Source organism: Pongo abelii, chromosome 15 (genome assembly GCF_028885655.2).
Source record: "Pongo abelii isolate AG06213 chromosome 15, NHGRI_mPonAbe1-v2.0_pri, whole genome shotgun sequence".
Taxonomy (NCBI): domain Eukaryota; kingdom Metazoa; phylum Chordata; class Mammalia; order Primates; family Hominidae; genus Pongo; species Pongo abelii.
In genome coordinates this window covers 49,654,605-49,726,693 of record NC_072000.2, presented here as the reverse complement: position 1 = coordinate 49,726,693, position 72,089 = coordinate 49,654,605, and the positions used below count along the sequence as shown (strand labels likewise).

Below are 72,089 nucleotides of genomic sequence, written 5' to 3'. Positions count from 1 at the left end.
GAATGGGAGAAAATTTTCGCAATCTACTCATCTGACAAAGAGCTAATACCCAGAATCTACAATGAACTTAAACAAATTTACAAGAAAAAAACAAACAACCCCATCAAAAAGTGGGCAAAGGATATGAACAGACACTTCTCAAAAGAAAACATTTATGCATCCAAAAGACACATGAAAAAATGCTCATCATCACTGGCCATCAGAGAAATGCAAATCAAAACCACAATGAGATACCATCTCACACCAGTTAGAATGGCGATCATTAAAAGTCAGGAAACAACAGGTGCTGGAGAGGATGTGGAGAAATAGGAATGCTTTTACACTGTTGGTGGGAATGTAAACTAGTTCAACCATTGTGGAAGTCAGTGTGGTGATTCCTCAGGGATCTAGAACTAGAATTACCATTTGACCCAGCCATCCCATTACTGGGTATACACCCAAAGGGTTATAAATCATGCTGCTATAAAGACACATGCACACGTATGTTTATTGTGGCACTATTCACAATAGCAAAGACTTGGAACCAACCCAAATGTCCAACAATGATAGACTGGATTAAGAAAATGTGGCACATCTATACCATGGAATACTATGCAGCCATAAAAAATGATGAGTTCATGTCCTTTGTAGGGACATGGATGAAGCTGGAAACCATCATTCTCAGCAAACTATAGCAAGGACAAAAAACCAAACACCGCATGTTTTCACTCATAGGTGGGAATTGAACAATGAGAACACATGGACATAGGAAGGGGAACATCACACACCGGGGCCTGTTGTGGGATGGGGGGAGAGGGGAGGGATAGCATTAGAAGATATACCTAATGCTAAATGACGAGTTAATGGATGCAGCACACCAACATGGCACAGGTATCCATATGTAACAAACCTGCACGTTGTGTACATGTACCCTAAAAGTTAAAGTATAATTAAAAAAAAAAAAGATAGTCCTCAAAATAGAATGAACTCGGGCCTCACAAAACCTGGAGCAGCAGGCTATAATTCTGGATTACTTGAAAATGGCAATTTGAAACTGGTTTCCCATGGGTTCAAACATGGTAGGGAATATCTGGATTAGGATGTTATTTTCTCTGTAAGCTCTTCCTTTGAGGACAACTTCTTGGAACTGAAGAGATAATATCTAGTCAAACTCATTAATCATCTAAACCTTATGGTCCTAGGGAGCCTATGTCAACAAATGCATTTATATGCCTTCTTCTTTCAAAAAACTATATACTTTAAATACACATCCCCTTTCACTTTGCTATCAAACTTTCTTATAAATGTAACTCCAATTACTTTATTGCAAGTGTCTGTTAATTTTAATTCCCTTTATGCTGTCTTTTGTTTTTAATTCGAATTACACCAATTTATTTGTATACCATTATAGCTCATCCACTCATTTTTCTTGACATATATAAAATTGAAATCCATAATAAATAAATATCCCTTAAACCCACAAATAGTCTAAGAAAGGAGTCACCACCTGATCCATTTTTATTTACAAGGCCATATGAAAGCGTTACCTTCATAATCACCAAGCATTCATCCATCCACCCATTGTTTTCATAACTACATTTGATGCCTACTATATATCAATTACTAGCAAGTGAAAAGAACATTCTCCTAGTATTAATCAAGAGATCAGGACCACCTTTAAAGGATATTCTTTTAAAAATCTTTATCACCTGTAGAACACCATGCTGAGATTTTAACATGGTTGCTACTCTATAAATATCTACGGGGTTACTATAATTTAATATTTCAGTAATGGAAAATAAACCTGGATCCAGAAATCCCATATCTGAATCCTAGACTTGCCAGTTCCTAGTTATGTGACTTTAGAAAAGCCTTTTATATCTGTGGGTCTCTAGTTCTCCAATTATAAAATGGTATGACAGTTCCCATCTACCTAGTTAATGAGATTAATGTGAAACTGTGAGGCTGAAATACGTGAGCAAGTATTGGGCCAAGGGTGTGATAGATTTGCTAGTGCTTGGTCCCAGCTTATAAACTAGTGGGAAGGACAGAAATGCATCATCATAAAATTACCATGATGGAGGACTATGCATAATATAGTGGGACAAAGTGTCTACATCTGCATTTGGAGTCAGTGAGGGTTAAGAGAAGCAGCAGCTTTGAACTGAGACTCGTAAGGATTCAGCAAATAAAAGAAAAGGAAGGGCATTCTTGGCAGAGGAAATCACTCCTGCAAAACATGGTGGCATAAGAATCTGTGGTGTGTTTGGAAAACTACAAGTAGTTTATAATTTGAGAAACTATTTGCAAGGAAAAGGTGAAGTAGAGCACACATTGGGGGAGAAGAAGGGGTAGCTAATAGGAACGGATGGACAGACAAAGTTCACGAAAGACCAACTGTCTGCTATACGATAGAATTTGGACTTCACCACTTGAGCAGTGGAATAGCACAGAAAGATCTGAAGGAAGAGAGGAACTCAGATCTGCTTATTGAAAAGACCATTCTGACACCAATGGAGAGAACAAATTGGAGGTGGCAAGACTAGTATTAGGAAATGCAGTAAATACTCTTCCAGATTTCCTAATGGGTCTGATGGCCATCTGATACTCTCTCCACATTTTGAAGAAAGTTCCCTGTCAGAATCATCTCCACTCGGCCGGGCGCAGCTCACGCCTGTAATCCCAGCACTTTGGGAGGCTGAGGCGGGCGGATCACGAGGTCAGAAGATCAAGACCATCGTGGCCAACACGGTGAAACCCCGTCTCTACTAAAAAATAGAAAAAGTTAGCCGGGCGTGGTGGCGGGCGCCTGTAGTCCCAGCTACTCCGGAGGCTGAGGCAGGAGAATGGCATGAACCCAGGAGGCGGAGCTTGCAGTGAGCCAAGATCGTGCCACTGCACTCCAGCCTGGGCGACAGAGCAAGACTCCGTCTCAAAACAAACAAACAAACAAACAAAAAACCAGATTCATCCCCACTCTTGCCCCCTAACACTAACACACGCCAACTATTATCCTGCCAGTGCTGTGCGTGTTCAATATACGTTTCATCCCACTGCAATTATTAGACTTCAACACAAACAAAATAAGCTTGACTTTAAGAAAAGTCCATTGCTCTAATAAATTCACAGATAACAATGATGGTATTGATAGCTAACACTTATTGTGTCCTAGGTGCCACATACTATACTAAGCATTTCACATGCTCTATCACATCTAATGCACACAGTAACCCTACAGTCATAGTTATGATTGCTGTCACTAAAACAAAAACAAAGGAAAAAAAGTTTAGGAAAGTTAATTGAGTGCAGTGGTGTACAGTGAGGCAGGAGGATTGCCTGGGCCCAGGAGTTAGAGTCCTGCCTGGGGGACAGAGCAAGACCCTGCCTCTCACTCTCTGGAGAGAGAGAGAGAGAGAGAGGGAAGGAGTCTTGCTCTGTCACCCAGGCTGGAGTGCAGTGGCACAATCTCAGCTCACTGCAACCTCCCCCTCCCGGGTTCAAGCAGTTCTCCTGCCTCAGCCTCCTGAGTAGTTGGGACTACAGGCACCTGCCACCACGCCCAGCTAATTTTTGTACTTTTAATAGAGACGGGGTTACACCATGTTGGCCAGGCTGGTCTTGAACTCCTGATCTCAGGTGACCTGCCTGCCTTGGCCTCCGAAATTGCTGGGATTATAGGCGTGAGACACCGCACCCAGCCCAAAAATATTTTTAAATAAAAAAATTAAAATAAGAAGTTTAGGGAAGTTTTATAACTTGCTCAAGCTTATACACGCACACACACACAAAATGGCTGAGGTCAGCCTTAAAGCCAGTAGTATCTAACAACACTACTCTTACCCTCCCACACTATACAGAGCATCAGAAATGACACAATGGGCATTGTCTCCAGTATTGTGATATTAAAGATAAGGGACTAATCTGTTTTGCGACTGATAAAATCTGAGGTGCCAAGGTAACATACATTTTCTAAATTTTCTACCATTAATTGTGTAATTAGAAAATCAAAAAAGCAAAAAGTTGTTAATTTGCTGAGTATGTTTATTTCAAAACAGACCACTGTGCAGTATAGTGATTGTATTAGTGTTCTTCAGAGAAACAAAACCAATAGGATATATAAAAATTTGCAAGAGGAGATTTATTTCAGGACTTGGCTCACATGATTATGGAATCCAAAGAGTCCCATAATACGCCATCTACAAGCTAGAGAACAAAGAAAACTAATGGATTTTGATGATGCTCCTCCACATTGCTGAAGGTGTATCTTCTTTACTCAGTCTACTGATTCAAATGCTAGTCTCTTACAGAAACACTTTTGTAGAGGTACCCAGAAATTATGTTTAAACAGCTATCTGGTTATCCCCTAACCCAGTCAAGGTGACACATAAAATTAATCATCACAGTAATAAAATCTTTAAAATGTTCCCTGTTTATATTATAGAAATGATCACTGAGTCACACTATCATGGAATGTTCAACAACAAAAAGATACTGTATTAGCTAGTGGAATAAATCAGAGGATATGTGATTCAGATAATTTAAAAATGAGAACACTCAAACATCCAGGTTAAATAGTTTTTTTAATATTTATAACCCACTTGTTCCAAAATTATAATTTTGAGATGTGTACAAAATTTTATGCAACAAGATAAAATCAATAGATGAGAAAAAAGGTTCAAAGAAAACAGTTTTTTTTCTCAGCAAATTTGGCTCCCTTGTAATCTCTGATTAATTTAATATGAAAATGAGGGTTGTTTGTTTGTTTGTATTTGAGATGGAGTTTCGCTCTCGTTGCCCAGGCTGGAGTGCAATGGCACAATCTCGGCTCACTGCAACCTCCGCCTCCCAGGTTCAAGCGATTCTCCTGCCTCGGCCTCTCAAGTAGCTGGGATTACACAGGCACACGCCACCATGCCCAGCTAATTTTTGTATTTTTAGTAGAAACAGGGTTTCACCATGCTGGTCAGGCTGGTCTCGAACTCCTGACCTCAGGTGATCCACCCTCCTCGGCCTCCCAAAGTGCTGGGATTACAAGTGTGAGCCACCGTGCCCAGCCGAAAATGAGTTTTTAGTCTCCAAGAACACACCAAGTGCCAGGCGCAGTGGCCCATGTCTGTAATCCCAGCATTTGGAAGGCTGAGATGGGAGAATCGCTTGAGTCCAGGAGTTCAAGACCAGCCTGGGCAGCATAGGGAGACCCTCTACAAAACATAAACAAAATTAGCTTGGTGTGCTGGCACACACCTGTAGTCCCAGCTACACAGGAGGCTGAGGTGGGAGGATCATCTGAGCCCAGGAAGTCGAGGCCTCAGTGAGCCAAGATTACACAACTACACTTCAGACTGGATGACAAAGCAAGACCCTATCTCAAAAACAAATAAATAAATAAATAAAAGACACACTAAGTACAGTAGGCAGAATTCAATGTGATAACCATGATTCCCACCCTAGGTGTATATACCCTATTTAATCTCCTCCACTTAAGTATGAGGTTAATATGAATATGATAGATTTTACCCCCCCAATTAAGTGAACTAATATGATAAATGTGAAGGGATTTTGCAGATATAATTAAATCCAAAATTAGTTCATTTTGAATTCTTCAAAAGAGAGATTATCCTAGATGGGCCTGACCTAATTTAGTGAGCCCTGGAAATGGACTTAGGCTTTCCAGAAAAAAAAAGAAAAGACAGAGGGAGAGAGAGAGATTTAAAGCATGAGAAATCCTTCTGTGGACTTTTAAGAGGTAAATTTTAAGGTTGTGAGAGGGCCATGTGGCTAGACCTGAGGTTCTCTTAGGTTCTGAAAATGGTCCCTGGCCAACAGCTAGCAAGAAAGTGGGGATCTGGGTCCTACAACAAGCAAGAAAACAAGAGCCTCTGTACTAGAGTTGCAAGGGACTGAATTCTGCCAAAAGCTATGTGAGCTTGGAAGAGAATTAGGGCTTCAGAGGAGGATACAGCCTGACCAACACCTTGATTTCAGCCTTGTGAAATACTGAGCAGAAAAACCCAGCCATACCATGCCAACTTCTGATCTACAGACTTTGAGATAATAAACAGATGTTGTTTTAAGCCACTATATTTGTGATAATTTTTAATGTAGAAATTAAAAATACTAATACACTGAAGTAAAGATGTGACCCACTGCATGCTGGACAACATGAAAAACTGGCCTCTGACACCAGTAACCCACAAGACATACAACCGGTTACCCTCAGGGAATGTAGAACCAACCATGCACACAAAATGCATACACCTCTAAACAATCTTACATAATTTGAGGTTTTTATATTTTGCATTTTTACCAATGCAATTAAAAGCCAATGCCTCGAGATAAAAATAATATGGGAAACAGGCAAGTCAAATGTAAATAACTTCAATGTTCTAATAGCAAACCTATGTCCTATCATCATAAGTACTACACTTGTTTCTTTCTTTACACTATGAATCTCAAGTTTCTAAAGAATTAAGTCTCCAGTTTGAGACTAACATAAAGACTAGAATTCAAGTGTCCCTATTTTCTTTCTCCTTTATTACTGAGGCTTTATTTACCCTGACTTGTCACAGGTTTACAAGGATCTATTTTCTCTGCTTTTCTCATATTGCAATGTCTTGGTAATGGAGATTGGAAAATTGCGTGGTTATTGGGTAATACTGCCAGAAGAAATAGATCCTATTTAACTTTATATTCCGGAAGCCCATATCTCTCTATAAGCCATACTTTTTAACTTTAAAATCTCAGTAAGAGGTGTTGAGAAAAAGCTTACTTTGTTCTAATCTCATTCTTTCTCCCCTTCACCCTCCACATATGCACAGTCTTATTTGGATAATAGTTTGAGAAGTGAGGCTGAAGAAATTAAGGCATTATTTGCCTGCAGCCTAAGAATTAGACTTAGAGTCTGAATTCCAGCCAATACAAAAATGTTCTATATCTAAAAACTTAGAAGGTAGTCCTTCAGCTACAAGCAATCCATTTCAGTACCTGAAATACTGAAGCTCAGCAGATAGATTACAGATGTGAATTTCTGCTGGGAACACATTTAGCAAAGAACATTTTGAAACTATTTCATTCACTCAGTAAGATCGATGCTGAGTCCACTGAAAACCAGGATTGTTAACAGGTTTAGATTCCACAACATAATTGGTTAGGAAATATTATATTTCAAGTTCCTAAAACAGCAGTAAATTTTAACTGTGATTTTTTTCATTAACAGATTGCTATACTTCTATGAAAGAATGATTGGAATCTGTATCTAAGGAACATCTGAAATTATCCTAGCACCACAAAAATGAAAGCTGTGTCTAACCAATAAATAAATTACTCAGCACACTCCAAGAACAGCTGTGTATATGTGCTTATTCATGTAAACAGGAGAGTTTACCTATTTTTCCCATATAAAACATCATTTTAGCAATGATTTGGCAAAAATAACTAAATGATATCTAAACAGCAGATCTTAAAACAAGAAAACCAAAAATATGCTAAAAGTACTGTTTTACTTTATTATGAGAGTATTAATTTTAGAATGCTAAGGAAGAAAGGAAAAAGGGAAGGTAAAAAGAAAAGCAAGGAAGAAGGGAAAGAGGAAGTAAAGGGAAGAGTTGTCAAATGAAACGATTTTGCAGCCCAAATCTTCTCCTTTTTTCATTCAATGAAGCTTTATTTATTTATTATGAGCTAGGCACTGTACTTGCCAATAAAGATGCCAGTTAGCTAAGGACAAAATCCAGTGAGCACAAAATATATAAACAGATCATTACAAGGAAATATGAAAAGAGCAGTAATACAGGTTTGAGCAAAGACCTATTAACTCTGCCTGGAAGTTTAAATTCACTTTACAGAGGAGATGACATTTTAAGCGGAACTCAAAGAGCTAAGTAAAACAATGTTGGAAGAGATCTCTATGTAAACTTTATACCTAAGAGAAATTCCAACTATCTTGATTCTTTTCCTGTTAACATTCCCACTAACTCCAGAGACACCACCCAAACTCATGTATTATGTCTTGATCCTGCTGCTTGTCCCAGATGAATGACACATCCTTCTGGAAAACAACTCTTTGGAAGACACTGTGAGACAAGACAGAAGCCTGCTGACCAATAACACACTAGAAACTGAAAAGGCAGGCTGGAAGCAGTCGCTCACACCTGTAATCTCAGCACTTTGGGAGGCTGAGGTAGGCAGATCACGAGGTCAGGAGTTTGAGACCAGCCTGACCAACATGGTGAAACCCCATCTCTATTAAAATACAAAATTAGCCGGCGTGGTGGCATGTGCCTGTAATCCCAGCTACTCAAGAGGCTGAGGCAGAAGAATCACTTGAAACCAGGAGGTGGAGATTGCAATGAGCTGAGATCGCACCATTGCACTCCAGCCTGGGCAACAGAGCAAGACTCCATCTCAAAAAAAATAATAAATAAAAAAAAGAAAGTGAAAAGGCTTTGACCTTCTTGGGGCAAGACCACAGAAAATTTATTTCACAACAGCTGGAATTAAATAAGGAAGACATTAAGGGAGCCAAAAACAAAAAGTATAAGACTACTAGACGAATTGCCAATCTTGTGAAAATGGTGTGAAAATCCAAGTTATGCTTGAATGTATAAGAGTACACCTTTGACCTTTATGACAACCATCTCTCATGGCACAGACTATCACAGTATTTATTCTTTCTTCTTTCTTCCTAACAGAAACTACATTTTACCCACGGAGGCAGAGAATTTACATTTCCCAATATCCCTTGCAAATAGGGTTGCCCAGGAGATATAACTAAAATAAATGAGTAGAATCTCTGGAAAATATTTTTTAATATGCATCTTCATTGATAGGAATCCATTTGCTTTTTATCTCCTCTTTCATAAGGAAAAATGAGAAGCTTGTGGCTTTGTTGCTTATAAAAGTCTAAAGGTGGTAACTTGCAAGATTCTGGACATGAGAGAATAATAGAAAAACTAAGATAAAAACTCACATCCCTGATTAAATTACATGTGCTTACTTGATACTTCATTGACAATTGGAAGGCTGAGAGAACATGAGAATTTTCTGTGCCTTTAAAATTATTACTACACACACACACCCCTACCAAGTTAATTTCCTTCTAAAATAAAACACCAACAATCCTGAAAACTAACAATCCAGAATTGTTACAATGTCCATTTTTCAACCTAAAACTATTAGACATTCCAAGACAAGAAAGTGTGACCCACATGAGTCCAAATGTTGAATTTACAAAATAAGGAATTGAAAGCAGCTAACAAAACTATGTTCTACAATTAAAAGGAAATATATTCCAATAATTTAAAAATGCTAATAATAGATAAACAAATCAGTAATCTCAATAGAGAAATTAAAACTATACAAAAGGACAAAAATATTTGAGCCTGAAAATACAATGATAAAATTAAAAAATGAGCTGAATAGCAGATTAGAGAAGGCAAAAAATGAATCAGTGTTTTGAATATAAAAATATACAAATTATCCAAATCAAAGTGCATAGAGGAAAAAACAAGATGATGAAAAACAACATCTCTAAAACTGTAATTGGATTATGTATAGAAGGATTTACTCTCTCAATATTTCTTTTTAACATAATACAGAAAGTCCTAACCAGCGCAGTAAGACAGAGGAGAAAAAGGCATACACAGGATTAATACAACCCTCTATTCACAGATAACATGATTATATATGTAGAACACTCACTTATGTACTGTTTATGGCTGTTTTATGCTATAATTGTAGGCCTCAGTAGTTGTAACAGAAACCAGTGGCATGTAAAGTCTAAAATAGTTACCATTTGGCCCTTTAGAGAAGACAAATTCTTAACTCTGATGTAGAAAAGCATAAGGAATACTGGAATATTGGAATATTAGTACTGGAATAATGGGATATATCTATGGGAAAAAAACCTTAACCCTTACCGAAGATAGTAATACACACACACACAAAATACACAATGGATGCTAGATCTAAATATAAGAGCTAAACTATAAAACTTCTAGAAGAAAAGGTAAGAAATCTTTGTGATCTTATGTTAGGCAAAAATTTCTTAGATAAGACACAAAAACTACAAAACATAAAAGACAAAAGGTATATTTGACTTAATCAAAATTAAAAATATATGCTCTCCAAAGACACTCTTTTGGAAATGAAAGGACAAGTCACAGATTGGAAGAAAATATTGCAAACTATATATAATAAAAAAGCTTGTATCCAGAATGAAATAAAAACTCTTAAAACTCAAACATAAGATGAACAACCTGATTAAAAATGGGCAAAACAAGATAAATAAAAAGTCAATAAGCATAAGATTCTCAACATCACTGGTCATTAGGGCAATACAAATGAAAACTACAAGGAGGTATCACTATGTACATACTGGAATGACTAAAATTTTGAGAACTGTACCATACCAAGTGTTGATGAGAATCTGGGCTGTGTTCATTTGCTAGAGCTGTCGTAATAGAATACCACAAACTGAGTAGCTTAAACAACAGAAATTTATCATCTCATAATTTTGGAGACTGGAAGTCTGAGATTAAGATGTCGGCAGTGTTGGTTCTCTCACTCACTGAGTGAGATATCTCTCTGAGTCAGAGAATAATTGGCTTAGTGCCTCTCACTTACTTCACACTGTATTTTCTCTACATGTACATTTAAGTGTCAAACTTCCCCTTTTTATATGGACCTCAGTCAAACTGAATTCGGGCCTGTCCTAATAATTTCATCTTAACTAATTACATCTGTAACAACTCTATTTCCAAAAATAGTCACATTCTTGGAGTTGGGTTTCAATACATGATTTTTTAGGAAACACAGTACAACCCATAACATGAAGCAATAAAGACTCTCATACATTGCTTATGGAAATGAAAATTTGTAGAGTCACATGAGTAATTTCTTTTCTATTTTTTTTTTTTTTTTTTTTTTTTTGAGATGGAGTCTCCTCTGTTGCCCAGGCTGGAGTGCAATGGCACCATCATGGCTCACTGCAAACTCCACCTCCTGGGTTCAAGCAATTCTCCTACCTCAGCCTCCCTAGTAGCTGGAATTACAGGCACCCACCTCCTGGCTCAGCTAATTTTTTGTATTTTTAGTAGAGATGGGGTTTCACTGTATTAGCCTGTATGGTCTTGATTTCCTGACCTTGTGATCCACCTGCCTCAGCCTCCCAAAGTGCCGGGATTACAGGCGTGAGCCACCACACGCATCCAGTAATTTCTTAAAAAATTAATTATATGCTTAATGTATGACCCAGAAATTGCATTCCTAGGTATCATCCCAAGAGACATTAAAACATATGTTCTCACAAACACTTGAATGCAAACATTTATAACAACCTTATCCTAATAGCCCCAAACTGGAAACAACCCAAATGTCCATCAACAGATAATGATAAACAAAATGTGGTAATATCCACACAATAAAAAACTACTGGCCAATTAAAAGGAGTAAACTGATGATGCACACTCACACAACTTAGTCGAATATTTAAAAAGTGCTAACATAAAAACTGCATAATTTATGATGCTACGTGAAGTTCTAGAAAAGGAAAACTATAGTGACAACAAGCAGATCAATGGTCCCTGAGGTTAGAGGTGGAAATGGAGAGTAACTGCAAGGAGACATGAGAAAACATTCTGGAGTGATAACAGTGTTCTAAATCTTGAACATGGTGGAGCTGCAAGACTATATACTTTTATCAAAACTCATAGAACTTAAAATGAATACATTCTATTGTATGTATATCATACTTTAAATCTGTTCAAAAATAGTACCATATTTAAAAATATTTGGAATTAAAGATGCTTTTATTTTCCAGTAAACACAGCAACACATACAAGTTATTTTATTCTGATACAAATCTATCATATAGAACATGTATCAAGCAATGTGCTGCAGTGGGACAGGAACAGATTTTATTCCATCCAGACAGATCTGGAAGCAAAATTTGGTCTTCCACTCTATGCTTGATCAGTCTATTCTCTGATCCTCAGTTTCCTCATCTGTAAAGTGTACCACTTTGTGGTATGGCTTTGTGAGTCTTATAAGTATTACAAAGCACCTGATATTTTCCCCTGTGTAGTCACATAATTTCCATGGTGTTTCATAGAAATACCCATACTGAAGTAATATTTTCTATAGATAGCTGTATCAGGTAAAGATACAACTTACAAATGGCTATTCTTTCCACATACCATCAGAATCCTGAATGGTTTTCAGTAATCATTTAGTTTATATATCTGGTAAAATTAAAAATGCACTTGCAATAACATTATAAGGATTCCTTTTCATTACAAAAGACATTCTTTCTGGCTACTGGAAAGCCTTTAGCTGAGGTGGGCAGATCAGATCACCTGAGGTCAGGAGTTTAAGATCAGCCTGGCTAACATGGTGAAACCCAGTCCCTACTAAAAATACAAAAAATTAGCTGGGCGTGGTGGCACATGCCTGTAGTGGGAAATCAGGGAACCAGAGAGACTGTTAGGGATTCAGGAGGATTTATTAAGGTGTACAGTGGCTCAGCAGACTTCCATCCCCGAACAAAGAAGGCAAGGGCCTTTTATGCATCTTGAGGCAGGAAAAACATGAAGCAGGAAGTGGGTTTACAGAAGCAAGAACAAAAGCTGTTAATCATCTTGTGACATGTCATACATCTTAGGAAAAACATGTTTTGCAGAGTATGCTTCTCTGCCTTGTGACCTTGCAGCTGTTCAGCAGGAAAAACAGGAATTTACAGACCTTAAAAAAATGTGCGGAGGGTATAGATATGGTTAATGTTTCACAGGGAGGCAGTTAATATTGTTTCTTAACTTCAACTTTGGGGTGGTTACTCTGTACCCATTTCAGTCTTAACTGTGGACAGCAATTTTTAATAAATTATAATAATTATCTTCTTTTCTTTTTCTATTTCATTCTGTAATCCCAGCTACTCAGGAGACTGAGGCAGGAGAATCACTTGAACCAGGGAGTTGGAGGTTGCAGTGAGACAAGATTGCACCACTGTACTCTGGCCTGGTGACAGAGAGAAACTCTGTCTAAGAAAAAAAAATTAGCTGGGTATGGTAGCACATGCCTGTAGTCCCAGCTACTTGGGAGGCTGAGGCAGGAGATTCACTTGAACCTGGGATGTGGAGGTTGCAGTAAGCTGAGATCATCCCATTGCACTCCAATTTGAGTGACAATAGTGAAACTCTGTGTCAGAAAGAAAGAAAGAAAGAAAGAAAGCCTTCATTACATATGCATGCATAAGAAGATAGAATATGATCGGGGGCTGGCAAGATGGTCGAAGAGGAAGAGCTCCAGTCTGCAGCTCCCAGCAAGATCAAAGCAGAAAATAGGTGATTTCTGCATTTCCAACTGAAGTACCTGACTCATCTCATTGGGACTGGTTAGACAGTGGGTGCAGCCCACAGAGGGTGAGCCGAAGCAGGGTGGGGCGTTGCCACACCCAGAAAGCACAAGGGGTCAGGGAACTCCCTCCCCTAGCCAAGGGAAGCCATGAGGGACTGTGCTGTGAGGAAGGGTGCATTCTGGCCCAGATATTATGCTTTTTCCATGGTCTTCAGAACCCACAGACCGGGAGATTCCCTCAGGTGCCTACATCACCAGGGCCCTGAGTTTCAAGCAAAAAACTGGGTGGCCATTTGGGCAGACACTGAGCTAGCTGCAGGAGTTTTTTTTTTCATACCCCAGTGGCACCTTGAATGCCAGCAAGACAGAACCATTCACTTCCCTGGAAAGGGGGCTGAAGCCACAGAGCCAAGTGGTCTCACTCAGTGGGTGTTATGTTTTCTCTAAACTGGTTATAACTCTGTTACGTTCTTCTCTAAACAGGTTATTCTAGTTAGCAATTCCTCTAGAATAATCAGTTTAGAGAAGAACATAAATGACCTGAGGGAGCTGAAAAACACAGCACAAGAATTTCATGAAGCATACACAAGTATAATGCTCAGCAAGCTAAGATCACTGGCTTGAAATTCTCGCTGACAGCATAGCAGTCTGAAGTCAACCTGGGACACTCAAGCTTGGTAGAGGGAGAGGCATCCACCATTACTGAGGCTTGAGTAGGTGGTTCCCCTTCACAGTGTAAACAAAGCCACAGGAAGTTCAAACTAGATGGAGCCCACTGCAGCTCAGCAAAGCCACTGTAACCAGACTGCCTTTGTAAATTCCTCCTCTCTGGGCAGGGCATCTCTGAAAGAAAGGCAGCAGCCGCAGTCAGGGGCTTATAGATAAAACTCCCATCTCCCTGGGACAGAGCACCTGGGGGAAGGGGCAGCTGTAGGCACAGCTTCAGCAGACATAAATGCTCCTACCTGCTGGCTCTGAAGAGAGCAGCGGATTTCTCAGCACAGCGCTCGTGCTCTACTAAGAGACATACTGCCTCCTCAAGTGGGTTCCCGACCCCTGTGCCTCCTGCCTGGTAGACACCTCCCAGCAGGGGTCAACAAACACTTCATACAGGAGCACTCCAGCTGGCATCTGGTGGGTGCCCCTCTGGGACGAAGCTTCCAGAGAAAGAAACGGGCAGCAATCTTTGCTGTTTTGCAGCCTCTGCTGGTGATACCCAGGCTAACAGGGTCTGGAGTGGACCTCCAGCAAACTCCAGCAAACCTGCAGCAGAGGGCCCTGATTGTTAGAAGGAAAACTAACAAACAGAAAGGAATAAAATCAACATCAACAAAAAGGACGTCCGCACAAAAACTCCATCTGACATTAACATCAAAGACCAAAGGTAGATAAAGCCATGAAGATGAAGAAAAAACAGTACAAAAAGGCTGAAAATTCCAAAAACCAGAAGGCCTCTTCTCCTTCAAAGGATCACAACTCCTCGCCAGCAAGGGAACAAAACTGGATGGAGAATGAGTTTGACAAATTGACAGAAGTAGGCTTCAGAAGGTCGGTAATAACAAACTCCCCCGAGCTAAAGGAGCATATTCTAACCCAATGCAAGAAAGCTAAGAACTTTGAAAAAAGGTTAGAGGAATTGCTAACTAGAATAACAAGTTTAGAGAAGAAGATAAATGACCTGAGGGAACTGAAAAACACGGCACAAGAACTTTGTGAAGCATATACAAGTATCAATAGCCAAATCAATCAAGTAGAAGAAAGGATATCAGAGACTGAAAATCAACTTAATGAAATGAAGTATGAAGACAAGATTAGAGAAAAAAGAATGAAAAGGAATGAACGAAGACTCCAAGAAATATGGGACTATGTGATAAGACCAAACCTACATTTGATTGGTGTACCTGAAAGTGACAGGCAGAATGGATCCAAGTTGGAAAACACTCTTCAGGATATTATCCAGGAGAACTTCCCCAACCTAGCAAGGCAGGCCAACATTCAAATTCAGGAAATATAGAGAATACCCCAAAGATATACTCCTCAAGAATAGCAACCCCAAGACACATTGTTGTCAGATTCACGAAGGTTGAAATGAAGGAAAAAATGTTAAGGGCAGCCAGGGAGAAAGGTCGGGTTACCCACAAAGGGAAGCACATCAGACTAACAGCAGATCCCTCTGTAGAAACCCTAGAATCCAGAAGAGAGTGGGGACCAACAGTCAACATTCTTAAAGAAAAGAATTTTCAGCTTTTAAGTGAGATGGGTTTCCTGAATACAGCACACTGATGGATCTTGACTCTTTATCCAATTTGCCAGTCTGTGTCTTTTAATTGGAGCATTTAGCCCATTTACATTTAAGGTTAATATTGTTATGTGAGAATTTGATCCTGTCATTATGATGTTAGCTGGTTATTTTGCTCATTAGTTGATGCAGTTTCTTCCTAGCATTGACGGTCTTTACAATTTGGCATGTTTTTGCAGTGTGGCTGGTACCAGTTGTTCCTTTGCATGTTTAGTGCTTTTTCCACAGTTTTCAGAACCCACAGACCAGGAGATTCCCTCGGATGCCTACATCACCAGGGCTCCTTCAGGAGCTCTTGTAAGGCAGGCCTGGTGGTGACAAAAATCTCTCAGCATTTGCTTGTCTGTAAAGGATTTTATTTCTCCTTCACTTATGAAGCTTAGTTTGGCTGGATATGAAATTCTGGGTTGAAAATTCTTTTCTTTAAGAACGTTGAATATTGGTCCCACTCTCTTCTGGCTTGTAGAGTTTCTGCCGAGAGATCAGCTGTTAATCTGATGGGCTTCCCTTTGTGGGTAAACCCAGAATTTCATATCCAGCTAAACTAAACTTCGTAAGTGAAGGAGAAATAAAATCCTTTACAGACAAGCAAATACTGAGAGATTTTTGTCACCACCAGGCCTGCCTTACAAGAGCTCCTGAAGGAAGCACTAAATATGGAACAGAAAAACTGGTACCAGCCACTGCAAAAACATACCAAATTGTAAAGACCATTGACACTATGAAGAAACTGCCTCAACTAATGGGAAAAATAACCAGCTAGCATCATAATGACAGGATCAAATTCATACATAACAATAATAACCTTAAATGTAAACGTTCTAAATGCCCCAATTAAAAGACACGGAATGACAAATTGGATGAAGGGTCAAGAACCATAGACGTGCTATGTTCAGGAAAACCATCTCATGTGCAAAGACATACGTAGGCTCAAAATAAAGAAATGGAGGAATATTTACCAAGCAAAGGGAAAGCAAAAAAAAAAGCAGGGGTTGCAACCCTAGTCTCTGATAAAACATACTTTAAACCAACAAAGATCAAAAGAGGGAAAGAAGGGCATTACATAATGGTAGAGGGATCAATGCAACAAGAAGAGCTAACTATCCTAAGTATATATGCACCCAATATAGCAGCACCCAGGTTCATAAAGCAAATTCTTACAGACATACAAAGAGACTTAGACTCTCACACAATAATAGTGGGACACTTTAACACCCTACTGTCAATATTAGACAGATCAATGAGACAGAAAATTAACAAGGATATTCAGGACTCGAAATCAGCTCTGGACCAAGAGGACCTAATAGACATCTACAGAACTCTCCACTCCAAGTCAACAGAATATACATTTTTCTCAGCACCACACTGCACTTATTCTAAAATTGGCCACATAATTGGAAGTAAAACACTCCTCAGCAAGTGCAAAATAATGGGAACCATAACAGTCTATCAGACCACAGTGCAATCAAATTAGAACACAGGATTAAGAAACTCACTCAAAACTGCACAACTACACAAAAACTGAACAACCTGCTCCTGAATAACTACTGGGTAAATAACGAAATTAAGGCAGAAATAAATAAGTTATTTAAAACCAATGAGAATAAAGGCACAACCTACCAAAATCTATGGGACACAGCTAAAGCAGTGTTTACAGGGAAATTTAGAGCACTAAATGCCCACAGGAGAAAGCTGGAAAGATCTAAAATTGACACCCTAACATCATAATTAAAAGAAATAGAGAAGCAAGGGCAAACAAATTCAAAAGCTAGCAGAAGACAAGAAATAACTAAGATTAGAGCAGAACTGAAAGAGACAGAGACACAAAAAACCCTTCAAAAAATCAATGAATCCAGGAGCTGGATTTTGAAAACATTAACAAAATAGATAGACCACTATAGACTAATGCAGACTGCTGTACACACTAATAAAGAGAGAAGAATCAAAGAGACACAATGAAAAATGATAAAGGGAATATCACCACTGTTCCCACAGAAATACAAACTACCACCAGAGAATACTATAAACACCTCTACACAAATAAAATACAAAATCTAGAAGAAATGGATAAATTCCTGGACACCTACATCCTTCCAAGACTAAACCAGGAAGAAGTCAAATCTCTGAAGAGACCAATAATAAATTCTGTAAGTGATGTAGTAATTAATAGCCAACAAACCAAAAAAAACCCCAGGACTAGCTGGATTCACAGCCGAATTCTACCAGAGGTACAAAGAGAAGATGGTACTATTCCTTCTGAAACTATTCCAAACAATAGAAGAAAAGGGACTCCTCCCTAACTCATTTTATGAGGCCAGCATCGTCCTGATACTAAAACCTGGCAGAGACACAACAAGAAAAGAAAATTTCAGGCCAATATCCCTGATGAACATCAATGCGAAAATCCTCAGTAAAATGCTGGCAAACTGAATCCAGTAGCACATCAAAAAGTTTATCCACCACAGTCAAGTCAGATTCATCCCTGGGATGCAAGGCTGGTTCAACATACACAAATCGATAAATGTAATCCACCACATAAACAGAACCAATGACAAAAACCACATGATTATCTCAACAGATGCAGAAAAGGCCTTTGATAAAATTCAACACCTTTTCATGCTAAAAACTCTCAATAAATTAGATATTGATGGAATGTATCTCAAAATAGTAAGAGCTTAATAATAATAATATGACAAACCCACAGCCAATATGATACTGAATGGGCAAAAGCTGGAAGCATTCCCTTTGAAAACTGGCACAAGACAAGGTTGCCCTCTCTCACCATTCCTATTCAACATAGTATTGGAAGTTCTGGCCAGGGCAACCAGGCAAGAGAAAGAAATAAATGGTATTCAAATAGGAACAGAGGAAGTCACATTGTCTCTGCAGATGACATGATTGTATACTTAGAAAACCCCATTGTCTCAGCCCAAAATCTCTCAAGCTGATAAGCAACTTCAGCAAAGTCTCAGGATAAAAAACCGATGTACAAAAATCACAAGCATTCCTATATACCAAGAATAGACAAGACAAACAGAGAGCCAAATCATGAGTGAACTCCCATTCACAACTGCTACAAAAAGAATAAAATACCTAGGAATACAGCTAATAAAGAAAGTGAAGGACCACTTCAAAAAGAACTACAAACCACTGCTCAAGGAAATAAAAGAGGATACAAACAAATGGAAAAACATTCCATACTCATGGATAGAAAGAAACAATATTGTGAAAATGTTCATACTGCCCAAAGTAATTTATAGATTCAATGCCATCCCCATCAAGCTATCATTGACTTTCTTCACAGATTTTTTAAAAACTACTTTAAATTTCATACAGAACCAAAAAAGAGCATGTATAGCCAAGACAATCCTAATCAAAAAGAACAAAGCTGAAGGCACCATGCTACCTGACTTCAAACTACACTACAAGACTACAGTAACCAAAACAGCACAGTACTGGTACCAAAACAGATATATAGTCCAATGGAACAGAACAGAGGCCTCAGAAATAATGCCACACATCTACAACCATGTGATCTTTGACAAACATGACAAAAACAAGCAATGAGGAAAGGATTCCCTATTTAATAAATGGTGCTGGGAAAACTGGCTAGCCATATGCAGAAAACAATCTGGACCCCTTCCTTACACCTTATACAAAAATTAATTCAAGATGGATTAAAGACTTAAACCTAAGACCTAAAACCATAAAAACCCTAGAAGAAAACCTAGGCAATACCATTCAGGACATAGGCATGGGCAAAGACTTCATGTCTAAAATACCAAAAGCAATGGCAACAAAAGCCAAAATTGACAAATGGGATCTCATTAAACTAAAGAGCTTCTGCACAGCAAAAGAAACTGTCATAAGAGTGAAGAGGCAACCTACAGAATGGGAGGAAATTTTTGCAATCTATCCATCTGACAAAGGGCTAATATCCAGAATCTGCAAGGAACTTAAACAAATTTACAAGAAAAAAACAAACAACCCCATGAAAAAGTGGGTGAAGGATACAAACAGACACTTCTCAAAAGAAGACATTTATGTGGCCAACAAACATATGAAAAAAAGCTTATCATCACTGGTCATTATGCAAATCAAAAACACAATGCAAATCAAAACCATAATGAGATACCATCTCACACCAGTTAGAATGGCGATCATTAAAAAGTCAGGAAACAGTAGATGCTGGAGAGGATGTGGAGAGACAGGAACGCTTTTACACTGTTGATGGGAATGTAAATTAGTTCAACCATTTTGGAAGACAGTGTGGTGATTCCTTAAGGATCTAGAACAAGAAATACCATTTGACCCAGTAATCCCATTACTGGGTATATACCCAAAGGATTATAAATCACTCTACTACAAAGACACATGCACATGTATGTTTATTGCAGCACTATTCACAATAGCAAAAACTTGGAACCAACCCAAATGTCCATCAGTGATAGACTGGATAAAGAAAATGTGGCACATATATACCGTGGAATACTATGCAGCCATAAAAAAGGATGAGTTCATGCAGGGACATGGATGAAGCTGGAAACCATCATTCTCAGCAAACAAACACAGGAACAGAAAACCAATCACTGCATGTTCTCACTCATAAGTGGGAGCTGAACAATGAGAACAGATGGACACAGGGAGGGGAACATCACACACCAGAGCCTGTCAGGGGGTGGGGGGCTAGAGGAGGGATACCATTAAGAGAAATACCTAATGTAGATGACGGGTTGATGGCTCCAGCAAACCACCATGACATGTATACCTATGTAACAAACCTGCATGTTCTGCACATGTATCCCAGAACTTAAAGTATAATAATAATAATAATAATAATAATAAAAGAAAATGACAGCATTGGATGCATATAAACAGATGAGAGATCCATATTCATAATAAAATAGGGTGTGGGAAAATTAACTTTTTCAGAATGTTGGCACAAGGCAGTAAATCCTTCTTTCAGGGCAATTTGATAGTAGCTTTCAATTTCTTAAAATGCTCATATGCTGACCCAGAACTCCCATCTTCATAAATCTTGCCTACAAAAATACTAACATAAAATATGCACATAAACATATGTACATGTATGTTTGGTAAAATAGTGCTTTCATTGTGAAAAGCCTGAAGTGACTTAAATGTCCATTAGCAGGGAAATGTATTAAATGTTGTCCAATTCTTATGATAGCATAATATGCAACTATAGGTATAGCCATATCTACGGACCTGGAAACTTTTCTAAGACAACACTGCTATAAGAAAAGTCATAAAGAAAATCCATAGTACAATCTTGTTAATGCAAAACATAACAAAGCCAAAAACTCAACAATATTTAAGGAGCATGGAAAATTGTACTGACAGACATGAGCCCAACTCTTTAGAGATGTCCCCTTTGTTGGGAGGAGTGAGGGTTTGTAGGATTAATGACAAGAGTGTTTGGTTTTACTCATCTTTAATGTTTTGTAATGACTTGTATTCATGTATTGCTGCATAATTAAGTAAAAGAAAAAAATTAAAAATGATTACATCTACTATAACAACAGCAATATAGATGACTTAGGCATAAAGCTACTAGGAAATGTGCAGGACTTTTGGAAAGAGAACTATTAAATTTTATGGAGTTACATAAAAGAAGACCTGAATAAATGGAGAGATGTAACAGGTTCGTGAATTGAATGATTCAATATAGTTTACAGATGTTAGTGCAAATCTAGTCCAAACCCATGGGAAATTAAACTTCTCAAAATGATCCTAAAGTTCTGCAAGAACAAAATATGTAGGTGAGAATAACCAAGAAAATCTTTAAAAAGAATTATAAGAGTAGCCTGTACAACCAGATATTAAAGCTACCCTAAAATTAAAGTAATGAAAAAGAAAGAATATGATTGTTTCTACTAAAGCCAATATTATTAATGATGGGTTTTAATTATATTAACTTACCTGATTGAGATGGCTAGAAATAATTTAAAAATACTGCCATCTAACAATTGATTCATTAATAGCCCCAATTCTTCACCCCTCCCTGCATTCATGGTCTTTGTCATGTGACTTTTTACCGCCCTCTTTCAAAAGGTACATTTTCTCAACCCTTGATTCTTAGCTTGACCACGTGATTTCCTTTGACAAATGAGATTCTAGAAGACAATATATAAATAAGGTTTGAAGAAGCACTTACTTGTTTGTACTTTTTTGCCTCTGCCATAGTCACAAAATATGCCTCAATTAGTCTACGGAGAGATGAGAAACACATGAGTAAGCGTTGAGTCCCATCTGTTGTCTCAGCCCGGCCAGGTTAGATCAGCCTTAGAAAGCTGACCCTCAGTGCATAAGCCCAACCAAGATCAGCAAAGCTGCCTAACTAGCCAGTCCTACTCCATGGAAGCAATAAAAGCTTGTAAGAACTGAAGTTTTGTGGGAGTTTGTTTACCTAGGATTACTCTGGTGGTAAACAACCATTTAACACATTAAATTTGAAATTTATTCTGAAAATACTTTTTCATCCAGAAAGCATATATCCATCTCAAATAAATGTTGTTTTGAGAATAGAAAGGCAGTCTTTGTTTTTTTAATAGAGAATAATGGCCTAAAATTATTAATAAACAAAGACATGTAAAGTGAAAACTAAATAACGAAATTAATATTTCATTTATAGCGGAGTCAGTTGTTACCTTTCTATCCTTTCAGGCACTTTTACAAGTACTTTGTTTCAAAATTACTTTGTTTTTTCTTTAACATTGTAAGGCTGCTTGATATACTTCAGACACATTTCAGAGCAGCCATTATATTCTGATATTTATTTACTCTGCCTGTGTATCTTATACTTTAGAGTTTGTTCCTTTTTTTTTTTTTTTAAGACAAAGTTTCACTCATAGCCCAGGCTGGAGTGCAATGGCACGATGTCGGCTCACTGCAACCTTCACCTCCTGGGTTCATGCAATTCTCCTGCCTCAGCCTCCTGAGTAGCTGAGATTACAGGCACCGGCCACTATGTCCAGCTAATTTTTTGTATTTTAGTAAAGACGGGATTTCACCATGTTGGCCAGGCTGGTCTCAAACTCCTGACCTCAGATGATCTGCCCGCCTCAGCCTCCCAAAGTGCTGGGATTACAGGCGTGAGCCACAGTGCCCAGCCGAGTTTGTTCAATTTTAAGATAGGTTTGGGAATATTTAAAATATGTGACAAACGGAGGGGAAATCATGGTATAAATACTAAGTTAATGAGATGCTAATCATGGCTGATAGAAGGTCTTCTGTTGTGAGATGTATAGACTTGGGTTAGGAGAATACTGGTGTTCCCACACTCACCCATGCAGTACACTTCACAGACCTGTGTACTCTTCACACACTCTCACAAAGTTGTACCTATCTCCATGTTTCAAGGCAATTCATGGTAAACTTTTGTCACACACAAAATATTCAAAACTAAACTACACAGAGGACTAGGAGACAAGAGACATGAGAATCTAGGGTTGGAATTCCTAAGTTTAAAATCCTAGCTCTGCCACGTATGACCTTGGACATGTTATTTAACCTCTCTAAGTGTTAACCTCTCTAAGGTTATTAACCTCTCTAAGATGTCATTTGTAAAATGGGTAAAAAATCATAAAATAATGCTGTTGGCATCATCAGGTTGCTGTGAGATTAACTTTATGCAAAGGATATATTGCATATTACTTTAGGACAATGCTTGGTTCATCGGAAACAGATAATAGATGTTTTCTTCCACTCCGATGATTGCACAGTGCTCTGCCAAGGCTTTTGTTTCTTTTATCTTTTAGTAGCATATGACAGGACAGAGCTATTCATTCCATTTTGCAGGAGAGGCTTTGACACTCATAAACACTTAACTGACAAAGGACTATACCTGGAGAGAATATACCTGCAATGGTTCGTTAGAAAATCAAATTGTGCCTTTTTATTAGGACAGTTATTAAGCTGAACTGTAATTGATATGATTTGGTTCTGTGTCCCCACCCAAATCTCATCCTGAATTGTAATCCCCAGGTATCAAAAGAGGGACCTGGTGGGAGGTGATTGGATCATGGGGGTGGTTCCCTCATGCTGTTCTTACGATAGTGAGGGAGTTCTCACAAGAGCTCATGGTTTAAAAGCCTGTGGCAGTTGCTCCTGTGCTATCTGTCTCTCTCCTGCCAACTTGCAAAAAAGGTGCTTGCTTCTCCTTTGCCTTCTGACATGACTGTAAGTTTCCTGAGACCTCCCCAGCCATGCAGAACTGTGAATCAATTAAACCTCTTCTGTTTATAAATTACCCAGGTAATTTAGGTAGTAACTCAGGTAGTAACTTTATAGCAGTGTGAAAATGGACTAATACGATAATCAACATATTATATAAGTCATTATCAGAAAAAGCATTCTTACACTATACAAACTACAATCTAACTTATTCTAAATCAGAGTTAAATAATATATATTGACCAATACAACTTTTTCAGAAATTGGTGAATTTTATCCTTAAAATCTTAAAATTGAAGGGAATATTCTAAACTAAGAATTTTATTTTTGGCCATGAGCACGGTGGCTCATGTCTGTAATCTCAGCACTTCGGGAGGCCAAGGCAAGTGGATCACGAGGTCAGGAGTTCAAGACCAGCCTGGCCAAGATGGTGAAACCCCATTTCTACTAAAAATGCAAAAATGAGCCAGGCATGGTGCTGGGTGCTTTTAATCCCAGCTACTTGGGAGGCTGAGGCAGAGAACTGCTTGCACCTGGGAGGTGGAGGTTGCAGTGAGCCGAGATCACACCACTGCACTCCAGCCTGGACGACAGAGTGAGGCTCCATCTCAAAAAAAAAAAATTTTACTTTTAAATAAGAGATCAATTAGCAAAGAGCATAGCTAATACCAAGTCTTTCATTGAATTAATTTCGGAATACATGAAACATACATAAAAACTTATTATGTCTTCAAAACTAACTTATAATTCAAGATTTCAACCTAAATACATTTCTTATTTTGTTTACCTGACAGAGAATAGAGAATGAGGGAGAGGCTAAATGTTATTCAATATCCCTATTATCTAATATTTACTACTTCAACAACATTATAGCATAATAAGCTGATAATTTTCTCTTGACTTCGGTTATTGGGTTTGTGGTTGTTTTTTATTTTTAGGTTATAAAGATCTTTTAGCTTTATGTTATTGTTACATATGTAACCTGTTTTTATTGCTTTCCCCAATTACTTAAGCTAGAATATGCTTCCTTGTGACCTCAAATTTTGGAACTTATGTCTTAATGTATTGAATTGACTTCTATGGGCTTTAAATTGATATATCATAGTTGTACATATTTTGGGAGTATATGTGATCTATAGATACATGTATACAATGTGTAATGATCAAATCAGGTTAATTGGAATATCCGTTGCCTCAAATACTTGTCCTTTCTTTGCATTGAGAACATTTCAAATATTCTTACAATTTTGAAGTATACAATAAACTATTGTTACCTATAAATTCCCCATTGTCCTATCAAATACTAGAACTTATTCCTTCTAATTATGTTTTTATATTCATTAACCAACTTCTTTTCACCCCACTCCCCAACCAAGCAGTATGAGTGAGGCACCATTGTAGATAGGGGAGATCCATTGATGGAGATGAAAAGCAAGGCACCTGCTCTAATAACGGCATTCTAATGACTTGGAAAATATAACGATAGGCACATAGTTAAATGAGCAAAATACTTTTCAAGTATCATATATGTTTTGAAGAAAATAGGAAATTCAGAAGGTGTCTGACCTGAGAACTGAATTTAAGAGAACTTAAAAGAAGGCAATCTTGTGAAGATCTGAGAAAGAGGGTCTAGAAAGTACAAAAGCCTTGATGTCCAAAAGAGCTTGGAACACTAAAAGAACAGAAAGAAGACCAGTGTGGTATTGTCATAGTAAGAGACAGAATAGGAGATAAAGCAACAATCATGAGCCATTGGAGGGCATAGCGCAAGTCATGGTTAAAAGTTTATTTCATTCTGATTGCATTGTAGCAACTATATTGAAATGGGCTAAGACTGGTTACTGAAAGACCAACAGAAGCTTAACGAAGTGGTGCAGGTAAAAGATGATGGAACTTGGGCCAGGATGACAGTAGAGGAGATGATGAAAAATGAGAAGAATCTGCATTTACTTCTGAAGAGAGAGTTAACAGGATTAATGGATGGACTGGGTGGGGAATGACGAAGATAGAAATAAATATTGACTCAAGTTTTTAGCTCTAGAAAATTTGTGTATGGGGATGGTGTCAACTAAGAGTGAGAAAACTACAGAGTAGGAGCGAATTTAAAGAAAACAAAGAATTCAGTTTGGGGTATGTTAACTGTAAAACAACCATTATATAGCTAAGTTCGGAGGTCAAGTAAACAGCTCAAAATATAAACCTGACACTTAGAGGTCAGGACACAAACTAGAGAGTCATCAACATATAGGCAACCTGTAAGTTAGTTACCTTAAAGATTGCCTATGTGTTGTTTACCTTTTGTATTCTTAAAATGTGTACTCAGATTTATCTAAACATTTACATGCTGATAATACTGTTTTTAAACTACTATATTTTTTCTGGTTGAGAAAAGCAAATATTATAACAATTTGTTATACCTCCATAGTATATTCATTGAGGTATAGTGAGAACAGAACAGATCAAGAAAGAGAAACCGGAAAGAGTTTTACAGTTTTGTATACTCACAATTCACAGTTCACTGGGGAGAAAGCAGCAGGCCACACAAGGCCACTCAGGGCAAGCACCACCGTCAGTCATGAGGCAGAGGGAGACAGGGCAACTGAGGGCACGTCCCTTTATTGTGGTTTCTGCAGGAATTAAACTGTGAAGCAGGGCAAGTAGGTTTAAGATTGGCTGGTGTGAATAATTTCAGTGAGCTGTGAGGACTAGGCACTGGCCCTTGTTGCCTGGTATCTGGCTATGGGGCAATTTGGGTTGATGCATAGTGGCCCAGAGTTTGGGGGACATGATTGGGGTGTGAACAAAATCAATGTTCAAGAAAAAAAGTGACTACTCTCTATCCAGGGCCTCAAACTTGGTCAAGATAGCATTTGAAAGCACTATATTACACAGTTCTCACAATTAGTTGAAAAACTTAACGAAAATCCCATTGGAAATTGTTTTATAACTTGAAACGTTAATTCAGAATTACTCTTCATCTGGAAGGGTAATCAAGAATAGACAAGAACACATGTGTAAACGGAAGGTAGTAGAACTTGTAGAACCAGATGTTAAGATGCACTTTAAAGCCTCAACAATTATTCTCGCACTAGTACAAGAATGCATGAAAAAGCAAAGAAACAGAATTAAGATCCTAAAAGTGACTCTAATGCCCATAGGAATTTAGTATCTAGTATAGGGAACATTTCAAATCTGTGAGGAAACGGGATATTATCAGCAAATAGTTTAAAAAATAACTGGCTAAAGATTGAAAAAACTAGAATTAGATGCATACATGACAACAGAAAATGCTTTCTTAAATAATTTATTATTTACATGTAAAAAATAAAATTTCTAGAAGAAAAATATTTAATAGATCTCAGGGTGGAAAACACATTTCGCGGTGTGCCACAGAAAGCAGATATCATCAAATAGATACTTCACTTAGTAAAAATTAAACACATCCACAAGTCACAAAGAATATGACAAACAGTCAATGCAAGTGACACACGAGAGAAGAAACATTTTAACTTCTATGTGACACCAAGTGAACTAAATAGAGAAAAAAATAACCTAAGAATAATAAAAACAAGCAATAGCTATAAGTCAATAATTCAAGAAAGAAAAATAGTCAAAACCTTACTAGTAGGGTTGTGCATGGCAGCTTACACCTGTAATCACTGTTCTTTGGGAGGCCTAAAGCAGGAGGATCATTTGAGCCCAGGAGATCAAAACAAGCCTGGGCAACACGGTGAGACCCTGTCTCTACAAAAAATTAAAAAATTATCTGGACATGGTGGCATGTGCCTGTAGCCCTAGCTACTCAGGAGGCTAAGGTGGGAAGATAGCTTGAGCCCAGGAGTTTAGGGCTTCAGTGAGCTGTGATGGCACCACAGCGTTCCAGCCTGGGTATCAGAGCGAGATCCTGTCTCTAAAACAAACAAAAACTCACTAGTAACTGAAGGAATTAAAATTAAAACAAAAAGGTGCAACTTTTACCTAGGAAATTGCTAAAGATTTATTTAAATGATGTAAAAGAAAACTCTGAGGCATAATAACATTTTAAGGAGTTTATTTGAATGAGAAGCATTCATCAATTGGGAAATGCCAGATGGAAAAATGTTTAACGTTCCAGTGACAAAATGTCTGATATAAGTATTTATTGGGAAAATGCAGAAGCAAAATAAAGAACTTATTTAATTGGCTTGCAATTATAAAATTGCCCCTTTATAGGTACCTTGTTGGAAAGTCCCTAGTCATATAATCATATGTTAGTGGTGTTAAGGTCCACTGGCCGACAGACAAAATGGACTTCCTATGGCTAACTGAAGTGCTAAAGGTTATACAGAATCAAGTAGCCTGGGTAAAAGAGCAGTCATGTATCCTGTGTTCTGAGAAAGATGTTGTGAAAATGTCACAGGACCTTCCTTTCTACAATCAAACCAAACCAGTTACCATTTTTGGTGTCAAGATAAACTGCAGTAGGAACCCCACCCCCAACCCACATCTTACCACCCCCGCTAACATATAAAATAAACATCTGATAGAGACTTCTGTTTTGGGGCTTGGAATCTACCCAATCAGGGCTCAACTATTTTGACCAATCAGAACTGAACAAGTTTGAACCCTTCATGTGCATAAATGGACCTGACTGAGAACCAGGGGAGAACTTTTCTTACTTAAACCAGAGTTTGCCTTCCTCCTTTGGAGAGCACATTTTGATTTGTACCAATGGCTACGCTTCCCCAATCTTCAGATTGTTTTTTTTGATAGAAAAGAAAGCTCTCTCTTTTTCCTTTGCAGATGTCATAGTCTGTTGTTAACAGCTGGCTGCTTATAATTGGCTGGGGTTAAGTTTTATTTCTGCCTAACATAAGCCTTTATTGCAAATGACCCAAGCTAAGTTTTACTTATATTTGTAGTTATCACCTAAAGTAAGATTCACTTAAGTTTGTAATTTTAGCAAGATTAAGGCTATTCTTAAGGCCTTTGATTTTGTTTGCTTTGGAATTTTTCAAGCCTGATCTCTGTTTTAGTTTTACTTTAGTAATGATAATACCCACTGTTGTCAAGGATGCAGGTAAACAGGCACTCTCTCATATTTTTTATGGAAATTCAAAGTGATACAGATTTTCTGCACACCAATTAGGTAATATGCAACAAAGATTTTAAAGGGCATGTCCATTGACCCAAGACATTTTTATATACATATATATAAATATATTCATACATTTATATATATATTTTCATACATTTATATATATACACACACAAATACACACACGTATATGCATATATATACACACATACATACATTGATACATACAAACATATACACAATATTAAACCTATGACACTAAAAATATGACCAATAACCTAAAAGAACACCAGTAAGAATTAGTTAACAAATTATTTCATTCCATTTAATGAAATAATACAAACTCATTAAAAATTTAATTGTAAAAGGTTATTTTAGAAACTATTCATAGTATGTTTTTTTGTTTGTTTGTTTGTTTGTTTTTTGAGATGGAGTCTCGCTCTGTCACCCAGGCTGGAGTGCAGTGGCACAATCTTGACTCACTGCAAGCTCCGCCTCCCGGGTTCACGCCATTCTCCTGCCTCAGCCTCCTGAGTAGCTGGGACTACAGGCGCCCACCACCATGCTCGGCTAATTTTTTTGTATTTTTAGTAGAGACGGGGTTTCACCTGATGACACGTTTTAGCAATTTAGCATTTTGTTTTAGCAATATGTACAATTCTTTGCCTACTTTCCCAAAAGAGTTCTTGTCACCATTTTTAAAAACCTTTAGTCAATAAAAACTGAGGAAAAGATTCATGTATTTTGATTACTTGACTTCTCTTTACAAATTTCCTGCATCAAAAATTGAACCTCTAAACTTTGAGGAAATTAGAAATGTTCTCTGAACACAGGGCCTACTTTTTAAATGCATGGAGGAGTTGACCAGAGTTCTTTCATTTTATTTCTTAGTTCAGAGATCTGTAATAAATTTTTGTGATCACATCAGCCATGTTCTTTTTTCTAACTTATGCAGTTGTCATCTTATTATAGACATCAAAGAACTATAATAAGCATAAAGTGGGTCATTATATATAATGACCCAGAGTTTAGGTTAAATAGGATAAGTGAGAAATTTGGGAAATGTAGAGCCCTGAAAGACTAAGGAAAGTTGGGGCCATCTCACTATGTTACCATACAATTGTTATGTTATTCTATTCTGCCGCCCCACTATTCTGAGTTTATTTAAGACCAGAAGTAACTGATCAACACTACAAAGTTCTTTTCGTATATTTTCTATTTGAACAGAAGTATTAAAAGACTACTGAGAAAGCCCAAGCACTCAAGATTTATTACTCAATTTCTCCAACTGGAAAAATATTAATAAATAGCTAAACTTGTATTTGTTTACTTGAGACTTTACTATAAAGAACCATATTCTACCACCTCATATCAAGCATAGTAATGAGCTAATTAAATGATGTCACTGCAGACAATTTTCTCAAGTTTCTGTCCTATTCAAATAGCTATAAATCAAGGTTCACAGCCTACTGCAAAAAGCTTTTGACCACAATGAATGCTTTGAGTGGAAAGAAAATAGCCAAGCAAGATTGAAATATTCTGTTTGTCATTTTGTAGCAATTAGTGCTAAACTACAGTTGATAAATCCTCTCTTAGACCAGAGACATAAAAAAATTCTGCTAATTGTTTACTGATCTTATTTTCATTTTGCTTAGTATTTTTAAGTTGCTTTGATATTGCTAGAGCGGTAACTCATCAGGAGAGTAATATATAATGTAGTTTGTTGATCCCCTGCATGCGCAAGTCACTAATAGCTTCCTAAATCCATAGGGATAAAGTAAGGCAAATGTTGGATAAGTGTAATTTTTCCCAATTTATAGCCTTCAGCAATCTGAGGCTGAGCTTCATCGATTTTTCTTAATCACTTGGTAAGATGCTCAATAATGGCTTAGCCTCCTTTTTACTTAAATAATATCAATTGTTTTAATTAGCAAACATTGTAAATACTCTTCTATTTATTTACAAGATACTCATTCCTGCTCTGATTCTCACAAATTTGGCATTGATGAGTAACCTGTGCAATGTTTAGTGATCTTAGTCACTCAAGTAGAAACTGCCAAATACAAACTCTTCTGCATTCTAATGATATTTTAAATTAAACTGTATACTCTTCTAAGAAGTACAATTATGGGTGTTCTGTTCCCTAAGTTCTAAACTCACACTCTGAAAGTGGTAGATATTACAGACATTCCATATCTCTTCTTTAAAGAAAAAGCTTCTGCATAGCAAAGAAAACAATCAATAGAGTGAAAACACAACCTCCAGAATGACAGAAAATATTTGCAAACTATTCATCCAACAGGGAACTAATGCCAAGAATACACAGGGAACACAAACATCTCAACAGCAAAAGGAAAAAACAACAGTTATTTTAAAATGGGTAAATGATCTGAATAGACATTTCTCAAAAATAAGACATACACCTGGCCAACATGCATAAGAAAAAAAATGCTCAACATCACTAATCATCAGAGAAATGTAAATCAAAACCATAATGAAGTATCTCACCCCAGTTAGGAAGGTTTTTAAAATAACAAATGCTGGCAAGGATGTAGAGAAAAAGAAACTCATACACAGTTGAGTGGAACATAAGCTAGCACAATCACAATGGAGAAAAGTATAGAGATTCCTCAAAAAACTACAGATAGAACTATCGTGTGATCCAGCAATCTTGCTACGGAGCACATATCCAAAGGGAAGGAAATCAGTATATCGAAGAGATATCTGCACGCCCATGTTTACTGCAGCACTATTCACAGTAGCCAAAATATGAAATCAACCTAGGTGTCCAATAAAAGATGAATGAATAAAGAAAATATGATGTATATACACAATGAAATATTATTCAGCCATAAAAAAAAAATGAAATCCTGTCAACAGGATGAATGGATGGAACTGGAGGACACATGTTAAGTGAAACAAGCAAGGAACAGAAAGTTAAACATCATATATTCTCATCCATATGCGGAAGCGAAAAATAGTTCATCTCATAGAAGTAAAAAGTAAAACAGAGGATACTAGAAGCTTGGAATGGTAGGGGGAAGCAGGAATAAGGAGATTCAAAATTAAAATTAAAAGATACAAAATTAGGGCTATGTAGGAGGAATAAGCACTATACCACTCTAGGATGACTATAGTTAACAATAATATACAGTTTCAAATAGCTAGAAGTAGGATTTTGAATGTTCACAATACAATGAAATGATAAATGTTTGAGATGAAGGATATGCAAATTACCCTGATCTGATCACCATGCATTTGAGAGATATATACATATCAAAACATCACTATGTACCCCATAGATGTGAATAATTATTATATGTCAATTTAAACAAATAAAAATTTTAAAATTATGTGTCTTTGTTTTCAAGGCAATAAACAATTGCACACTTTAAAAATATTCTACTGTAATGAAATTCATTACATTTTGCAAAAGCTAGTCCAATAGAATGGAAATAACACTACAGATATGGTTTGGATGTTGTGTCCCCTCCAATCTCATGTTGAAATGTACCTCCAATGTTGGAGGTGGGCCTTGTGGTAGGTGTTTGGGTCATGAGGTTGTATCCTTTGTCAATAGTTTGGTGCTTTCCTCATGGTAATGAGTGAGTTCTCACTCTATGAGTCCATGTGAGATCTGGACGTTTTTTAAAAGAACCTGGCACTCCCTCCATCTGTCTGTTGCTGTCTCTCTAGCCATGTGATACGCTGGCTCCCTCTTCACCTTCTGCCATGATTGTAAGCTTCCTGAGGCCTCACCAGAAACTGAGTAGATGCTGGTGCCATGCCTGTACAGCCTGCAGAACCATGAGACAAATAAACCTCGTCTTTATAAATTACTCGGTCTCAGGCATTCCTTCAGAATAACACCAATAGACTAACACAACTACCCTACAAGTTCCAGGACTCGTAGTCTATTTCACAATGTATATGTCAGTTATCTTCTTTAGGTTTCAATTTCTGCATTTATAAAATAAGATTATATTCCCTTATTTATTTGCTTCATGGCAGTAGAATAGACTAAATGGTATCTTAAGATACCACTCGACCCTAGAAGCCTTGGCATACAATCCCTAAGATTGTAATTCAAGGCCAAGAGAATAATAAAGTGGATTTATGGAGTCATTTCTAATGCAGTGTCATTTTCTGTTTATCTTATTTGAACCTCACAACCTCCTATGTGATAAATGGGCCTATATTATTACCTACTTCTGCCAGATAAAGAAACTGAGTCTCAAAGAGGTCAATGCCTTCACCAAGATCACAGACTTAAGAAACTGAGCCAAAAAGACCAACTCCTGAGTCTTCTAATTCCAAGTCTAATGATCTTTCTCCTGTACCACATATTTGTCATATAGATCTGAAACCCAGATTTTTGAAACTGCATTTTCAAACGCATTCTGTTGGCTTTCAAGAAAATGCACACTTTTCCAATTTTACTTAGCAGAGTTGAGTATATAAACCTTAACATGAAATTGAACAGTGTAGGAATATAAGAGACGTAAAAGAGAAATTTCCCCAGCCTTCATATATCTCCAAATTGAAAGATAGTCCTCAAATACAGATGGTTCTAATGCAGATAATTAAGTCAGGTGCATATCATTGAAGTATGAAATCATGGTTTAAAGATCTTCTTCTCTTGCTACCTTTGCTCTCTACCACCTGAAAAGTTGCTTCATGGACATGGCAATAGCATAGGAACAGTCAACTGGCAGACTTGAAATAATTAAAACATTTGGTGATGGAGAGACTAATCCATGAATTAACCAACTATAATAAATATATAAGAAAATGATATAAAATGTAAATAAGAAGCCATCAACATTTTAATATTCAGTTTAAGTTTTATGTTCTTCTTACAGCCTGCTATGGCCACTCAACCTTTCATTAATCTCCTCCTCTTTGGATTTTTGTTTTTATTTTTTTTTTTAGAGATGGAGTCTCGCTCTGTTGCCCAAGCTGGAGTGCAATGGTGCAATCTCAGCTCACTGCAACCTCTGCCTCCCAGGTTCTAGCAATTCTCCTGCCTCAGCCTCCCAAGCAGCTGGGATTACAGGCACACGCCATCATGCCCAGATAATTTTTTTGTATTTTAGTAGAGATAGGGTTTCACCATGTTCCCCAGGCTGGTCTCAAGCTCCTGAGCTCAGGCAATCCACCTGGGCCTCAGCCTCCCAAAGTGCTAGGATTACAGGTGTGCACCACCATGCCCAGCTAATTTTTGTACTTTTAGTGGAGATGGGGTTTCACCACGTTGGTCAAGCTGGTCCTGAACTCCTGACCTCAAGTGATCCACCCACCTCTGCCTCCCAAAGCGCTGAAATTACAGGCGTGAGCCACTGTGCCCGGCTCTCTTTGGACCTTTTATAGTATGTACTGTTTCTGCCACAAAGGTTGGAATCTTATTACCCTCAAATTGCCCTAATTGTGTACATCTGACTTTGGAAACCACTTCTACATCCAAATGGTTATGCCTTCCTCTTTCACGGTTCTTGTTTATCCTCCTGCTACCAGAAAGATATCCCAGCCCCAGAGGAGGAAGATATGTTTCTACTATTCCGGTTAAAATTTAGGACAATTTTATTCTAGGAGCATTTAAGCTCTATAGCAACATTAAGCCAATCAATTATAAGCATAACTAGTTTTTCTATACTACATTATTTTGGCCATGCTTGATTCTTTTTCTGTCTGAAAAAAAGCATTCCAGTTTTCAAGGTACTATCTTAAAAATCATCGTGAAACATACCCTATTTATAGATTAGGAGCAGTGCACATTCTGACTTGTACTACGCACTAAAATTCCAGGTATTATAATCATATCAATATCTTCCCCAACTACACTGTTACCACCTTTTGGGATATGAGAGCTACAGCTCTACTCTGCTAAACTTTCCACAAGTTTAAAAGTCTTTAATCTACAGCACATGGTCAAGACAATGCTGTTGACCAGTCAAAAGGCAAAGTTGTTAAACAAATATAATTAAGGTCACAGGAAAACTCATACATGACAGTTGTCCAAAGCTAATAATGATATCAGCATGTATTGAAAGCCAAACTTTGTAAACATTTCAGCGTATTTTGCTATATATTTTGAGGTCTTGGGCTTACTGTTTTAGGAGAAAGAACAAGAAGTCAAAAATGGCACTGAATGTAAGAAGAGGTAGAGGGACATAAGACAGAGAAACGCAAAGAGGGACAGAAAGAGAATGAGACAGACACATAGGGAAAAGTGTGAACTAGAAAGAGGCAAATATAATAGGAGACCTGGAGACAAAGAGAGAAGCAGAAGGAACTCAGAGACAAAGAGAGAAGCAGAAGGAGACAGACATTAAAGTCGATATGGTAGGAATAAAAATGACCCCAAAATAGGCAGTTATTGAGTAACTAAGGGAAAATGACCAATAATCTTTCCATGTTTTTTGCTTGTTTGTTTGTTTCTGACATCTTAGTTTCCACATCAAAGAGAAGGGGAATTAGAAGCATAAAATCAAGTAAATCTATTTAAAGTATAAACTCCTGAAAGGCATTTCTCTGAAAAAAACTGTGAAATCAATTAACTTGGCCTCTGTTTTCCCAATTTTCCAGTTATGTACGCCTTTTTTAGAGTCTATGCCTCCTCCTCATCTGATTTTTTAAATTTAAAAAAATCCACTTTTAGGAAACGTTCTAAACGGCATTCACACTAAAGTATACAATGATTAAGGCTAGTGTTCAGGGCAAATAATTAGCAGTAGTGTGTCCAAATAATTTTTTGTCAAAACGGGGACAATTTTGAGATTGAAAGAGGGATTAGCAATTATGCCCTGGCAACAAATGTAAAACAGAATAGATCTGAGGGTAAAATAATGTATACTCATCACTAAGTGAGAGAGAGATATTAGGAAAAAGGGCTCTTCCTCAAGTCTCTAAAACAAAATAGGTTATTGCTTCTATGCCATGTGGTAAAATCAGCTCTACATTTAAGTCCCAAGTGGACCAAATTATAATGCTGAGTTATTTTGTCTATTCTTAGGATGTTATGGAACAAGACATGTACTGTATATCACTTCAGAGTATAATCATATGACAGTCATTCTAATATGTTCTGCCTTCCTGATTACTTAGTGCAATAATTTATAAGAGTGTTGGCTTGTGTGGAGCTACAGATATCTGCCAATTAATTAGCAACAGAAATGAAAATGCTAATAATTATCTGATATGCATTCATATGTGATTTTAGGTAATCTATAAGATCTCTCCTATTTTGCCCAAATACAGAAAATTCATGTTAGAACTCACAAAACATGTATTCTTAAAATAAACCAGAGCTATTTTTGGCAAATAGAATTTATACAGTTATTTGTACAGACACACACACACACACACATATATATATATAATTCACTATATCTTTGAAGGGTAAGTCCACAATCAAACCACATAATCAGCTTGCCAGAAAATGTATTCTGTTGATACTAAAAATTGTCAAAAATATATATTATTTTTAATAATAAAATTTTACTGTAAATCCAAGTTTTATAAAATATCCATTCAATTCAGAGTACATTTTCCTTTTTTTGACATTTAAGTTCAGATGTACAAGTGCAGGTTTTTTATATAGGTAAACTTGTGTCATGGGGGTTTGTTATACAAATTATTTCATCACCCAGGTAGTAAGCCTAGTACCCATTAGTTATTTTTCCTGATCCTCTCCCTTCTCCCACCCTCTACCCTCCACTCTCTGGTAGGCCCCTGTGTCTGTTTTCCCCTCCCATATGTCCATGTCTTCTCATTATTTAGCTTCCACTTATAAGTTAGAACATGTGGTGTTTGGTTTTCTGTTCCTGCTTTAGTTTGCTAAGGATAATGGCCTCCAGCTCCATTCATGTTCCTGTAAAAAACATGATCTTGTTCTTTTTTATGGCTGCATATTATTCCATGGTATATATGTACCACATTTCCTTTATTCAGTCTACCATTGATGGGCATTTAGATGAATTCCATGTCTTTGTTACTGTGACTACTGCTGCAGTGGGCATATATGTGTATGTGTCTTTATGATAGAATAATTTATATTACTTTTGGTATATACCCAGTAATGGGATTGCTGAGTCAAATGGTAGTTCTGTTTTTAGGTCTTTGAGGAATCACCATACTATATTCCAGAGCATATTTTTTTAAACTTGTTCCACCCTCATGTCTTTAGCCACCTTCTAACCAGAACCACTCACAGAGATAAGATGAGGGCTAAGATAATGGCTGGGTAAAGTACCTTCTTATTTCTAGTCAGCCATATCTAGTGTTCTCTTAATTTATGGTGCATACTGATCTACCCCCTGTAAGTTCCCTACAAGCTGTCTCTCAAAAAACAAAAACAAAAAAAACAAAAAAACAACAACAACCTTCTGGGTAATGAATTCAAAATTCACTAAAATATCCTAAGTTTAATCGGATGTTCCATCTAGTCCTAGTGTAGGTGTGAAAAATCACATTTTATATTTAATGAAACTTTAATGGTAATATAATAAACAGACATTGATTCCTATTTAAAAATATATTGGAAATATACTCAATATGGTGACACTGTTACAGGATCTGGACGTACTGGAATGAACCAGACAATATGGCCCTTGTTCCAGGAGAATTTACATTGCAGTGGAGGAGGAGTCAGAAAGAATCATGGTCAGGACAGTAGTATTTATATTGTTCTCCTCTGCCAAGTAAGTAGAGGAGAATTTAAGTCATTTTCAATTGTACTTAAATGATATAAAATGCACTTTAATGCAGTACATGTTCAGATGAGTAAGTGAAGGTCAACAACTGATGTGTTACTAGGACTACAGAGCCACCTGCTTAGATTCACATGCATTAAGAGGGATCTTTTTAATGCATTCTATTTAATAGAAAACCTAGGCCACTAACATTGAAATCTTGCAGCACACCATCATGCAGTTAAAAAACATAATTCTACAAGGCTTTTCACAAAGCAAAGCAATATAAACTGGAGAGCATTTTTTTTTTGTCAAGTAGTATAAAGACGATAACATGTACTACACACCTGTCCCTCAATGAGAAACACTCAGACTATTTAATGCACTTCACTTTCCCACTGTTTTTATTTCACACCTATCCCAGAGAACCCATGAAGTCGCACTAAGCTAATCTCACAAGACACCATGTTCTCTAAAGCATTATGTAAGAGAACTTGTATAATGAGTCCTGAGATGTGTCATTAGCAGATTAAGAGTTTTTGTTAATCACCTTAATGAGATATGATTGACTACAAAAAGCTGCACATATTTAATGTATGCAACTTGGTGAGTTTAGAAATAAGTATATACCCATAAAACCATCACTACAATCTATGCCATAAACCTATTATCTCCAAAAGTTTCCTGTAGCCCATTTTATTATTTTTTAAATGACAATCTTTATGAAAATAAGATCTGCCCTCTTTTTAAAGTTAACAACTCTACCGCCTAGAGTTGTGCATTTCACCACATAAGACAAAGTGGAGATACGGCAGAGGGTATGAGTGGGGCTAAACTCCAATCCATGAGTGAGCTCTGCCCACCAAACCCTATGCCCTAGTAGACTGAATCAGCCTATAGGAAAAAAAAGTTGGATACCTCTTTCTAATTCACCTTCTTAGAAAAACTTCCTATTAATAATTTTTCCAAAAACTCTTGGTAGGCTAATAGACCTTGGACAAGTGCTACTAGCACTACAGCTTGTCATAAAACAACTAAAGTCAGCAATATTACACAACGAAGTTCCCATAGACCAAGCAATATTTCTGTCAAGCATCCTGGGTTAAATAAGAGTAGAAACTTAAAAGAATTATTTTACATAACTGAAAAATTTGTGTTATTTGTGAACAACGCAAATAAAAATAGTGTTAGAAGTGAAAATGTTCTTTGTAAAAGGAGATGATGCCACTGATCACCTTGATAATATGTTTTAGAGGAATTTTCCCCATAGCAGTAATGACTTGACACAGATTCACACATATTCTATCACCAGGTCCCACTTGTGACCAGCAACACACATGCCTGGGAGAAATCCTAGAGAATGGTGTCTGGCTAAATGGACTGAAAAAGTTAAACTACTTATATGGATCTCAGCAACACAACACTGTTATCTAACCTCTGATCTAATCTAGCAACTATACCAGTTAAATATCCCTAAAGAAACCCTGCTATTAGAAGCCCCTTGAGGGCCTGGGCTCTTAATGATCCCTCTTTCTGTCCCCAGCTCCCAGCACAACACCGGGCATGTAGGACTCAATAAATGCAGTTGTACATATAAGAGACATTTAGAAATTGCCATTTAGTGTCCCTTAATAACTACACAGTAAGCTCAATGGTGAAAGTAATTAAAATCCTATCTGCTGTGGAATGCAAGCTCAATTCCTCTTATTAGGATCCCAACTCAATTATATAAATATTTATTGAATACCTATTAAATATAAGGTAACACACACTTAAAACTGTGAGGAATACAATGATAAATTCATATAATGTTGCTGCTTTTAAGGTGATTATGAATGTGATGGAGGTACACAGGCACAGTATATCAACTAGCATATTGTCATTCTCTATTAATAAAAACCTAAGAAACCTACAGACAATGGAATCATTTCAGAGTCACCTTAAGAATTTCAGCTGAGCTGCCACAGCATTGAAACTTTGTTATTAACAAGGAGATTTTTGTTGAACATTTTCATCTGAGATTTTTCAAGATCTCAATATTTGGTTGTTTCCCCCGGAAAAACAGAGGTGCTGTCGTGGTACCCCAGAAGGGATTGGTGATCAAGATCGATGAGAATGGAATGTCTTATGACAAGAGTCTGAGGCAAAGAGAAAAAAAAGAATCAGGGGGCCCAGCCTACCGCCCAATAGAACAGGAAGTACATTACATCCTTCCCATATTCTTATTTCTTTCTACGTTCCAGAGCTACTGCCACCACATGAGGGTTTTTACAATTAATATGCCCAGTTATTAACACTAACATCCTAAAACTCAAAACTATGATCCTTATACAACTTATGCCTTTTGTATTCATATTAAAAAATGCTATAAGTACTCAATGTTTCATCAATGCTACTGCACGTTTTAAGAAAAATGCAATAAATTATTTTCAGTAGTATTGGTTTCTTGTCCAACTTGAATGCCAATCTTTTAATGAGAATAGTTCATATTATGATATTATCATATCTCACCACAATCTTCTTTTAATTGGACAGTAGCCTTCTGTGATTCATGTTGCCTTTGAAATATAGGTTCTTAGTATTCTGCATTTGGATTATCTAACTCTTTTAAACCATTCTGTAGAACACTGCATAGTCAAACCAAATGAGAGCGTTGGCTAACAATACAGTATAGTCAAAAACCAAATCAAAATGTTACTGTACCCAGCCATCATTCATAAAATGTAATAAGCATTTCACAGTCTCATATTCTCATGACAAAGAAGGTAATGAAAAAGAAATGTCACATAATTAATCATTTCTCCTGACAAAAAGTTTAACAGGAAAAAGAGAATGTTGTATTACCAATGTAAATCAGCTACTATGGCCTTAATGCTTTATTTCCATGGTAATCCCACACTGCTGTGTCCAAGTAGCCTGAATCTTCCTTCTTTGCAGGCACCTAACTAGCTTTTCTTTCTTTTTTAAAATTAATAGACTTTACTTTTTTAGAGCAGTTTTAGGTTCACAAAAAAATTGGGTAGAATGTAGAAAGAGTTACCATATAGCATATCTCCTGTCCCCATAGCTAGTTTTGAGATAGCTCAAAAGATAATAAAAAGATTTAGAAGAATGAATAGTGCAACAAACAACTTGTTCTTAATGGTATATTCTTTTGTAAATACAGCTTTTAATCAATTGAAGCAGTGGTGCAAAAACTAACTTTCCAAATACCACAGACAGATAAAAATTTCTTCCCTTTAAAATACACAACTCTTAGGATTATACAAAAAAAGCAAAATAAAATTAAAAGCAATGTGAAAAAAATGATTCATTATTAAATGAAATGGCTTGACTACAGGATATGCTCTAAATTCAGCAGGCAAAAAGAAGTTCTCACTATTTGTAAGAAGGAAGTTTCCTCTTAAAAGAAAGAGATCTGAAGTCTTTGTTAGTTTCGGAACCCAAATCTAATCTATCCAATTTGCATCTAACCAGTACAATTAAGCAAAAAATAGTGTGCAACAATAAAAACCAGTAAAATAGTAGAAAAGATAAAAAATTAAACAAGTATGGGCTATATTTATGAAAAAAATTGATTAGAAAATGGGGGGAAAAACACTAAAAACATAGTCTTAATTTAGTTCTTTATATTACTTGGGAATGTAAAAACTAAAAATAACATAACACAATCCAATCTCTTTAATAGAGGCCCCTAATATAGGAGGCACTAAGTTAACATGATAGCAACCTGTTTGAAGATGCATATCAAGGACTGAAAGAATAAAATGCAATTAACTTGGCTTTCATCTATCCCACAAATCTAATTGTGAACATATGCCTAAGAAACATAAAGATAAAAGAAAACTGCTATTTCCAAAGAGATTTATTCTTGAAGAAATATCCGCAGACACAGAAGAAGCAAGAGAACTAGCAGAACGATGAGTGGTAATGAACAACAATGGGTGAAACAGCCATAAAAATATTCTCAGAACCTTCCACTTGTTTTGACTCCTTAACCAATCACTTAATCATAAAAAGAAATGATAATGATCCATGTCTTGAACTGAGAAGTAAAAATATTATAAAAAATGTAAATCTACTTCAAAGAAGGAAGTGAATTCTTTAATAACATAAAGCTTAAAATGTTTTGGACTCAGTTAAATAATTGGAAACACGAAAGCCATAGAAACAAAATACCATAAACTGTAGGCAAAAAAGAGAACAGAAAGTTCCCATCCAGGGATTTGTGGCAGCTGAGAGCTATGTGCTGTGATGTGTGGCAGGGCTGTGAAATTAGACATAGCTCCTGGAAGTCTGCTGTAAATTATAAACCAGCATATGTGCAAGGGGAAGAAGCAGCCCATTAGTAAACCTTTCAAATATAGATGGGCTCCCAAGAGGTTAGTTTGTACATTATTCACAGAAATAACTGACTGCACAAAGATTTGTGGAGCATTTCAATTGCCCCGAGATAATTAAGAATTTGTTCAGTGAACAAAAATGGAAACCTTAAAATCACAGTAGCTGAACAAATTATTTTAAAATGGCATCATTTATTTGGTAGCAAAATAAGTTTGGACAAAAATTAACAAGAGATTCAATCGTGGTCACTTAAACTGTCTAAGGGAATGCAAAACACAGAAAAGAGGGCCATTGAGCTGTTGTGTTCTCCCTTTTTGAAACGGTGGAAAGGCTCCGTTAATAATTATAATTCAACATGTACCATTTTTTACTGAAATTCAATGCAATTCTTGGCCTGTAACTTAGAAAACTTCTCATAATAGATTCTCTATAATCATAGCATTGTTACAATCTGTTAAAATGTTCAATAAGACAGTTGCACTTAGACTATAAGCAGCATACAATTTGCATTTCTGCTCTGTGAAAGAATGGCTAACTGGTGGAAATTCTTCTGGTTAAATATGGCTTTGAATAATAAACGTACTCTTTTTTAAAAGAAGAGTGCTGGATGCTATGAAATGAAGAATGGCTTTTAAACCTAGTTTCATTAATGCATCTTAAGTGTATTATTCCTGTGCTTGTGAGACATATATTCTTCATGTAGCACACAGAGAAGCTACATTCATTATATATTTAAAGGAGACACATCAAACTCAAACAAGCAGAGTATGTTATTATGCAAAAGAACAGCTATAAATATACATGTCAAGGAAGAAATTTAAGGAGCGAAGACAAGCACACAACTGAAAAATAAATGGGTTTAGAGAGCAAAAGATCATAAGTGAAGTATTCATGTTTGCACTTTCTAACCACTTTCTTAGTTTTCTTTTCCAATCTCTTTGTCACTTTTTAATTGTTCTTCTAGGAGAAGATGTTCATGATAACGAATATACTACACAAAAGCCTGACCAATCCCATCCTTATGTCATGTTTACTAGTTATATTGGAAGGTCACTGTTCCTTCCTCACGGGATTATTTTTTCCTAGGCCTGCTACATTTCAGAAGCCAAAAATGTAAGTGGGGAGATTTTCTGGAGTCAGAGTTCAGCTTACTATTCTTCCTCTGACTTCTTTGAGTGCCACAGGTGAATTATTTAATCACTCATATAATCAACAAAAGAATGGAGAATACCAGTGGAGTTTGACATCTAAGCCTAAAACTATATCTGCTGCATATTCCTTCATTCTAACAACAAATCATCCATGGTATTGATTTTTTTAAAAGCAACTTAATTACATTTCAAAAATACAAAAAGGCCATTTGCTCACTAAAACCTAAGACTAAAAGTCATTTTGTTATAGCATAGTAGGTCACAAGCTGAAGAGGTCCCAACAAATTCATTACAGCTTAAATTTAGAAGCTTCTTATATACTTAATAAACTTGGTTCTGTATTCAAACTTAGAAGGAACGTAGTTAATCATAACCTGGGATTTGTCCAGCATAAGCCAATGATGATGATGGAAAGACATACTTTTCCCAAATCCTTTCAGTTTAACATGCCTAAGTGTTCTGTTCTAAATGGTGGTGAGGCTTAGATAATCTCAAGGAGGGCTATATTCATTTCTCACAGCAGCAAACATTGAACGTATTTGTATTCCTCAAAAATACATCTGTGGGAGAGTGACACTAGCAAAGTGGAAGAAGAGAAGGTATCCAACTCACATCCCTCACACAAATAATGACCTGGCACCCATGGACAAGTGCCTCTGTGGTGTTTTCAGATCCAGGTAGGAGAAGCACCAGTGAGGCCCCAGACCAAGGAGAGCCACTTTGAGAAGGCAGACCGCCACCCTAGTGGCAGGTTTGCTGAACATGATCCCAATTGCAGACTGAAAGCAGCCCCATATCCCTATGGACCCAACTCTAGCCATCTTTGGTCACAGTCCTGAAACCCATCCATCAAGGAGCAATACCTGTCCATGCTCCTGATAACAGGTCTGCCAACCTTAGACCCAACTGAACACACTGAGGCTGTCCCTCTCCAGTCCCTCTCTACCATTGTCATGGAGGCAGTCCTGCCCACCCAGAGACCTTCCCAGAGACCTGGTGGGAGCCCACTCAGAAACTATGCTTCAGCCACACTCATCTATAACCATCTTAACAGGCCCACTGCCCGCAAACTTGACTGTGGAACCAGAAGTAGCCCCACAAACAATCTCCAATCTTGTTTGACAATGACCATGGTCCTAGAGAGAGTCCTACCTACCTGGTAGGAAGCAGTCCCATGCACTTGGTGGAAAGTCACTCCATCCACCTCGATGTGGCAGAAAAGATATCTGGTAACAGGCTCACAGACTAGCAAGCAGTCATGTGACTCTACTCCAGCACCACTTGACTGAAATCCCAGTCAGTCATATCAATCCAGGAAGCCTGCAGGAGAAATTGTATAGCTGCCAAAATAGGCTGACATGGCAGGAAGAGGTGTTTTCTCCTTCAAATCCACAGACATCAATACAAAGTTAACATAACATTAGGAATCAGGCAAATGTGACACCAGCAAAGAAAACTAATAAAGCTCCAGTAACTGATACCAAAGATATGACAAATAAATCAAAATAATTGTTTTAAGGAAGTCCAGTGAGTTACAAAAGAAAATAGAAAACTCAAGAAAACTAGGAAACTAATACATGAACAAAATGAGGACTTCAATGAACAGGTAGAAATCACAAAAATAATCAAACAGAAATTCTGGAGTTCAAGAATACAATGAATAAAAATTTTAAAATTCAGTGAAGAGTCAATAACACACTTGATCAAACAAAAGAATCCATGAACTCAAAGACAGGTCATTTGAATATATCCAATCATAGGACAAGTGTGATGGCTCATGCCTGTAATCTCAGAATTTTGAGAGGCTGAGGCAGGTGGATCACTTGAGGCCAGGAGTTCAAGACCAGTCTGGTCAACATGGTGAAACCCCATCTCTACTAAAAATACAAAGAAAATAGCCTAGCATGGTGACACACACCTATAATCTCAACTACTTGGGAGGCTGAGGCACAATAATTGTTTGAACCTGGGAGGCAGAGGTTGCAATGAGCCAGGATTGCACCATGCCACTGCACTCCAGCCTGAGCAACAGAGTGAGACTTTGTTTCAAAAAAAAAAAAAAAAAAAATCTGATCATAGGAGAAAAAAGAATGGAAAAGCATGTAGGAAGCCTACAAGATACATGAGACACCATCAAGAAAGATAATTCACATTATGCAAATCTCAAAAGGAAAAGACAGAGAAAAGGACAGAAAGCTTATTTAAAGAAATAATGGCTGGAAACTTCCCAAATTTGGGAGGAATATAAACATCTAGATCTATGATGCTCAGAATTTCCCCAACAGGATCAATCCAAAGAAGATTACACTGGGGTGCATTACAATAAAGTTATAAAAAGAAAAAGGGAAAATTTTGAAAGCAGCAAGAGAAAAGAAATTCTTCATATACAAGGAAACTCCTATGAAGCTATCAGTGATTTATCAGCAGAAACTTTGGAGGTGAAGAGAAAGGGATAATATATTCAACGTAGTGAAAGAAAAAAAAAACTGTTAATCAAGAATACCATAACAAGAAAAGCTGTCCCTCCAAAATCAGGAAGAGATAAAGACTTTCTCAGATAAAGGCTGAGAAAGCAAATCACCACTTGACCTGCCTTACAAGAATTGCCACAGGGATTTCCTCAGGTTGAAAAAAAGGAAACTAATTAGGAGCATGAAACCATATGAAAGTATAAAACTCATTGGTAAAGGTAAGTAAGTAGTCAAATTCAGAATACAGGAATAGCTTGGAGATATTACAGGTTCAGATCCAGACTGATGCAATAAAACTACTATCACAGTAAAGTGAGTCATAGAAATTTTGGTTTCCCAGTGCATACAAAAGTTATGTTTATGCTATACTGTGTACAATGGCATTATGTCTAAAAAAGGCACATACTTTAATTTTAAATTACTTTATTGCTAAAAATTGTAACAATTACCATAGACTTCCATAAGTCATAGTTTCTTTTTCTGGTGAAAGGTCTTGCCTCAATATTGATGGGTGCTGATTGATCAGGAAGGTGGTTGCTGAAGGTTGGAGTGACTGTGGCAATTTCTTAAAATAAAACAATGACATCAATTGAGTCTTCCTTTCACAAAATATTTCTCTGTAGCATACAATGTTTGACAACACTTTTGATAAAAACGTTTGATAACATTTTGCCCACAGTAGAGCTTCTTTCGAAATTGGAATCAATCTTCTCAAACTATGCTGCTGCTTTATCAATTAAGTTTATGCAGTAGTCTAGATCATTCTTTGTCATTTCAACAATGTTCACAATATCTTCACCAGGAGTAGATTCACCTCAAGAAACCATTTTATTCCCTCATCCATAAAAAGCACCTCCTTATCTATTCAAGTTTTAACATGACATTGAAGCAATTCCATGACATCTTCAAGCTGCACTTCTAATTTCAGTTCTTTTGCTATTTTTACTACATCTGCAGTTACTTCCTTCATTAAAGTCTTGAACTCCTTAAAGTCATACATGAGGGTTGGAAACACCTCCTTCCAAACTCCTGTTAATGTTGATATTTTGACCTCCTCCCATTAATCACAAGTATTCATCTATATATATATAGATGAATATATATATATGAATATAGATGAATATATATGAATATATATATGAATATTCATATATATATACACTTCAAGTTCTGGGATACATGTGCAGAATGTACAGGTTTGTTACATAGGTATACACATGCCATGGTGGTTTGCTGCACCCATCAGCCCATCACCTACATTAGGTATTTCTCCTAATGTTATCACCCCCCCTAGCCTCCCACCCCCCGACAGACCCCAGTGTGTGATGTTACCCTCCCTGTGTCCTTGTGTTCTCATTGTTCAACTCCCACTCATGAGTGAGAACATGAGGTGTTTGGTTTTCTGTTCCTGTGTTAGTTTGCTTAGAATGATGGTTTCCAGCTTCATCCATGTTCTTAATGGCATCCAGAAAGGTGAATCCTTTCCAGAAGCTTTTCAGTTGACTTAGCCCAGAACTATCAGGGGAATCACCATCTATGGCAGCTATAGCCTTAAAAAATATATATTTATATATCTTAAATAATAAGGTTTCAAAGTTGAATTGACTCCAGGATCCATGAACTGCAGAATGGATGTTTTATTTGCAGTCTTGAAAACAACATTCATCTCCTTGTACCTCTCCATCAGAGCTCTTGGGTGACCAGTTCATTGTCAATGAGCAGTAATACTGTGAAAGAATTCAGTAAGCCATGCCATAAACAGATGTGGTATTATCCAGACTTTGTTGTTCCATTTATAGAGCACCAGCACAGTAGATTTAGCATAATTTTAAGGGTCTGAAATTTTCAGAATGGTGAAAGAGCATTAGCTTCAACTTCAAGTCACCAGCTGCATTCACCCCTAACAAAAGAGTCAGTCTATCCTTTTAAAGCAGGCATGGACTTTTTCTCTTTAGCAATGAAAATCCTAGATGGCATTTTCTTCCAATAAAAGGCTGGTTCATCTACATCAAAAATCTATTGTTTAGTGTAGCCATCTTCATCAATGATATTAGCTATTAAAAACTTTTCAGGATAGTTTGCTGCAGCTTCTACATCAGCACTTGCTGCTTTAACTTGCACTATTATATTATGCACATGACTTCTTTTCTTAAGCCTCATGAATGAATTTCTAGTTTCAAGGTTTTCTTCTGCAGTTTCCTCACCTCTATCAGCCTGCATAGGATTGAAGAGAGCTCGAGCCTTTCTCTGGATTAGGCTTTGGCTTAAGAGAACTTCATGGCTGGCTTGATCTTCTATCCAGACCACTCAAACTTTCTCCATATAAGTAATAAAATTGTTTTGCTTTTACAAATTACAATATTGAGAACAGAAAAAAATACACCTGTGTAACCCTGACCTCTCACCTATATCCAGTCCCATATTTCCAGCTGCCAATTGGACATGACCACTGATTGTTTCATGTCCTCCAAATCCACATACGATTTCCAAATACATTACGTTTTCTTTTTGAATTTACTCTATTTGTAAATTAGATAATATATGAAAGTGAGTAACATAGTACCTGGTTTATTAGCTAGTGCTTCATAAAGATCAGGTCAGATTCTTTTCTCAAATTCTTGATTTCTATTAGTACCCCACAACTGTATTAGTCCCCAAGCTTAATAGCTCATCTCTTAGGTTATTTCTCTGTCCCATTGTCTTTATCAAGTCACTGTGGTTTTTTGTTGTTGTTGTTGTTGCTGTTATTGTTATTGTCTTTTGGTTTTGTTTGGGAGGGGTTTCTTTTCGAGATAGGACTTCCCTCTGTCACCCAGGCTGGAATGCAGTGGCACAATCGTGGCTCACTGCAACCTTGACTTCCAGGGCTCAAGCAATCCTCTTGCCTCATCCTCCCAAGTAGCTGGGGCTATAGGCATGTGCCACCACACCCAGCTAATTTTGTTTATTATTTGTGGAGATGGGGGTCCCACTGTGTTGTCCAGGCTGGTCTTGAACTCCTGGACTTAAGTGATCCTCTTGCCTCAGCCTCCCAAAATGCTTGGAATATAGGTGTGAGCCACTGCTCCCAGCTTCAATCACTAGTAACTCTATCTGTTACTTCTTTTCCTACTCTTGGTCAGTTTCTTCATATCTGAATTACTGAATTCACATTCTGTAATTTACCTCTACCTACATTTATTAAACTCTCATTTTATTTTCTACCACCTGCAATTTGACGTTTCTCAGTTCTTAAATTAATCTCACTAAAGGATTACATCTAGCATGTTGCTGTTCTTCACAAAATCTACAGCAGATTTAGCAGGACTGTATTATGTAAAAGTCTGAATATGCACATAGGAGACAATACGTAAGTTGAGAGGCACTAGTATTTCCAAGCAGGAATTCCTTCCTGGCATATTTTAGGAAATTTTATGTTTTGCCAAATCCCAAACCCAAGTAAAAATCTGTCAAGGAATCAGAAAATTAAAAAAGTATTATAATTTCTCTGCAAAAATTTAAGTTTAACAATTAACAACAAAGTATTACTAGTAAAAGGAATCACTGACATCAAATTGAAAGCAAGACAGAAAATATTGACACACTGGGCTGAAGGTTAAAGTCTATATTTCCAGGAACCAGAACCAGGAGTAAGTAGGAAGGAAGCATTCATGATCTGGTCAGTAAGTGTTGTTTGTAACTGGTACCTTACAATAAGGATATATTCATGAATATGTTCCTATCTACTGCTAATAGTCATTCTTACAGGTAAAATAAATGTTAATATGTTTATATATATGCTATATTGCAAACAAATCCTATGACTGAAGTTTAAAGAAATAATCAGAAATGGAAGCAAAATAAATCCTTAACTTGACAGTTTTGACAAGTGATTCTCTGTAGTGCTGTTAACCTTGCTAAGAGACCCAAATTTTATACTGTTCAAACACTACTCAGTAACGTTGACTGGCATTTTCCAGTGTTTGAATGTTCATTCTAGGCTACTCTCTTTGTAAAATACTCCTAAATTAACATTCTCTATTAATTTCACCTTTTGAGAAATCATAATAATATAAAAATAATGAATTATTTTAAGATTAACTTAAAGCTTCAGGAATTCCAAAGTATTCCTGGAAATTCCTACTTCTTATTTCTGACTACCAAAGATTAATATCTGTCAGAAGTTTGGAAACATCAAGATACACAAACACAATTCTAAAAAGTTCGAAGGAAGAAAATATAACATAGATTAAAAAAAAGAAACTGACATTAGATATTGGTTATAAACATTAAAATGCAAAGGGTTCTATAGATTCAGGGAAATGAGTTAGATGCACGAAGAATAGCATATACAACACCACAGCAGTATAAAGCTACAGGCTTGTTTGAACAGCAGTATGTCCTCTGGTTTAGCATATGGAGTACAAGAAACAAACAAACAGAAAATTGTGGTAGATAAGACTGGGAAAAATGTTGTGGCTACAACTTGAAAGGCTGAATGCTCAAAAGCCAAGGGTACCTATTCGAAACGGGTTCAACAAATAGTTGTTGAATGTTTCTCATTTTCTTCATTAAGTCTTACCCAGTGACTTCTATACCTCCTTCTTTGAACTTCAATTGAATTTAACATTTTTACCAGACAATTTAACAGCTGTGAAGCTGAGGATCTAAGGGAGAAATTTCAGTGCTACTTGATGGTAGTCCCTCCTGAGACCAAGAACTGCTTGCATTCTGTCACGTCAAACACCCTTTTTCTCTGTAGAGTTCCTAGGGGAGTCCCATGCACTAAGAAAAATAGCAGAACAGAAATCAAACTACCATTTTATTTATAGCTGAGCAAATAACAGAAAGTCCTCATGATTAATCAAACCAAACCTAATGTCATGCGCCCTTGAGGCAAGCACAAAAGTATCCAAAAAGAAAGAACAGGAGTGAGAAAAAAATGCAAAGCATGTCCTAGAGAAAGAAAAGGGGGAAGAAGAAAAGAGGGAGATGGTTGGATTTACCCTTAAGGACATAGGTCCTACCTAGGTTTATTTACTATGGTGACAAAAACACAAGACAAAACATATCTTAGAGTCATGCATTAATGCACAAAAATTCTGCTCACTAGTAAGCTTTGGTCCAATGATGGTTTTGGCCTCAGACCAATTATGACTCTTCTTTCCTGGGGGCCAGAGAGCATTTAGTAGAAGATACTGAGGGTATCAATTTGCAATTTCCTTAAAACAGGGCTTCTTTACAGCAGCACTATCAATATTTTAGGGTTGGATAATTCTTTGTAGTTGGGTGTTATCTTGTGTATTATAGGATGTTTATCAACATCTCTGGCCTCTATCCACCAGATGCCATTCCCCAAGTGGTATCAACCAAAAATACTTCCAGACATCACTAAATTTGTTCCCAGTTCAGAACCATTGCCTTAAAACAGCCACCACTGGCCAAGCGCAGTGGCTCACGCCTGTAATCCCAGCACTTTGGGAGGCCAAGGCGGATGGTTCACGAGGTCAGGGGTTCAAGACCAGCCTGGCCAACATGGTGAAACCCTGTCTCTACTAAAGATACAAAAATTAGCTGGGCGTGGTGGCAGGTACCTGTAATCCCAACTACTTGGACTGCTGAGTCAGGGAATTGCTTGAACCCAGGAGGCAGAGGTTGCATTGAGCCAAGATCGCACCACTGCACTCCAGCCTGGGCAACAGAGTGAAACTCTGCCTCAAAAAACAAACAAACAAAAAAAAACAGCCACCACTTACTCTCATTCATTCACGGGGTTGTTGGTCATGTGGAGGGAATTCACCTGACCTCAGCTGGGCAAACCTGCTTCAAACTATGGGATCCTGATGGGCTTATCTATTCTTTGTAGGTTGGTCTCAGATTCACCCCAGTATGTTCGTTCTGGTGCCCATGCTGAAAGAATGGCAGCTATGGAGCAGAAACTCTTTACATGGCAAACAAAAGGTAAAGCCCAACCATCCAAGCACATTTCAAGTCTTTGCTTTTGCCATTTCTGCTGACATCCCATTGGCCAAAGCAACGCACAAGACCAACCTCCAAGTTAAAGGTGGTAAAGCACATTTGGTCAGCAGTGGAATAACTTTCAATTACAAAGCAAAGGGCATGGATATAAGGAGAGGTGAAGAATTAGTGGTGGTAATTCACACTACCACAGTCTACTTGCAGAGGGAGGAGTCTCTTCCCCATAGTGGCCATCCCTTTTAATTCTCCTGTTCTTTATGACATTAGTCATGTTAGCAATTACAAGACAAATGTCTACATAAATACATACATTTGCCTTCTTTCATCCTTAGTCTATATCCCCAAGGCTCACGTCTCACCAGATGTTTAATGATTCAAAAGAAAAACAATGAGCCATTTTTGCCAAGGATATTGAACTGTGTCACAGAGTAGCTGGCATAGCCCTTCAGCCTAATGTAAACTCTGCTTTGGTTCAGAACCCAATTGGGAAACAACTCTCCTTACCAAAAAGACAGAAAACAGCCTCTTTAATTGGCATATCTGGGAAAATTTAATACCTAGCCTGAAAAACTCAGAGCATTCAGAGATCAATGTAAGACAAATAAGTGCAGGCCCACAAACAGAAAAGTTATCCAAGAGTATTTGTACCAAGTCATTAGTGGAATCAAACTTCCTTTGGAATCTAGTCAATGAAGACTCTGTGGGTAAAGATTGAGATTTTCCCACAAAGCATAATAAGGATTCTAACATAAGCAAAATCTTGGCTCAGATAACCACAGGGCCTAAAAGACATGAAACAAAATAAAAAGAGAATCTATACACAAGGATAAATTTCCTTTTCCACTTTAGTATTTTCTTCATATCGTTAGTGAGAAAAGCTAGCACACTTTACACCAGACCTCTCAATATCATTTAGCATTTGCTGGATATAATGCCCCTTAAGTTTGACTATAGAGCAAACTGCACTTAGTTCTCTTCCCACACAGTAGATCTCGTTATTCTACATCCATTGCTTTGTGGTCTTCAGGATGCCTAAACTAAAGACCTCATCCAGGTTTTGTTCAAGATGAATATCTGGAGTACTCAAACCATGTCTGACTATTTTCATCAACGTCATTGTGATTATTGCAATCTGGATGTTCTATACATTACAGCTGTTCAACATCTTTCCCACAGGAACTTCTTGCTCCATACACTAAAATTAGCCAACTGTTATTTTCATATATGAACCAAAGAGGTGTTTGTCCACAACGTACACAGTTACCAAGATACCTTCAGGTAGTCTGGGTTTCACTACAATAGCTGTGAAGCACCTATTATAAACTAAGTACTCTTATACATGAAAAGTACACAATTCCTACCCCGTAGACAATAGAGTATAGACAGGGGCAGTATAAGTAAACAAAACAATTACAGGACAATGCAAAGAGAGCATCAGCAGCAAAAAGCTCTGTGCCATCTGGGTAAGAGATGATACAGAAGAGGGAATAGTTAACTTGTTCTGGAGGCATCAGGAAATGTTTAAAGCAAGACAGAAAATCCAGGACGATGTTCTCCTATAAGAAACCTAAAAAATCAAGGAAAGTATATTTCTTTTTCTTTAAACACGCTTTTCTAACCCTGAGTTTTTCATTTAATGAGGAATATATTATAAAGAAGAGTGGTAAATGTTACTGAGTTTTCCTTAACCTTCAAAAAAGTTTTAACTATGTGCTGTAGATAAAAATTATAATATTTAAGGATCTATATCTTCTCACCAGATTTTCCAAGTGTTTTAATAAGAAATCTATTCCAGAAAAATATTACCTATGATTAAACTACATTCCCTGTTATTGACCTTTACGACCTCATGCTTCCTTTGCTAGGGTACTATAATTACCTCATAAAAGAAAGGGTAGAGTAATAGGACCCGTGAAGATAACAAACATCCACTGAATTTCCCTCACTCAGGCTATCATCTGGAATCTCCGAGTCTCTCAACCTTTTTCTAAAGCTATTAATATTATTGCTGTGTTGACCTTTGCTGCTGTTTGCCATTTTGAAATTTACAGATCAGCAAGCACCAGTAAATCTTGTCAGAATTAATGCAAATGTAAGACACAGTCATTACAGGCTCCTCACGGTAAAGAATAGCTTGCTACAATGTTATTACCGAGACACAATTTATCCTGATTGCCAGAAAGATGAGACGCCCTGAATATAAGCAGTAAACTGGCTCTGAGAAATAAATTTCACTGGCATTGCCCACACAGAAGTTTGCTCACGCGGATGAATGCTGTCAGTGCAGCGAGTGGCGGAGTGATTGATCCACTCCTGTACATCTCCCATCTCCCCCTGCTAGAAAATGAAAGTTAATTTGCTCTCATTCATTCTGTTCACCACACTAGATGTTTTTAAGGGTTGAACTCAGAAAATGAAGACAAGTAAATAATGGTTTCGATGACTTTTTTTTCCCGGCAGTGGATGTACCTTTATATTTCAACCCTGCACATTTCTTTCATAGGGTAGCTAGGATTAATATACCAATGAATTCCAAGTCAAACAGGAAACATTATTTGCTCTGTTGGATGAGCTTATGTTTCTGATATATAAAAAAGTGATTCCATAAAAGAACTGAGGATATATAGGTAGCAAAATTCCAGTTCATGACAATTTCATCTTCTCAGTGCATTTTTAAATCACTTTTTCTCTATGAAAAATTCTTGCAATGATATTAATGAACTAAGAATTTTAATGTAGTCTTCTTTAAGGAATAGAGTGACTGTTGGCGGCCAAAAGAATGAGAGTTATGATCAAATCAGTGTACCACTGGAGGCTATAGGAGCAAACAGCAAACTGTTTCTCATGAAAGCAGGATGTTCAAAGCCGGATGTTGGCAAAATGACAAACTGCATCTGCCACCCAGAAGGAATGCTGAGGGCAGTCACGCCCCAAGTGCAGTGTTTTTTGTGATTAGGCACAACTGAAGCTTGTTAGCAATAATATGACCCTGTGATTAATTGAGCGGCTGACCAATCATTACCTCCTGGTCCCTGCTCTTTCTACCCAATAAATACAAAGGGCTGTGGAAGCTCAAGGGGCTGCCTTTGCTCATTAGAAGCAGAGAGCTCTCTTCTTCTTCCCCTGGATCCTTCCTTTAAAATAGTTTCTTTTGTCTTAAGTTTTCATTTCTACGTTTGTCCCTTCATTCAGTCTCTTAAATGACGGTCTCAAGCAGTAACGGTAGTAATTGCTGTAATGACGGTCTCAAGTAGTAACCAGGGCAGTCTGCCACAAGTGGCACGTGAACAGGTACTAACAGGGACTATCAGGAACAAACGGAGACCTGAAGACACCTGAAGGGAACTGAAGAGGCCTGCAGGGACAAATAGAGATAAGTAGGGATAAATAGAGATAGGTAGGGAAGACAGGGACTTACAGGAAGTAACAGGGACCATAGGGATAGATAAAGACTAGCAGAGATTAGCAAAGACCAGCAAGGACTAGCAGAGACTAGCAAAGACTAGCAGAAACTTGCAGGGACAGGCAGGGTCCTATAGGGACCTGAACGAGGAAGATCTGCTGGAAAAGAAAAGAACTACAACCAACCAGACGAACAAGAAACCCTGTTAGAAGTCTGCTGGCAGCAACATAAGGTCAGTGCTCTAAAAAGGTACTGGTCAGTACCCTAGAGGTACAAAGAACGGGAAGTTTTTGATCAGGGTAACATGGGGAAGAATTTGGTTATTTCTTTTCTCTTTTTTGTTTGGAGTTTGGTACGTGCGATCTTCTGTTATTTCAGAGTTTGAGAGAATTTTTTGCCCCACCTACCGCACCTATCGAGGGTGATGAACAGGAGAGGGAGGATGAAAGTTGGCTTGTACCATCTTCTTTTGTGGTTGCAAAAATGCTAAATGTTATAAGTGTAGAAAAATTGGATCTATGGGAGTAATTTTAGGTAAAAGTCATCTTTACTTACAGGGTATTACTGTAGTCCCGGGAGTTATTGATTCGGATTGTGAAGGAGAAATTCAGGTGGTGGGAATGTCATAAGATTTTAGGTTTTAAACCAGGAGAATATCTTGCACAACTGTTGCTTATTCCCTGTAAATTGCACCCTTCTCCACATAAGGAGAAATGAGTTTGCGGATATGGCTCAACTGTTGCTTATTCCCTGTAAATTGCCCTCTTCTCTATGTAAGAAGCAGCGAGGAGGTCGGGGATTTGGGAGTACAACTAGGAGAGAGATTTATCTATCACAACCCATAGCATCTAATAGACCCACCTGTGCAGTACAAATTGAAGGCTTAAGGATTTTTTTTTTACTATGTTATTGCACGAGAGGGATAAGCTTCGATTTGTTTTCTCTGTGCCTTCTGTTAATCAGAAAGAGCCTGCTTCTCATTATCAATGGAAAGTTTTACCCCGTGGCAATTAACCAAAGAGGCAGAGGCTGAGCTGTAGCTTGTAGAACAAATGCTTCCCCAATGGCATGCCTCCCAGCTACAGCCACAAAAACCTTTCTTCTGTTTTGGTAGATTTACTAACTTGGGGACCAGGGTACGCTTGTTTTTGCAGGAAATGAACAAACAGTGTGGGTGCCCTCAAGGTGTGTAGGACCACGGAATGGGAGACTGGAGGGACACATGGATCCCAACCATGGGCCTGGTTCCCCCACTATGAGCTGAATACGAAGACAGAACAAACCACCAACCGGCAATTGAAGGTTGCACATTTTGCAATTGCCTTTCTCAAGTAATTAAATAACAAAAACGGAGAGATAAATTGGGGGCTGAAAGAATGGTATACTATACCATCAAGTCAGTATACCACTGGAGGCTATATGAGCAAAGAGCAAACTGTTTCTTTTTTTTTTTTGAGACGGAGTCTGGCTCTGTCACCCAGGCTGGAGTGCAGTGGCGCGATCTCGGCTCACTACAAGCTCCGCCTTTCGGGTTCACGCCATTCTCCTGCCTCAACCTCCCGAGTAGCTGGGACTACAGGCGCCCACCACCACGCCCGGCTAATTTTTTTGTATTTTTAGTAGAGACAGGGTTTCACCGTCTTAGCCAGGATGGTCTCGATCTCCTGACCTTGTGATCCTTCCACCTTGGCCTCCCAAATTGCTGGGATTACAGGCATGAGCCACCATGCCCGGCCTGCAAACTGTTTCTCATGAAAGCAGGATGTTGGCAAACTGACAAACTGCATCTGCCACCCAGAAGGAATGCTGAGGGCAGTCACGCCCTAAGCACAGTGTTTCTTGTGATTAGGCACATCTGAAGCTTGTTAGCAACAATATGAACCTGTGATCAATTGAGCAGCTGACCAATCGTTACTTCCTCCTCCCTGCTCTTTCTACCCAATAAATACGAAGGGCTGTGGAAGCTTAAGGGGCTGCCTTTGATCACTAGAATCAGGGAGCTCTCTTCTTCCCCTGGATCCTTTAAAACAGTTTCTTTTGTCTTAAGTTTTCATTTCTATGTTCGTCCCTTCGTTCAGTCTCGTAAATGATGGTCTCAAGCAGTAACAGTAGTAACTGCTGTAATGACGGTCTCAAGTAGTAATCATGCCAGTCTGCCACAAGTGAATAAGTAAATCCTAGAAAATAAAACAGAGGAAGCAGTATTTTTAATGCCTCCAGAAAATAGCCAAAATGTGGAAGTTTATCAGTCCTTAGGGAAAGGAAGAACATTCAAAACAAACTAACTCTAAATACAGGAAAAGGAATGTGGATATATGAGGAAAAGGGAGTGTGGGCATGAAATAGACTTAGGCAATATTTTGGCTCCTGAAGTCAACTATCTCAGATTTCAAAAGACCTGAGAAGTCACAATTAGAAATGCCACAAAGATCTGGATGCTCTCAAGAGCTCCTACCATAGGAAAAAAAGGAATGTCAAAATTGAGAGCATATTTGGAACACAATATAAAATACAAAAGAAAAGAAGCAGAAGTAATATTTTAAGAGAAGTTAGAGCATATTAAATTGCCCATTTTAAAATTCTTCAAAATATTTTATAATCCTTTAAAGAAATTATAAATTAGAAATCTCTGAAAATAGTTCTTCAAATTTCAAATTTAATTTGAAGATAAAATAAAAATAGGGTCTAAGCCCTATATAGGTTTTATTATAAGAGTAGATCTACCAAATCTAAATTATAGTACCAACTATATAAGCAAAAGCACTTTGGAAAATGAGTTTTCTAGAATAGGACTGGCATATTTAGAAATTTTAAGGCATTTAAATTGATCCTTTAAATGTTAAGTGCCTCCCAACATATCAAACATTATTCTAGGTGGTGAGGATAAAAAAGAGCCTTCCTTTAAGGTGTTCATAATCTAAGAAAGTAGAATAATATGGTTCTTTACTTGTGGTAATTTATATATGGTAGACAGATTGAGTGAATCTTCTTTTTTTTAACAAAAGTCCAAGAAAATTGAGGGTAAAAATAGTTTTACTTCTCTGATAAGAAGGTATCTGATTCATAAGGAAATTGTTTCATTAATTCCTTTCAGCTATCAGGAAAACTAAAAAGCAAATATGGATTACAAATGTTAATAACAGATGACCAGCCAAAATGGCTCATTTACTCTGAAGCAAAACCTTTCTACACTTAATTTTAAAAAAGAATATGTTATTCTTGGCCAATGAAGATTATAAAATGTAAAAGTAGAACTGATAAGCATAACCTTGAGAATAAATCGTGAAAATAAGAGTAGGAAAATGTCAGTGTGTTTCTACTTATAAAGACAGATGACATTTCAGGACCCATTTCATAAATAAAAAAGCAATTTGACCAGCATATCATGCTATTTTACCTGTAATAAGTAACTTAAAATCAGATTTTGGGAGCAGCCAGGCAAAATAAATACCAAAGTTATACACTTCTAATGTTAGTAACAAAAAAAATAATTCACAAACCGGGGATTGGGCTCTGTGGTGTGTATGTCACAGGGTTATAAAACCAGCATCCACATCACATTGTGAGTTCTTCTGTCTACCTGGACAGCCATATAGTAACTACGCCTGTTTCTCTTCCAAAATACAGGATGATGCCCATTGTATTTCCTAGGAAGGGATAAGTTTTAAGGCCTTATAAAAAGGTAAAGTTACTAATTGCCTCTCTTTCTATTCTACTTTTTTTTTTTTTTTTTTTTTTTTTTTTTTTTGGTAATCCATCTTAAAGACTTGGGAAAAAGTGAACATGAGCAAATAATAAATAAATATAAAAAAAAAATCTATTTAAGATCACTTCTAATTTCTCCCACACTAAAAGAAAAAAATCTTACTATACTTTATACTTCCCGAGTTATTGCCCCATTTTAAAATTTCCCTTTGTAGCAAAACTCTTGACCAGATTTCCTACCCCACCAATACCCCTCATGAATATATGATGCAAAATTTAAAAATATCCATCAAATGCAGAAATATATTTTTAAAAGAATATGTCATAACCAAGTAGAATTTACATTAGAAAATAAATTAATACATTTTATTATATTGACAAAATAAGAGGAAGCCTCTGACAAAATACAGGGACCATTCATGATAAAAATTCACAAATTAAGAATGGAAGGGAAGCTCCTCATTCAGATAAAGGGCATCTGTGAAAACCTGTAACTTATACTATATTTATTGGCAAAATACTGGATATTATCCTTTGTCCCTCAAGTTCAGGAATCCAGTCAGTATGATAAAGACCAAAAAAGCATAAAAGGGATAAAGATTGGAATGGAAGTATTAAGTCTTTAGTCACAGAAATTTAAAAGTATATAAATTTATCATATAGATGTTATCTATAAAATCTCAAATAACCAAAAAACACTAGATATAAGTAAATTTAGCAAGGTTGCAGAATATGAAGTCAATGTAGAAGAAAAGCTGTGCTTGTGTATACTAGAATGACTGCAAGTAAAATTTAAAAATAATTTAATCTACAATAAAAAAATTACAAATATTTTAACAGATATTAATGAAGACCTACATAAACAAACATCCCATGTTTAGGAATTAGTAGAATCGACATTGAAACAGTGTCAATTCTCCCCAAATTCTGTATAGATTCAACACCATTCTGATCAAAACCCCAGTCAGTTTACTTATACAAATTTACAAGATAAATCTAAAATATTTAAGAAATCCCAAAGAACTTTAGGTAGCCAAATATGATTTTTAAAAGAAAAACAAGGTTAGAGCACTAACACAACCTGGTTTCAAAACTTATAATATTACAGTAATCAAAATAGCATGGCATTGGCATAAGGGTGGAAAAATAGATCAGTGAAATAGAATCGAGTTCCAGAAATAGATCACCACATTTAGAGTCAGTGGGGAAAAGAGAATATTTTCAACAAATGGTGGTGGGACAAATGACCAAAATGCAAATTACTTCAATTTATAATAGAAATTAATTCAAGACAGATAATAGACCTAATGGTAAAAGCTAAAACTGTAAATCTATAAGAAATCGTGGAAGGATATGTTCACAATCTTAGGGGAGGTAATGATTCTTAGAGAGTACATAAATATCCCTAATCATAAAATAATAAATTAGACCTTATCAAAACTAAAAATGTCCATGCTTCTAAAAAAGTGTTAAGAAAATGAAAAGTCAAGCCACAAACACACACACGTACATATAACACACACATATCCAGAAAACACAAAAAATCATACAAATTAATAAAAGTCTAATTTTTAAAATTGGGAACATACTACAATAAAAAAATACATAAAACACATTTAAAAGTGTTCAGCATCTTTAATCATCAGGAAAATGCAGATTAAAGCCACAATGATAATATTGTTTCACACCCACTAGTATAGCTAAATTTTAAAAAGCTGAAAACACCAAATGTTGGTAAGGATATGGAGCCACTGAAACTCCTGTAACATTGCTGGTAGAATTATAAAATGGTACCAATATTTTGGAAAACTGCTTGGCAATTTCTAATAAAGTTAAACATATGCCTACTGTATTAGGGTTCTCCAGAGGGACAGAACTAATAGGATATATGTATATATGAAAGGGAGTCTATTAGGGAGAATTGGCTTACTTGATCACAAGGTGAAGTCCCATGATAGGCCCTCTGCAAGCTGAGGAAGAAAGAAGCCAATAGTGACTCAGTTGAAGTCCAAAATCTTCAAAGGTAGGGAAGCTGACAATGCAGCCTTCAGTCTGTGGCCAAAGGCCCAAAAGCCCCCAGCAAACCACTAGTGTAAGTCCAAGAGTCCAAAGAAACTGGAGTCTGATGTCCGAGGGCAGGAGGGATGGATGGAAGCATCCAGTAAGGGAGAAAGGTGAAAGTCAGAAGGCTCAGCAAGCCAGCCTATCCCACCTTCTTCTGCCTACTGTGTTCTGGCTGTGCTGGCAGCAGATTGGATGGTGCCCACCCACATCGAGGGTAGGTCTTCCTTTCTCAGTCCACTGACTCAACTGTTAATCTCCTCTGGCAACACCGTCACAGACACACCCAGAAACAATACTTTATCAGCTATCTAAGCATCCTTCAATCCAATAAAGTTGACACCTTTATTAACCATCACACCTACCCTATAAGTGAGCATATTTGCTCCTGGGTATTTACTCAAGAAATATGAAAACAAATGTTCACACAAAGACTTGTATAAAATGTTTATATGCCAGGCATGGTGGCTCTTGCCTGTAATCCCAGCACTTCGGGAGGCCAAGGAGGAAGGATCACTTGAGTCCAGGAATTCAAGACCAGCCTGAGAAACATAGTAAGACCTTGTCTCTACTAAAAATAAAAATTGAGGTGGAAGGATCACTTGAGCCCAGGAGGTCAAGGCTGCAATGAGCTGTGATCACATCACTGCACTCCTGCCTAGGTGACAGGAGTGAGACTCTGTTTAAAAAAAAAAAAAAAAAAAAAAAATTGTAGTGGCTTTATCTTTAGTAGCCAAAACAGCCCAAGTGTCCATTAGTAGTAGAGAATAGGACAGATTTTTTTAAATAGTTCGTATGAAAGAAGCCAGATACAAAACGGTACATACTACATTTTATTTACATAAAGTTCATGTACAATCCAAACTAGTCTATAGGGATAAAAATCAGAACAGTGGTTGCCTGTGGAAGTGGTGTGTACAGAAAACCTTAGCTAGAGATGGAAATGTTCTATATTTGGATTGAGATGCTGTTTACCTGTGTGTGTTCATTTGTCAAGACTCATTTAATTTTACATTTAAGATTTACGCATTTTGATGTAGGTAAATTTGATCTTAATAAATTATTTAAAAATATAAAATATCCTGGCTTACTAGTCAAAAGTCATTGCTGAAATAACATTATCTGGTGTCAGTAAGAAATATATGAGTTCTCAAACACAGAATATTGTTGAGGAATTTTGTGATATTTGAAAGCCTAAGGTCTCTTATTCGTTGGCTGGCCATAGCACAATCTTGAAAAACAAATGTTGTGTCCGTACATATTTAATTATGGACACCACTATATGGCTACTAAAGAACAATCCACCTTTGCCCAAATTACATTACCAGGTTATCTGGGATCAGAGGTATAGATGTGGAATTCAAGGTCTTAAACTAGAATGAAGTATGGGGAAGAAAGTGGAAAAAGCATTAAATGTGTGGTCTGTGCGCTATGTATTTTCTGATGACTAAGTCCGAATTTTCTAGGAAACACAAAGCATATTTCAATTTTCTGAGTATTATGTGTTTACAGATAATATCTATTTTTCTTAGCATTTCCAGTAAGCAAATGGGAATATATACTTAAATTTGTTCCATAGGTACAAATATTGAAGGAAAGGGAAATTAAATTTATAACTACTTGATACCAGTGTGACTAGCTTAAAAAGAAACATTTTTATCAGTCAGTTGCCTGGATATCGTGATTGTTTAAAATCAGACAACTAAAAAATTATTTTAATTAATTTACCATCTTTTAGAATAAAAGTCACAATTTTTTATCCCAATGCTAAAAGATCAGGCAACAGAAAAGAAATTAAAACCAACCTCTCAATTTCTGATCTGAATATTCCTTCTAGTAAATGATAGCTCCTTACAAATACAGAGGACAAAATAAAAGTGACTTAATTATAAAAACGCAGGTTAGTATTGGTAATAGTTCCCTGAAAGAATGAAGAGTTTGAGTTTTTCCTTATTTATAGGCAATTACAAGAGTGTATTCAATTTATTGTTGGAATATGCCACACTCTACTACAAAGTAACATACAAAAGATTTTCTTACTTGCAGACTTGAGAATTTTTATACATTTTTTAAAAATATAAATCATTCCAAGAAAATTCAGTCTACTCACTATTTTCAGCCTCATATAGTTTCTTCATACAGTAATTCCCAATCTTTTTTTGGTCACAGACACTTTTAAAAACTGGATGAACACTGCTATCGAGTTTCTCTTCAGAAAAAAAATAAACATATATGTTTGTACACATAAAATTTAGCAAGTAATTTCCAGAAGTTCATGAACTCATGAGGAAGAGACTCTTCTCTAAAAGAATCACACTATCAATTCATGGTGATTCTTTTAATGACTAATTTGATTCTAACTACTAATCAACAAATTACACAGAGAAGTGTTTCACTACAAATATAAGAAACTCCTTGTTAGATTTACATGTAGAATATTCATTTGATACAGGTGATATTTGACAAACTGTTAAGAAAATGTACAACAGGAAAATGCTATGATTTCATTTTAGTTTTAAATAAATATTTATTTATTTATTGAGATGGAATCTCGCCCTGTTGCCCAGGCTGGAGTGCAGAGGCATAATAGCTCACTGAAACCTCCGCCTCCCCGGTTCAAGCAATTCTGCCGCAGCCTCCCAAGTACCTGGAATTACAGGCAACCGCCACCACGTCCGGCTAATTTTTGTATTTTTAGTGGAGACATGTTGGCCAGGCTGGTCTCAAACTCCTGATCTCAGGCCACCTGCCTTGGCCTCCCAAAGTACTGGGTTACAGGTGTGAGCCACTGTACTTGGCCTAGTTTTAAATAAATTTTAAATATTATAAATCACAACTTATATTTTAAAATAATGGTCCATGAATGTATAGATTATTTAGCAGCAATTCTTGGTGTACAGATGAATTTGCAAACCCTGAGGAATATCTCTAAGAACCCCACTCCCACCACAGTCCAGTGAAGCCAAATGACTGGGAAAAGCAGAAATAGAAAAAAGGCTCCTAAGAGAAAGTATTTTAATTTAAATACAGAAGAATACCCTCAGAGAGAGAGACAGAAAGTCTATGTTTTTAAAAAGAAAATTTACTATCATACAATCCCTATAATTATACTGCACAGCTTTTTAAAAAATAGCTGTAGTTTGTTTCAATATGTTATTTGCATTTTGTTTCAGAAATATTTCTTAACAGCAAATTGTTTTCATTTTCATTTATAACCTGTAGTGACACACAGTGAACCGGGTTCTATAAATTACCATGGAAAGTGGTGAGCCAACGATTTGGCAGAACAAAGCCCCGAGGATATGACAAACAAAAGGGAATACGGAATTTGCAATTGCAGATTAAAATTGAAGAAGAAAACATTTGAGTTGCAAATACCATATTAAAAGTGGACACTGCTTATGACTGCTGTACGCAATAGTTTTTCAGGCCCGAGGTGATAAATAAAAAATTGTTTGCTCCATTTAACCATTGAATGCTTGGACTACTTTTGTATCCTTAAGATGTGAAGTGTTCTTCACTAGAAGTAAACATTAAGGTCATTTAGCATTGATTGCTTAAGGCTAGTAAATATGTTTAAGGAGTTTTAAAGCTTTACTTTGGGAGAAGTCAGGACCAGATAGCTTAATAAAGCCACTCTGTGTGGGACCATGACTAAGTTTTGTTGTGTTTACAGACATTTTGTCACAGAATCAAAGTTAACTTTTTTTTTTTTTTAAATTCTCTTTGCCACAGAGGAACCCAGACATGCTCTATTTGCAAACCGACTGCATGAAACGAAAAGCACGGTAATTCTGAAGCTGTTGGCTTGGATAAAATGAGAATGTAATTAAAAAGAAAAAGGTTAGCAAAAGAACATGCTGGGAATTGAAAATAAAAATCTGAAATGATGTCCCAGCCTGCCCATAAGGTCTTTTCCACCACGTAGAGAGCTACCTCAAATGCTCTACTTGTCCCAGAGTCTACGTTCTTTCACTACTATTGCCTATATCTGTGTTTTCTGCTTTCAATAATCTATTGAAATAATCAAAATCAATTACATTCAGCATTTTTTCTGTATTACTCTGATTCTAATAATTACCTCATATTTATTTGTGCATTTCTATACTGGAAAGAAAAAATAATTTTTAGAGTTTTACTATATCTTCCCTTTAATTCTAAGTTGCTTGTCACTAATTCCTTTCCCAACACTATATTATTTCCACCAAGAACATTCCCAATATCTTCAGGAAAATTCCACCCCGTATTTTAAGACAGATTGATTCTTGGGAGTATAAATACATTTAAGAAGGAAAGTCTTTTTGACTGTGTTTCTCCACAGACCAATAGTATACAAAACACAGAAGGCTTTTAAGCACATTTCATAGGGATCACTGACTTAGAACAGAAGGAAACATTTTGTGAAACACTCTCATTTTGCACATAAAGGAGATGTGGCCCACAGAGGAATATGATTTACTGAGGGTGACCCAGTTAGTGGCCATAAACCAAAAGGTCCATAAACCAAAAGCCCCAAGATGCTAAATGTTTGTTATGAAGAGTAAAAATCCTCCCAGTTTATAAGGAGTAACTTCATCCTTCCATTTTCTATTTCCACTATGACTCCCCTGGCTTAAATTTTAATTTCTATTTTGGATGACTCCAAAATCTCATTCTTCTAAATTAATTATCTAATACCCCAATGTTGCACTTATCTTCCTACAAATCTACTTTTGTCTGCCTTGACAAAGCCAACCCTAATTTTCCCTAGTCCTCATTAGAAATTACTGCAACAAAAATTCACATCCAGTCTGAAGTTTGGGAGCCAGAAAAGAATCTTCCCATTAAGATGAGATAGTCAGTATCAATTATTAAGCAGAGGAAGACACAAGAGGGAAAGCAGCTTTCACATGAAAAAAAACTCCGATTTTCTGACACATTTTGTCATTGCAGTCAAACTTTCACAGTTAGAACTAGAGACCTAGACATTAGCTAACCCAGCATTTTCCAAGTATTCCTTGGAACTCTAGAGGCACAGCATAGTACTGGTAATGATTTTGTGGCAGGATAGATTAAGGAAACCACACAGTTATATCAAGTTAAATTCATTTATTTCATGTAAAGTTCTGATAGCCTTTTATGCTACTAGGCCTAGTGATACTCCAAAATTATTGGCCATATATCTGAAATTTATTTGAGCAAGAAACCCTTTAAAGAGGATCCTGCAGAGTTGGTGTTTTGAGGGATATCATTGGGGAAAATGCTGATCTAGACCAATTCAACAAATTGTAACTTAGTTAATGCCAGAGTCAGAACAAAAACCAAGTCTTCTCATGTCTGTCTTAGGCCCTTTTGGTCACAAAAACACGTTCAAACCACTTCAAATAAGAAAATGGTAAGAGGGGAAGAGACAAGCAGGGAACCTCATCCAAGGTGGGCTGATCACAGGACTTCCAAGGCTGTCCCTTAGAAGAGTCACGATAATGGCATCTCTAGCACAAAACTCAAATTTAGTTTTAATTCTTAGTCGAATAATAATACAGTAAAATTTATTGCATCTATAAGAATAATACATTAAAACTACTTAAATTACATTTTAAATAAAATCACACAAACTCTCATGACATATATTAAGGGAATTTTCTAAAAATATGTTTTAAATTTCATGGCTAAATTCCCACTGCCAAAAAAAAAAGGAGCATTTTGAGAAACAATAAAAATAATAGCTGCAACTGATTTAAACTTCAAATATGTTTAAATCAGTGAGGCCACAATGATGCACAAGGAAAAAAATGTATACAGCACTTTAAGAGAATGTCAGATGATATGGTATGGCTCTGTGTCCCCACCCAAATTTCACCTTGAATTGTAATAATCCCCACTTGTCAAGGGTGGGACCTAGTGGAGATAATTGAATCCTGGGGGTGGTTTCCCCCATGCTGTTCTTGTAATAGTGAGTTCTCATGAGATTTGATGGTTTTATAAGGGGCTTTTCCCCCCTTCACTCTCCTCTCATTCTCTCTCCTGCCACCCTGTGAAGAAGTGCCTTCCACCATGATTGTAAGTTTCCTGAGGCCTCCCCATCCATGCAGAACTATGAGTCAATTAAACGTCTTTTCATTATAAATTACCCAGTCTTGGGTATTTCTTCACAGCAGCATGAGAAAAGACTAATACACTACGTTAAAAAATCACGTTTTTCCTGTATGAGCTATACCTGAGGTAACATATAATTAATGAGGGAAAGCTTCTCCTTACCAAAGTTTTTCTAACTCATAGAGGAAGCAGGAATTATAGAATTATAATGTCACCATAATGAAATAATAGATCTAATCGATGATCCCCAGGGCCCTTATGTCACAAAAAGAGAGACACACAGAATTTTCACATGCCTTTAATGGAACCACCTGTAAAGTATTCCTGCCCTAAAACTGAACCTAAATTTGATCAACCCTCTAATTCCAAATACCCTTTACAGTAAATATAGTAGTCGTAGGGACAAGTTAAATGACACCAGTGTAGTGCAATCAGCAAGATTCACAATATGAGAAACTCTGCCCTGGTTTCCTTCAACAAATAAATTGCATGGAGGAAGAGAAGAGAGACAGGCAACATATAGATTTAAGAAACATAGCAAAGAATTTAAAATGCGTCTTTTATTTGGATCCTAACAAAATTATTTTTAGGTATGGTAGTGTTAGTATTTTTTTAAGTAGTTAACTTTTAGAGATATAAACAGGCACTATTCATAGGTATTTAAAATAATCCAGGGTTGAATGAGAGCTTTTAAAGATGAAACAAGGTTGACCCTAAAATAAAAATTATTGGAGCTCGGTCATGGCTATATAGAAGATCTGTTACGTATTCTCTCCATTTTTGTGTAACTTTGAAATTGTCTTAATAAAAAATTCTTGGAAGTATGTTGCTAAATCATAGTATCTTTTTATACCACATCAAATTAAGTTTAAGCCAAAAGAAGACAACAAATAGTTGATTATAAAATGATCAATGTTTACCTCTTATTTATATATTTGATTATAAAATCAGTCATTTACCCTTCAAATATTCTTTTTATATCTAGAGAATTTCAATCCATCAATTTTCCACTGAAAAATATCATAGAGTAATAACTACCACTTACCATCACTGATTCACAAATCAATGCAAAAGACAATTAAAATATAAAACTGACTTATTCTAGTTTATCTAACAGTTTTATGTTTGATATGTCATGTTGAATCTTTATAATAAATTTTAAATCACACATCACAGAATTTAGAAGATGAATGCTACTCTTTAACTCTTTCCCAAGTTAACTGCTTTTCATGACACTCCCCCTTTGCTAAATTAATATAGATGTGTGTATAAAATCTGTAGCTCAATCTTGGACTTACCCTATATTTAATCACTAGCCATTTCATGAATCTATTCATTCCCTAATTGATTATATTATTAAAAAATCCAATAAATTACTCATAAGTTATTTGGGAAATCTGGATATGAACAAATCTTTATTAAATAAATAGAAAAATTACTATCTGTTTTTAAAATACAGATTTTTCTTCCAATATGAACATTCTTTGAATATTTTTATTAAATTAAATTTAAAATGTCAGTCTTGGTGAGACGGTAAGTGAAACCCAAACTCTGCCACTAACATTGTGATCTTAGGCAAATTTTTAATAACACGGAAGAAGCTTAGCCACTTAGGAGAGTCTAATATTATATAAATCATAAAGTAGGTAAACAACATTTCCTACAAGGAAGATTTTAAATCTGGGGTGAATGAGCTCCTTCTGTAAAGGGCCAGAGAGTAAATATTTTAGGGTTTCCAGACCATAAGATCCCTATCACGACTATTAAACTTTGCTATTGTAGCACAAGAGCAACCACAGACAATATGCAAACAAATCAGAGTGGCTATGTTCCAATAAAATATTATTTATGATGCTGCAATTTGAGTTTCATATAATTTTCATGTATCATGATATATTACTGTTCTTTTAATGTTTTCCAACCATTTAAAAATGTAAAAGCCATTCTTAAATATAAAGCCATATAGAGATAGACAGTGAGCTGTATTTGACTAGTGCTATAACTTGTCATCTCTTGTTGAACTAAAATCAGTTTTCTTGTTAATCTTATTTTGTTTCTTACAGAATTACAAAAGCAAGCAACATTATTCACATGTTTAATGCTTAGGAGAAGTATGATTGCAACATAGAAACAAATGACTTTAGTGTGAAGGATCTTCAGTATAATTCTGTTTGAATTTTGTTCTAATTTTAAATCTTCAGACTAAAGGAAACCTGGCCCTTTGAAAGTCTCTAAGGAATCCAAGTTATAAAGCAGCTGAAAGAAGTACTCTTAAGTGACCTTGTACAGTTACCACTTATACCAATGCAGGTGACAGTGGCCAGGGAAAAGTAAATTTAATTTAGGGTTCTAGATGTAAAGGCGGACTTCATTAGAAAGAGACTATGAAGGAGAAAGTTATTAGTCTACTGTAAGAAATATCAGTGGGGAAAGGTTATATATATGTTTGCCTTGAGTTTTAGGGTAGAAGATGAAAAAGAAATCAGTAGTCTTTCTTATAATAGCTGCAATAGTACAGAGAACATTAAAGTGCAACAAAATGCTGTTCTCACTAATAAAAAGTAGATAAAAGGGAGGAAAATGAGACAATATTCGAGGTAATAGGTGCTCAAAATGCAATGTAATGCCTTCCCTATGAAAACTTGCATGCAAATAATTTGAAGAAAAATTAAAACCATCTCTTCCAAATGCCTGAATCCTTACGTACCTGAATTAAGAATGGAGCTGTGTATGAACATTAGATGTATTCAGACTCTAACAAAAGAGTCAGGGTGACACAACCAATACTTTATTAATCAATGCCTAAATAATAAAATAGCTACCATCTATCAGTTGCCTATCAGATGCTGGCAATGTCTCAGGTGATACAAACAGTGTACGAAGTTCTCATCTATATAAGGATTGAAAAAATAAGTAACCTTCTTAGGGTCACACACTTATAAACAGGTAAGGCAGACATATGAACCCAGCTTTGGCTCCAAAATTCAAGCTCTTTCCCATTGTTTAGCAAAGCGAATAAGACTTGTTTCAATATCCCACATCTGCCATTCCATGTTCCTTAATGTGCAGAATGACAATGCATTTTAAACAAGCCATCAACTTCACAGCAACACACAGCCTAAAGAAGTTCGAGGATCAACGTCTGGAGCCCTAGTTGCCTTCAGATGGCATTTTCAAGTCCCAGTGTTTGTAACGTATTAAACAGAGAGAGATCAGACAAATGGCAGCTTAAAATCAGTTAAAAGTTGGGCTGCTGTCTATGATATATTTCACCACTTTGATTCTCAAATCATTTCCCTAAAACTAAAACTAAGAGTAGAAGGGCAGATAGTTTAAATCTACATTTGAAATCTATGGTTTTTATTTATAATTAGTGGCTTGATTGCAAATATTTTTTTAACAGAATATATTTTATTTTTTTATTTTTATTTTTTAATTATTATTATACTTTAGGTTTTATGGTACATGTACGCAATGTGCAGGTAACTTACATATGTATACATGTGCCATGCTGGTGCGCTGCACCCACTAACTCGTCATCTAGCATTAGGTATATCTCCCAATGCTATCCCTCCCCCCTCCTCCCACCCCACAACAGTCCCCGAAGTGTGATGTTCCCCTTCCTGTGTCCATGTGTTCACATTGTTCAATTCCCACCTATGAGTGAGAATATGTGGTGTTTGGTTTTTTGTTCTTGCGATTGCAAATATTAAATGTGTCCTAAGAAAAAGAGTTCAAACTCTAATTCACAAAGGAAAAGCTTGAACTGGAACCTTGACTTCCAGAGAGAAGAAAAAGAAAACTCTTTCAGCAGGAGAGCGACAAACAATTCTCCAAACACCTCTCAAACTCTTCATTTAATTAACACGAATGATTTCTTCCCTGTAAAAAGACAGAAACGGAGCCATTTCTCCTGTCTGTGTTTCCCTTCACAACTGGATACCCTGGGGCTTTGACTCAGGACTTTGAAAGTAGGCCAGTGTTAATAACCTCCAAGGCCTGCCGGGTTGATTAGCAGGAGAAATGCGGTTACAAGAACATTGCTAAAGGGCCAAGCATGTGAGAGGAACTGTCAATATTCACAAAATGCAGAATGGGAAAGTCTGAACATTTCTCATGTTAGGTCCTCTAGCATCAAAAGCAAGTATTCTTGTTAGAAAATGACTTCATATTAATGAATTGTGGGAAGTGACTAAGTGAGCTTTACATAATGGAAAGACAAATGAAACATTTGTTCATCTACCTTCTCTATTTCCTTTTCAGTATTTCTCCCTTTCTTTGGCCTTTGATAAATTCTATAGCTACATCTTATTTGTTCTCTTACAAGACTACTGTAATTTCCTTTTCAAATAATTTCCCATTATTGGGTTCGACAGATTTTAACTTTTACTTTCTCTTTGTCAGAACACTTGTTTGTGCATTTTTTTTCTAGATCTTTTGCCTCAGTATTCCTTGCCTGCAATATGGAAATTGCAGACTGAATAGACATAGGAAAAATATGTCCTCTAGGAGAATAATTACCAGACAAACCCTATCTACCACCATCTCCCCAACAAGGTAATTTCTGTTCCCAAGTTCTTCATGGCCAGAACACGCAGGATGAGATACACTAGGATTAGAACACATGACAACAAAAGCATTTAGGCAGCCTGATTTACCTGAGGATATTTTGACAGCTAGTAAAGTAAGCGTCTGGGACTGCTGGGATTCCTGCATGCAGCTTGACCAGGTAATTGGGCCACTTCAAAGTGTACTGAGCACAAAGTTTGTTTGCTCTGTCAGTTCTCTCTGGCCAGATTTACTACCCTACTCAAAAGTTATTTCTATAAATACATTGGCTATGTAACTGTGTTCATCCATTCTTGTGTCACTATAAGGAAATACCTAAGGCTGGGTAGTATATAAGAGGCTTAATGGGCTCATGGTTCTGTAGGCTGTATAAGAAACAAGGCACCAACATCTGTTCAGCTTCAGGTGACAGCCTCAGGAAATTACAGTCATGGCAGAAGGCCAAGATTGGAAGCCAGCATATCACATGGCAAAAGCAGAAGCAAGAGAGAGAAGAGGGAGATCTCAAACTGTTTTAAACAACAAGATCTCACATGAACTGAGTGAAAACTCATTGATAACCGGGGAGATGGTGCTAAACTATTCATGAGGAATCTGCCCCAATGATCCAGTCACCTCCCACCAGGTCCCACCTCCAAAAATGAGAATCACATGTCAACACTTGGAGACAAACATCCAAACCATATTAGTAACATTACACAAATCGTTCTTATTTGCATAATATTAAATTATTTTGTCATTCTGAGAAAATATATAAATCAAAG

The 72,089-nt window shown here is 36.8% G+C and overlaps 1 long non-coding RNA gene across 1 annotated transcript; it reads left to right on the top strand.

Annotated features, from left to right (window-relative positions):
- The first annotated feature begins 54,934 nt into the window (after positions 1-54,934).
- On the top strand, positions 54,935-64,149 carry LOC103892346 (uncharacterized). The gene is made up of 3 exons (XR_002911299.2): positions 54,935-55,147; positions 58,543-58,597; positions 63,904-64,149. It is a non-coding gene; the product is annotated as an uncharacterized LOC103892346 (long non-coding RNA).
- Positions 64,150-72,089: the final 7,940 nt, after the last annotated feature.